General features: G+C 44.8%; 2 protein-coding genes across 9 annotated transcripts; one reads left to right on the forward strand and one right to left on the reverse strand.

Annotated features, from left to right (window-relative positions):
* Nucleotides 1–500: 500 nt before the first annotated feature.
* Nucleotides 501–41,460, reverse strand: Fbxo15 (F-box protein 15). Of its 7 annotated transcripts, none has more exons than XM_060376970.1 (11): nucleotides 41,297–41,460; nucleotides 36,660–36,767; nucleotides 35,687–35,791; nucleotides 33,890–34,132; nucleotides 33,104–33,313; nucleotides 30,199–30,325; nucleotides 27,132–27,214; nucleotides 25,638–25,780; nucleotides 5,715–5,839; nucleotides 2,744–2,821; nucleotides 501–864 (listed from the first exon to the last, which is right to left on the reverse strand). In XM_060376970.1, exons 1-11 carry the CDS (start codon nucleotides 41,458–41,460, stop codon nucleotides 595–597), a joined length of 1,656 nt encoding a protein of 551 aa, XP_060232953.1. In that variant the 3' UTR covers nucleotides 501–594. The 7 variants fall into 7 exon arrangements, with proteins under 7 accessions (XP_060232953.1, XP_060232952.1, XP_060232954.1 ...); XM_060376969.1 differs by having other exon boundaries at nucleotides 27,120–27,214; XM_060376971.1 differs by lacking the exon at nucleotides 41,297–41,460 and adding an exon at nucleotides 41,156–41,290 and having other exon boundaries at nucleotides 27,120–27,214.
* A 306-nt stretch (nucleotides 41,461–41,766) lies between these two features.
* Timm21 (translocase of inner mitochondrial membrane 21) lies at nucleotides 41,767–45,149 on the forward strand. Of its 2 annotated transcripts, XM_021627655.2 has the most exons (7): nucleotides 41,767–41,971; nucleotides 42,062–42,448; nucleotides 43,700–43,762; nucleotides 43,867–43,964; nucleotides 44,272–44,345; nucleotides 44,429–44,534; nucleotides 44,636–45,149. In XM_021627655.2, the coding sequence occupies exons 2-7, from the start codon at nucleotides 42,160–42,162 to the stop codon at nucleotides 44,732–44,734; spliced, it is 729 nt and encodes a 242-aa protein (XP_021483330.1). In that variant the 5' UTR covers nucleotides 41,767–41,971; nucleotides 42,062–42,159; the 3' UTR covers nucleotides 44,735–45,149. The 2 variants fall into 2 exon arrangements, with proteins under 2 accessions (XP_021483330.1, XP_021483331.1); XM_021627656.2 differs by having other exon boundaries at nucleotides 41,767–42,448; nucleotides 44,429–44,560.
* Nucleotides 45,150–71,668: the final 26,519 nt, after the last annotated feature.

Below are 71,668 nucleotides of genomic sequence, written 5' to 3' on the forward strand. Positions count from 1 at the left end.
AGCGGGAAATCAGGGGCAGAGCAGACAGGGACCTGAGACAGAAGACACAGGCAGACAGCACGCGGTTTTCACTTTCAGCTCCATTTTGGAATAATTTCTTGGTGTTTGTTGCAAACATACGGCAAAGGGGGCCGACCTGCCCTCGCTCACACGCTCTCTGGCTGCACGTGGAACACTTCGGGAAGAGTGCCAAAGTCTGCGGCCTGATCTCCAGCCTCACCCCACTGCGGCTCCCTCAGCAATCCCAAGCCAGCCCCCGTCACACTTCCGCTCTCTGTGCACACTCACAGAGCATACGGCCATGTGCACACATTCTCACAGAGCACATGATCACGAAGTTAGTGAGATTTCCTTGTCTTTTAACCCAGTACTTCTGTTTGTTTGTTTGTTTGCTTGCTTGTGTTTTACAGGAATCCTCACTGGGGCATGTGGCATTAAAATTTTAATCTTCCAAACACTTTAGTCACAATACAGTTTCTAACAGAAAACGAGGCACCAGAAACCACCATGGGCACCCTTTATTTTAAGTTTCAGCACGAACAGTTGTAACAGTAAACAGCTCACCATAACAAGACTCGTGGCCCACTAGCAAGCTCAGTACTTGGTCCCAAACCACTGGTTTATTTTGGCCACACTGAGGTAGAGGACCAGGCTGATGAGGAAGTACTCCTCCGTCTCTTCAATCCACACCAGCTCCGCATGCACGCCTCCTTCTGGGTCCATGTAGCTGACATAGTAAGTGTGCCCCAGGAAGGTGGGGCCGTCCAAGGGGCAGGCAGCAGGTGCCACACGCACGGGAGAGCTCACGCACCACAAGGGCTTCCTGTGCTCATCCAACAGGGTCACGTCCAGTATGGAGCAGCTCTGAAACAAGACGCACAAGGTCAGGGTGGAACGCTCTCCATGGGACTGCGACCCTCCAAACAGGCTGCCCAGCTGCCTGTGCATACAACTCCAGAATCCTGTCAGGCACACCATGGGACCTACTCTTCATCCAAACACCGTCAGTCAGAGCTGAAGGCGCTTCCTCACAGCCATTCTCATCCTGTATTTGTCTGAGAAGCTGTCAGGGCACGCAGAAGTCAGTGCTGCAGCCTGGCTGGAGGTAACAGGTCTCGCACAAATGAGAGAGGCCTGTGTCACTGCTTCAGGAAGGTGGCACCACCCCCAGACAACAGCTTCTCCATGCCCTAGCACACAGCTGCCTTCTACCCTTACAGACCCGTGCCCTGGAGTCTTGCACTCCCAGCTCTTCCACCATTGCTTGTGTTGGTTTTCTCTGATGTTCACTGGCCTCCTGTTTATACTGCTCACCATCCATGTCTGTGTCCTCTCAGTGTCTCTTTCAAGTCATTCCCAGCTCCGGAGGGACCCCACCCACCCTAGGGATCCTAGTGAACCCCATGACCCTGACTCTCAACCCTGGGCTACCTGACCCCTGTAATCTGTTCCTCAACCTCATCTCAGTTATTCCCTCCGTTTCACCTCCTGGAAATGCTGCACTCCCACAGTCAGCACTGGGCCCTGCCATCTCACTTGTGTCTTCACCTTCCTGCTTACTTAGCTACGCTGACCTCCCAGCCCACTAGACTACACTCACCAGAACTTTGTCACTGCAAGCCATCATGGCTAGTGCATCCTGAATTACATGGTACAACATGCACAGGTACAACGCACAACATGCCTTGTGTGTCTGGGTGGGAATGCCCAGCAGGCAGTGGAGTCACACATGAACTATCCCCAGACTGCCAGGCTCAGACCTGCTGTGCGCTGTGGGGCACCCTCCCCGTCCCTAAACTGCCATACCTGACCCTCCCCCACAACTCTCTGTGCCCTACTCACAGGGCTGCCCACATATCATGAACTCTTCCCAGAAAAATGCGAGGAGCATTTCCCTCTCTCCAATGGCATACAAGTATGGCCCCCCATCCCCTCACCTACGTATCTGTGTCAGTGTGCTTTTATTAGGTGGGTTTGGTATGGCCAGCCCACCAACAAGGAGGCAGCGGCTGACACAAAGGAGTGCTGCCCCTTTTCCAGCAGCTTGTAATTTTCAGACAGGTTCAAGTGACTCTCAGGGAGGGGGGGTCAGATAAAGAGGAGAGGAGCAAAAGGGAGGTGAAAGGAGAGAAGGGGAAGGAAGGAGGAGCAGAGGGAAAGGGAGGAGAGGCCAACGGACAAACAGAGAAACAGGCCCCAGAGCCTCTGTGTCCCTCGTTCTCCCTTCGCAGGCAGAACTCTCTTTTCTTTGTCTGATGCCTCACCCCTGCTCACGCTTCAGCCCACTGTCACCCAGCCTCTTCCTAAGTTCTCTAAACAGAGTAAGTGATTGTTAGGTCTCTACGGTGACAGGGTTAACGCTGCTTATCATTCCCTGCTTTCAAATATCACCTTCCCAGGGCTTCCCGAACCGCCCACAGCTCCACCAGCCCCACCAGCAGCAGGCCTCACAGCCTGACCTAAAGCACTGCTTTTATTATACCTAACCTCTCTCTCCCTAGATGGAATTTGTCTACATCCAAAACTCAAACAATAATCAAAGTGTCCATGACTTCCAAAGTGTGGACCCAGGCTGAGCCACCTTCAAGCTCAGGGATGAAGTGTGAGTTTTTGCTCAGAAGTCGATCAAGTGTGGCTCACGCCAGCAGAGCGCCTGGACCTGCACCTCAGGCATGGAGCAGCGTCACTGAACATGAGCCGTGCTGCCATCCTAGCTCCCGCTGCCCGCCTGAAGCCCACTAACCCCGCATGGTCTGGGCTGCACAAAAACAACGCCACGCTCCATGCAGCTCCCCAAGCCTGGGCTACAGACTGGGCCTGTCTGAAAAAAAAAAAAAAAAAAGTCACATATGACTATTAAAATAGAAATAAAAGACAGAGCCGGGGAACTGTGGGCACCGCCTTCTAACGTAAAACGTCCCTCTGGCTAAAGGCTGGTAAGTGTGTCACCCAAATATGATTCTGTTAACAGAACGAAGCCATGCTTTGTTGCTCTGCTTTCTTTGAAGTGACTTGCGAGCTTGACAGAGGTCTCTGATGGCCTGGGCTTCACAGTTTCCAAGAGCAAATACTGGTCCCCTTGAGCGAATGAGGGAGGGAGCTGAGAGTCACTGGCCTGGAAATGGCGCAGCAGGGAGCATCCTGAGCCAGGCCAGTGGAGTTCAGACATCTCTCGGTGCATGTTCAACTTGCAGGTCATATCACCACATTGTTTTCTTTTTACAAGAAGAGCGGTGGTAGAAATACACCGGACACGTGTGCTGTGGCTGCATGTCAGTGTGGCCCACAGGATGGCACTCTATGGTCAATCACTATGCAGTGGTAAGTGACCCACACAGGCCAGTGCTCTATGGTCGATCACTGTGCGTCCTGTGCAGTAGTGTGGGCCAGCCAGGTCCTGTGTCAAGTAGCCTTACTACAGTGTTTGGTATAATTCACAGTGACATGCTCTCTAACCTGTCTCTATCCCAATCAGAATCTCTGATTGATGGATTTCTTTAGGTAAACCTTTTCTTATGCCTTCCTTTGCTTTTTCTCCAGGCCTTGTCATTTTATACATTAAAAGGCTGAGGCTACAACTCCCAGACAAAGACACTGTCTTTTATTTCTATTTTAATAGTCACATGGGACAAAGAGAGGACCTTACTCTATAGCCCAGGTTAGCCTTGTATTGTAATCCTTTGTTTCTCCAGTGTGGAGGTAAAGACATAAACAAGTATATCAAACTAAAGCCCTATTCCACCTTATTCCTTTCTTTTACACAGAACAGAGGCTAAATCCCTGAAAGCCAGTTTCTTAAATTGCATTTTACTGTTCACTCTGCTTAGGATGGTTGCATTCTTGGAAGGAGATCCCTGAGCTACACAGCACATGCATAGAAATGGTATCCCTTACTTGGGCACTTTCTCTGGAAACTGAAGGATCACTCCGCCATAACACATGGGTCAGGCTCCATTTATCTGTGGTGTGTGCAGAGCCACTCGCCCTCCAGTTCAGAAGAGACAGCAAACTCCTACCCTCTTGAAAGGTATGACTGGAGAAACTGTCCGGGTTCAGGTCATCTACCCTACTTCAAGACTCAGAATCCTGCCTTACGCGGAACCACCTACAGACACACTGGCCCGGCCTTCCAGGCAGGTCAAGTTCTGCAGCCTCTGTGGAAGTGCTGTGGACGTCCCCAGCCACCTGCTGCTTACGGACTCTTTAGGGTTGGGTCTTCCTTGCATGCAGTTCCAGGGGAGACTTTGTTTTCAGTACCAGAGCTAGGAGAAAGCTTTGTCTCTCAGTATGATTACTTTACTTCCAGAGACAATTGAACACCTGCTTTGATCTTGATCTTAACAGAAAAAAAAGCAACTTTAAAATTACCCTTACTCTTACACTTGTTATATTTACATTCTGCCTTTCTTTCTTTCTTTCTTTCTTTCTTTCTGTCTTTCTTTCTTTCTTTCTTTCTTTCTTTCTTTCTTTCTCTCTCTCTCTCTCTGTCCTCATGGTCTATATTTAACCTTAATATTTTATTTTAATGTGTTTTATTTCATGGTCACTTCAGTCTATTATAGAAAAATAAAAGGTCATACCTGTATTCAAAGCTATGAAATAGTAATCTTTTATATACGACATAGATAATTTTTTTACCAAGGTTTAACACTTGCTTATAGATATAACAAATCCCAAAGAGCTTAGCAGATCAGGCTCCACAGCAACCCAGCCCTTGGTCTTGGTCCCTGTCATTAGAGTTCTCCCCATGTGTCCACAGCAAAGGGTGAAATGAGCAAGCACAAGAGGCTGTCTGCCGGTACAGCCATGCCTGTGGTTCCCAGACTCCACCCTATTCAGTAAAGATGACCAGAGGAAATGGGCACATGATCGCACAGGAGATGGAACCATGGAGACCTCAGCTAACTTCTCTTCCCTCCTTGACAGTTTCCAACACTAAACAACCTTCCCCTCCATGTGGCTACTTTCATTAAGCTGCTCAAAAAGATCCTAGAAATGGAAACAGGAACTTATAACCATACAGCCTTCAAATGGGTAAGAATGCGTCCAGCAAATGCCATTTGCCTGTGCCAACCTTCGGCGCCCTCTCTCTCCACTGGACAGACTGACTGAATGTGTGAGGGAATGGAGGGTACAGTAAGAGCTATTCAAGCACAGCTACAGTCTACCGACCCATTCTACTCCAAAGAGAATGGAGAGCAAAGATATTTGTTGTGGTGTAATGAGTGGCCACCATGGGCTCCTATGTTTGAATGCACAGTCCCCAGTTAATAGAACTGGTTGGGAAGGATGAGGAGGTGTGGCCTTACTCAAGTAGGTGTGAACTGGGGGTGGACTTTGGGGTTTCAAAAGCCTACACCAGACCTAGCGTCTGTTTCCTTTTATCTCCTTCTTCCTCTCTGCCTGACACCTGTAGATCAGGATGCACACTCTCAGATACTACGCCAGGGCCATGCCTATCTGCTTTCCACCATGAGGATCATGGACTAACCCTCTAGAACTGTAGAGCTGCCTTGGTCATGGTCGTCTCTTCACCTCAGGAGAACAGTAACTAAGGCAAAATATTAAATAAACACTTGATGAATATCTCATTCTGCTAAAAGACCTCAAAGATCTACACAACCAGAATACTTTTAAGGAAAAGTTATATATACATATCAACAGACATTTTATTATACATAAAGTAACTTGAAAAAAAAACTTTTTGTTTTTACCTCAATAAAGCCATCAAAAACATTAGTTCTCCATGCAAGGCCAACTTTTCCAATAAGAGGTAGGTGCTCTCTGTTATTTTTTAAACTTATCACCTTGAACTTCACATATCCATTGTCAATGCACCCTGAAATGATTTAAGGTTAGTTTAGTTACTGCCTTCCAATTCAGGAGAGAAGAGTCTCTAGGCAGTCCACTTCCTGAGGGACGCCTCATTCTGCAAAGTATACTCACTGAGGACACAGCCCACTCTATCAATGAGGACTGGGTGGTGAACATGGATGTAGGTTCTAGGGACACTGTCCCAGTGAGTGAGAAGATGGCTGAGGAAACACACACCTGTCCCACTAGAAAGACAAAGACTCAGCTGTGCTGGCTGTGCTGGCCAGCCTTCCATCACTAAAGACACTAACAGGGAAGGAAGGATTTCAATCCATGCACGTTTGCCCCACTGCTTTGGAGCCTATGATAAGTACACATTACAGAATACATGTACAGCAAGCTGAGGTCACACTAGTCCCTTTAAGGGCACTCCCCATGACCTGAAGACCTCCTCATAGTGCCCACTTCGGAGAGGGTACATTACCCCTCCCTTAACAGTGCCAAGCTGAAAACCAAGACTTTAAACATACATGGGCCTTTGGAAGAGGGGTCATTGTGGACAAAGGTTACATTGCTTGGTCATGTACTCAGTCATGGAAATGGAAAAGGACAAACAGTGATAAGCTTCAGAAAAGAGATACAACTACATAGTTAAAAGAAGTGGTGCTGGCCCAGCAAAGCAGGGACTGAAGAGCAGTGAACAAGAGGAGGGAGGGGAAGAAGCCCACTTTAGAAAACTGTCTCTGCACACACTCAGGAATGAGTAAAGGGCCTGGAAATGTTTACCAGTGTCTCAGCCCAAACTCTACTGGCCCAAAGCTGGTACTAGGAACTTTGCCATAACAAAGCAGTCCATGTGCTCAGCTTTCCAAAGCTGCTTGACAGACAGAGCCTGCAACACCACTTAGCTCCTATGAACACACACCTCACTGAGTTATTTCACACACCATGAAAGTGACCACCAAGCACAGTAACACTGCAGTACCATCACTTGTACATGATGACCTCTGAAACAGATATCTGTATGAAAGTGAGGTGTGACTCACGGGCCAAAGCAGAAGGAAAGAGCAAAGGTTCTTTGGTTTGCACTTTAGTTATTTCACAGTGAAGCAGGCATACGTAGGAGACAGTTTAGTATCATGAGACCCCTATTTGAGCTATGTGTATACACACACACACACACACACACACACACACACCTTGTAATACTATACTTGATAGCCTAGTTGTTTTCCCTGAACGTACACAGCTCCACTCTTCAACCTCAGAACCCCCTTAGCCATCCACCCCACACATGGCTGTCCATGCTCCCATCTCTGCATAACACTATATTTCTCCACCATAGTAATAAGCACATATACAAAATTTCTAGTCAAGTGCATTCCCAGTGTATCCAGGAATAAAAGATTAGAAAAACCAATCCAGCCTGAACTGCTTTTGGATTCATGCACAATAAGACAAGACTATGTCCTTCAGTAACCTTTTAGGGTGAACCTCAAATCAATGTACAGAAAAACAATATATGACCCACCAATAAAAACAGAGAACTATCCTCACTACAGCCTTGGTCTTAATTAGGGTTTCATTGCTATGAAGAGACAACAAGACAACTGCAACTCTTATAAAGGAAAACATTTAATTTGGGCTGGCTTACAGTTCAGAGGTTCAGTCAGTTACCGTAACGGCAGTAAGCATAGCAGCATGCAGGCAGACATGGTTCTGGAGAAGGAGCCAAGAGTCTATAGCCAGATCAGTAGGCAGCAGGAAGAGAGCAACACTGTTCTCAGCTTGAGCTTATAAAACCCCAAAGCCTACATCCCAGTGACATACTTCCTTCCTTCTGACAGTGCCATTTTCTGGTAACCAAGCATTCAAATCTATGAGTTTATGGTGGCCATTCCTATCCAAAGCAACACACCCATCAAGAGCCAAACTTCTCCTCCTCCCCCTCTTCCTCTTCTTCCTCCTCTCCCTCATTTCCCCCTTCTCTTCCTCCTCCTCTTCTTCCTCTGTCTCCTCTTCCTCCTCCTCCTCTTGGGCACCACTGAAGGAAGCCTCACACAGTACTTGAGGTCCTTGAGTACTCTTTCTCACAAGGCCCCACTGTCAATCTAGACAATGTCTCTTTCTATAACCTGTACTGTGGTTTTTCTCCCATTCCTCCAAATAAAGCTATCTTGCTTCTTTTGCAAACCTGTGTAAGCTCTGGTTTCCACTTCTTTGGAGAAGAGGTACAGACTCTGATCACCAGTGACAACAGAATGAAATAAAAATGATGTGAAGCTGTCTCAAGAGCCAAAACCCCATTTCCAGAAGTTCTGTTATGTTTTCTGACTTAAGTCTAGCCAAAGGTTAAAATCAAGGCTACCCCAGGAACACTGCTTCAGGGAGAGGCACCCTCAGAGGTGCAGCTGAACGCCGGAGGCCAGCCTCCACAGCCACAGCAGCGGCTTCAGAGTAGATGGACGGCAGAAGACACCAGGCCAACAGGACTCCACAAAGCCCTACAGCAGTTTTTAGAAGGCCTCACGGGAGAATAAACCAAGTACCTCATCCATCAAACAAGCAAAACCAGCAACCCACTAAGCGTAAGACTACCAGTCATACCCAAGAATGAACTACTGATGTTTAAACTGTGGACAATGCCTGAGCAGCACGCTGAGCAGAACCAGGACGCCAGAGCACAGGGGACGAGCAGACGCACAAGATAGAAGACAGGTCCCATTTACATGATGCACTAAATGTGAAACCGATTTGCTGTGGGGGTAAAAAGAGGCCCTGCCATATGAGTCTGACAGAAAAAGAAAGCACAGAGCAGAAGTCCACAATCAGCAGCCATGCCAGCCTCGCCCTGAGGGCCCTTCTGCTATTGTATAGGCACACTTGCCACAAAGCTGTGACTGATGAACTCCAATAGCTTAGGTGTTCAAAACTTCAGCATTCACCTCTATGGAGGTCAGCACTCTGCAATCCACCTTCACCTTTCCCTTCTAAACCTCCACTGCACCCTGGCATTTCATTACATGCAATAGTTTTTGCATTCTAAGATCTGTTTTGCCAAAAGGAATGTTCTTTGGAAATCAAGGGCCATGTCTTTTGTGGCATATGACAACATACTAATGAACACATTTTCAGCTATGATCAGGGTGCATTTCTGATTCAGAAACAAATGTAACACAGATAAGGTGAAATGTAAAGGATGTGAGAACAGATTGATTGGCAATTGATTTTTCTAATACACACAGAAGCAAAAAGGCAAAGGAAATTAGAGTAGACTGAAGCAGGATTCACCACAGTTGCCTAAATAGGTAAGTCCAAAAAGGGAAGACAAACTCAAAACTCTACCCAAGAAGCAAACTTGGTGACACAAAACCATACAGAAAGAGCAGCAGTAAGCGCCTCTCACACCATGAGCTGACAGCTGGTTGCCATGTAATGTTAACTAGTGTTGACTAGCAATCAATAACACAATCACATAATCATTAGGCCCTAATGATCAAGCAGAACCTGGCAGTACTGTCTCTTAGGAAAAGGAAACCTTAGGTATTTTTGTTAGGTATCTGACATAACCATCCCCTAGGCCTATGCATGATTTTCTAGTTTTTTTTTTTTTCTTCCTAGCTAATTATTTTTAGACACCTTTATTATTTTCCAAATCTCCAAAAGAGAAGAAACTCAAGTGCCTAAGTTCAGTTAGAGATGGTGGACTGTGGAGAGATAGGGCTCCAGACATTGTAGGGACAAGAATGTTCTTTCCTGTTCCTTCCTGTTCCATAGGCTGACCTGACAGGAAGGCTGTGCTGGGAGGATAGGAAAGCACAACCTTCACTCTGTCCATCTGGTTGGCATAGTGACACAACAGTCAAACTGCTGAAGTCTTTTGAGTCATCATGTGGTCTCTACGTCTGTCCTGTTAACTAGACCTACACAAAAAGACACATATGCCTGCACAAGGACTGCTCCTATTATTGGTGACATCAACTGCAGCTTAAAGAGAACAGTGTATGTACTTAAGACTCTAAACCTTTACCATGGGTTAATTCAGCAGTCTGGAGTGTGCTTTTTTAAATTGCTGCACTTAACATTTCCAGCTGGCATTTCCCTAACTCTTCAGTACTATTTTCCATAGTTTTGGACCAATTTTATATCAGTCCAGTCCACCTGAGTATAATTTATTTTTCTAGACAAGTTCTCCCTCAGAAGGTTAGGGAAAAAAATACAAAGCTACTTTTTTTAAAGACATGTTTACATAACATAACTAAGGATTTTTTAAGATTTATTTTATTCATTTCTTACATGTACAGTGTTCTGTCGGAATGCCAGCAGAGGCCACCAGATCTCATTATAGATGGTTATGAGCCACCATGTGGTTGCTGGGAATTGAACTCAGGACCTCTGAACGAGCAACCAGTGCTTTTAACTTCTGAGCCATCTCTCCAGCCCACAAAGCTACTTTTAAAGGGGGTTCTCTAAGTCCTACTCTCAACAGCAACACGTCAAGACAGTGGGCCAGCAGAGTAAGGGACGGGACACTTGACTACAAGTGTGCTCTCCATGTGGCTTCACACTGACTCGGGGTGGTCATGGCACAGCCAACCCCAAGGAGACATGATGAATGATGAGACTCTGACAAGTGGGAAGGAACCTCAGACACAGGACCTGAGCACCAGGGCGGAAAGTAACTAAGAATGGACTTCACCATGAAGAATCAGAAGAGGGTAAGAGCCACACTCTCAGACAGATCCTGTCCCATGACAGACCTCAGCGGGCCCATATCAAAGCACATATGAACCAAGATGTTCTCTTAACAGTATGAAATAGTTTTGTAAGACTGTGTTAGGTTGTGGGTTTTGTAGCCTTTAATAAAAATTTAATATTTTTAATAAAAAAAAAATTACCTGGCACAGAAGTTGGGTTTTTCTTCTGAAATAATTTTTGACATGGAAGGCAGGCAAATCTTTAAGTAGGAGAGGTGTAGATAGGTACGTGGATTTAAGACAATGAAAGAGACAGAGACAAATGGCTACATGAAGGTCTCAGAGCAAGCAAGAGCAAATCTACTTAGGAACAGAAATTGGGAAGTTCATTCTGGAAGGAAGCAGGACATGTTTTCCTCTGAAACAGTAAGGAGCAAGACTGAAAAGAGCTGTGACAACTGAAGATGTGACATCAGAGAGCACAGGAAGCAGAGCGGCGGGACATGGGAGTAAGGGTGGAGGAGGGAGATGCTGACAGCAGACCAAAGCTCTTACTCAAAACAAGGGGCAATTAGGTAACCGAGGCAGATTTCTATAACAAGTGACAACTTCTGGTGTGACATTCCTAGGTCAGAGGCTGACTCAAAGCAACCACATGTGGGCCAATGCTACTGATGGAAAGCATGGGCGGTAGGAAAGGTTTCTTTCATGCCACATGGGGTATTCTAAAATATGTCACTGGACTGAGTCCAAGAAAATTAAGGGCCAGAAAGAGTGGAGACCCAAGTAATTTACTAGGAGCACAAAAAGTGGAACTATGACAGTTAAGACATTTATAGTCCACGGAGACAGAGGCTCTAAGTTCCATATCCTGAAGATCACAGACCTTAATAGTAAGTTACCAAGGGAAAATTAGAAAACCTATCATGTATATTTTTTGCACTGATGTTCCCCAAATTATTTGTTTTTGATAAGATATTCTATGTCCATAACTTCCTTTCAAAATATCTTACTATATAAAATATCTGATTTAGACAAATTTCCTTGATAACGATTATAGTTCAAAGAATCCAAGTCACCAGAAAGAGCAAATAAAGAGCGGAGGTTGAATCTGGAACAGCAGCCAGAGCAGCTGAGACAGGCCTCCCAAGGTACAGCTCATCTTCAGCATCACCCATGCAGCAGGCAGGACTTGAGGGGACGCAGCACAGCTTCTAATGCTCTGTTGTGGTCATGTGAAGATTATTAGTAATTTTTTCAACAGGCCCCATAAACTACACAGCGGAGCTCTCGAGCCAGGCTCTGCCTCCCCTGGGTAGGCTCTGCCGTAAGCTGCAGTCACTTACAAAGCGCGTATCCCGTGAATCACTAGGCGTACAGAACAGCGAACATGTACTGCCTCCTCCTAATGAAGGTGCCAGAGTGCGGGACTGCTCTGGGCCTTCTCAATAATCGCCACCCAGAAAGGACAATACTGCTGCCAGTCCCCCACACGCCATGATAAATGCTTACAGAGTGCAACCTGACCTAGAAACATAGCAAGCAATTAATACCAGGAACAGAAGGGATGAAAAGCCACCTATTTTTAGGATCATAGTCACAAAAATAAGATAATATGATATATCTAGAAATCTAGAAAAGAAACACACTTCAAAAGAATCCACTCTCAGCTGCTGCAGAGTCTCCTCTTGGCACAAGGAGAAAAGAGAATTCATAAGGCTGATAACCTCTTTGAATTCTCTAAAGTTGTCTGTGGTGTCTTATACACTCGGCCCAGCATGCTTATTACAGTTGGTATTTTAATAGAAAGCATGCTACAATTGTCAACAGAGGTACCACAGCCCTGAAGAGGAGGCGAGAGCTACAGAGTAACAGCTCTGCCTCACCTCTCCTCTGCAGTGTTCCAACTCCCAGGGGAGGGTGTCCCAGCTGAGCTAAGGAGCTCAGGAGCCTCAGCCCAGACCCACTTCTTTTCTTCTTCCATATGAGAGAGTCAAACCAGGCAGCAAATCTAATAAAGAGATTTATTAGGAGAATGAGTCCATGGTTTGGAGGGATAAATCCAGGGGTGGCTGCTTCTGCTCCGGGGAGAAGACAGCAAGAAACTGAACAGTAGAAGGGCTTTTATAAAATGTCTTAGTGGGCAGAGATTTCCAGGATGAGGACTGATAGGATTTCAAGTCCTGCACTTGGGAGAGCTCAGGAATTGGTGGGGTTTCCTGTTCAGGGATTGGTGAGATTTTTCTTGTAGGGTGGGGTCCAGGTACTCTCCCACTTCAGTGCTGGGAATGATAGTGACAGCCACTAGAAAATGACCGTTAAGCTGGACACAGCGGCACAGATGTGATGGCGCAAGTCTGTAATCCTAGCACTTGGGGAAGCAAAGGCAGGTGGAACTCTGTGAGTTCAAGGCCAGCCTGGTCTACAAAGTCAGGGCTACACAGAGAAACCCTATCTTGAAAACCTAAACCAAAACAACAACAAAAACAAAAACAACCAAGAAAATTACCTTTATGGCCATTAGGGACCTCTGGGGCATGAGGCTTGGCTGCTGGAGCTCAAGAGGGGGCCTGGCCACTTTCTTGCCTTGAGGGTTTACAAGGTTAACAAAATATACAAAGTTTATAAAGGGAGTCCATGGCACTTCACTGAAAAGCTAACAATAATAACTATGTAGATATAAAACAAACCTAAGAAGTAGAAAAAGGAAACATTATCCCAAGGAGCTTACTCATGACAGCAACACAAAAAGCAATCCTGGAGAGAAAAGTATTGGCTCAGTATAAAAGTGTTTTCCATTAAGGTTGTGTGGGGAATTATGGTTTCCACTTGACTGCATCTAGAATGAAGTAAAATACAAGCAGCTCAGCACTCCTATGAAAAGTTTGTTGGTGGTGGTTTGTTTGGGTTTTTTTAAAGAGTTTTGATCAGACCATGAAAAGCACAATGACACACCCTTAAGAAGTGTCCTTTTGTGCTAGGAGCCCAGATCAAAGGACATGGAAAAAAAGAAACCCTACTTTTGGCCTTTGGGCCCTCACTCTTGCAGACAAGGTCATCTGTTCCAGCATTTCTCAACCTGTGGGTGGCAACTCCTTTGGAGGCTGAACCACCCTTTCATAGGAGTCACCTTAAGACCACTGAAACCATAGATATTTATATCAGGATTCTTAACAGTAGTAAAATTACAGTTATGAAGCAGCAGTGAAAACAATTTTACCATTGGAAGTCACCACACATAAGGAGTTGAATTTAAAGGTAGCATTAGGTAGGCTGAAAACCAGTGCTCTATTCTAGTCTATGGCATTCCTTTGCCTATATCAGAACCAATTTCTCCAGGGTGCCAACACAGACTGAGGACCAGCAGCTCTCCAGGAATCCTCCAGATTACAAGTGCTGAAACATTCAGCTTTACAGTCTGAACTACTGGATTCTCGGCCTCTCCAATGTGAAACTAGTATTGCTGGCTTACATACTCCATCTGTAAGCCAGTCTAATGAAGCCTCTTTAATGTGTTTGTATATCCTCTCTATCCTTTCTGTTCCTTTAGAGAACCCTAATACAGATTGTAAAGTAAACCAAAATAAATGAAGAAAAACTCCCAAACTCTAAGTGAAAACAAAGCACATTTGACCTGGGAATGTACATTCCACTCCACTGAGTAGTGGAGGGCTTGCCTGGTACTTACTACCGTGATGTGCTCAGCCTGCTTTCTTAGATAACCCAGAACCACCTGCTCAGGCATGGCACCACCCACCATAAGCCCTTCCCCACTGACCACTAACTGAGAAAAAAGCCTAACAGCTCGATCTCATGGGGTCCTTTCCTCAACTGAGGCTCCTTCTTCTCTGATGACTCTAGTTGACACACAAAAGGAGCCAGTAGTAGACAAATGAAAACAGTGGCTGTCCTCACCCAGAACTCATCAGGAGCATGGAAGGGTAGGCCTCAAGCTCCTCGCCGTCATCCACGACTGGCTGTTGACAAGCAAAGCATTGCAGAGGTCCAGGACAGGCTGCTAAGAGATGTTTGCAGGAGCTCTCATGCCCTGAAGATAGTGCTTCTTAGTACTTGTCCATATTTTCTGCTCTTACTTCCTTTTCATTCTGTTCTACAATGTCAGCCTTAGTGACTGTGTATAAAAGTCTTGTGTAATCCAAGCACTCAACTGTCACTTATTCTAAGCACCCTGAGTAGGCACAAGCCTCTGCACTCACTACAAAGAAGGTGTTTCGATTAAAGAGTAATATGTATCTGAGTATAAACATAGTTACTTAGACTGTAGTTTAGACCCATGTCAATTTATCTAAACAAGAGCCTAGGATCTCCTCAGGCATGTGTCTCTGACTAGAGGATTTAGAGTACCAAGTATGTATTCCCTTCTGCGGAACATACCTCAACTCCAGTAGAAGAGTTGTGGATACCCAACGTAAGTCATGCCACTATTTCATGAGTGGGCACCTCTTGCCCTGCATGTTGGCATTATAGCTTGTAGGATCATTGATGCCTTACCTGCCCCAGCAAACTGAATAGAACCTTCCCAGCCTGGGAGAAAGCTTCAGTCCAGCTTCATTTCTCTACTTCTTGTAACCAAGACATGTAGTTCTGGTAGGCAATGAAGAGGAATAACTTAAGTCTGTATTGGGGGGTCTTCCTAAAGTTTAGCAATTTCCTTCAAAGCAGACATACTCTTGCCACATGACCGAGCAACTGTGCTCCTTACTACTTACTCAAAGGGGGTGAGCCAGCATAGTCTACAAAGGGAGCCAGCCTGATCTACAAAGTTAGTCCCAGGACCACCAAAGCTACCCAGAAAAACCATCTCAAAAAACAAAAACAACAAAAAGGAGTTGAAAAATGTGTCTATATAAAACCCTGCATGCACATATTAATAGGAATTTTAATCAAAATTGACCAAACGTGGATTAGCGAAAAGGTTGGCTTATCTAAGCAATGCTAATGAGATGAGCTATCACACTATGAAAAACAAGAAAAAAAATCAGTCAGTCTGAAAGTGTATGCCTTACATGGTTCCATCTGTGTGACATTCTGTGTGAAATCTGCATAGAAAACACAAACTATGGAGACAGTAAAAAGGTTAGTGATCGCTAGACATTGAGGAAATGTAAGAAGCAAAATACAGACTAACAGAGACGGTTAAAGTAATTTGTATCAGCAGGTGCACACTCCATTGTAAGTGTGCCCAAACCCATGAAACACATACAAAAGTGACTCTACTGTAAGCTCTAGGCTTCTGCAATAAGGTCACGTCGATGTGTGGTCATCAGCTGTGGCGGATGCTCTTCTCTGTGAGGCACATTAAAGGGCGAGGCTGGAAATGTCAGTATGGATAGTCTGTATTACCTTCCCCTCAGTTTTGCTATGAATTCAAAATACTCTAGAAAGCAAAGCACACTTTCTTAAAGGTCAAAGGCTAGGAGAAACACACTTTGCTATTAAAATAACTTCTCTCTGCTTTGCTCTAACTACTCCTCTCAATACTGATAAAAGACTACAATACACCATGCTGTGCAAAACCTTTCTCCGTCTGCTTCTGAAAACTGGTAATAATTAGCTTGATACTAAGATCAAATAAGTATACATTTCTTTACCCTCTGCATTGCTGATCAGGCCCCTCGGCAGCTCAATTTACACTTCAAAGACACAACTGGACTATTTCCTCTGTTCACCAGGCTGTACCATAACCTAATCAAAATGTTAATGGACAGTTGTGCAAAAGAACTAATACATTGGGCTGGAGTCCTGCTGTATTAGCTCACAAGGCCTGCTGACAGGGACAACCTTGAATGTCCAGGAGAATCCCTCCACCTAGCTGGCAAGGCAGCTGTCCGCTGTGCCTAATCCTTGGGCTGTGTGGTTTATGCTGAGCACCTCTCTCCTGGTAGGAGTCTCATACAGTAGTACCAGGTCTCAGTACTACCTCGGTCACACGGACCCACACAGCAGCCCCTGTAAATACCTGAACTTCTAGTGAGACCTGCCAGCTTCCACAGTGCTGAAGGAACTAGGTACCCCTGCGTGGTGACAGTGAAAGGACTGTAAGCAATGGGTGGTTTCCACTGAACCTCAGCCACACACCTTTCCTCTTATTGACTGTATCCATTAATACATCGATACCCCAAGTCTCATGAACTGTCCTCATGAGTCAATGAGCTTAGGACTAGTCAGACCTAATGTCAGTCTATTTGCATTTTCAACAACAAAAACAGAATATAAATTGCACACAGGAAAACTCATAGACACTTCTACAAACTCACTTCCAGTATTAACTTAACAAATCATTTTGGAAGTATTTCCTGTGCTATTATCCCTCTTTCTCTCTTACTCTCTCATAAATCAAATTCAGACAGCAAAATACATCCTCACTTAATCTTCCCTTGTGCTTAATTTTAATGGGAATACACAAGGAAACAGCCATCAATTATGGGCAGGTTAGGGGATCATAAATTTTTCTTTGAAAGGGGATTATACAAATCCCTTTTTAAGAAACTCTTAACATAGCCATTACTTGTCAAAGTGGCAAAACACATAAACTCTCAGAGAAAGATTTGCTGGGGAAATGGCTCAGTGCCTTAGTCCAGATCCCCAGCACCCATCTCTAAAAAACCAAACAAAACAAACACCAACGGCAGCGATGCCTATAGGATCAGCCCGCATCTGTAATGCCACACTGAGACATGGAGAAAGGCTCCTGGGGTTTTATGGCCAGTCAGTCTAGCCAATCAGTGAGTGCCAAGTTCAATGAGAGACCATCTCAAAAAGTAAGGCAGAGAGAAAAGGAGAAAGCACTCAGCATTGATGTCACACTCCACACACATAAACACAGTGTCTCTCTCTCTCTCTCACACACACACACACCTGCAAGGAAGGACAACTGTCCAGTTCCTTAGAGGAGTGTGAGTGAATTCCATGGGAAAGCAGTCAAGCAGTCAAGAGCAAGAAGAAATTCAAGACTGTGGCGGCTGCAAGTGGAGCTGACAAGCAGAAAAGCCAGCAATGCCCTGCAAGGGCAGTACTGTCTGGAAGCCGAGGCACACGCAATCAGGCCTTAAGTACCTCCTAACCTTGCAAACAGCACGTGCACACACCTGAAGGGGCAGTGAAGAGGACAGCAAAGCAGGACTTGGTGCTGGTGGCTGGAAGCTGGACTCATAGGAGAAAGAGCTCAGACTCCAGCATCATCTACTACAGCTCACGTGGGTGACAGCAGCCAACCTAAGCATGGCAATCTGTAGGCTGGCCTATGCGAAGTGAGGCAATGCCTACCCCAGAGCAGTCACCACTGAGTCAGCTCCACAGTTACCCTTACGTCTGTGATGCAAGAACCTAACTCCAGGCATCACGAGCTACTGGCTAGAGACTTCGCACTTGTTTTTAGTAGCGAGGACTGAAAAACATAAAACTTCAGAGGACCTTTAGCAAAGTACATGAAATGACTTATAAACACAGTACTGTGGCCAGGATCAATGTTAGAATTTGTTCTGACTACATCATTAAGGCTTTTCCCTCTGAAAATGGATAATAAACCCTTTGAGGATTAGCACTCCCTACATATTCAACTCTAAAGACCCGTTTTGCCAGTTGGGCAAATTATTCTTCACAACCTGTTCTATACCAACACTCTCAAGAAATAATATACTCTACAGGATGAAGCCACACCAGATAAAAAAGATAGAGTGTCTTACACTTAGTTAAACTATGTGGTAACTGTTATTCTGTAAGTAAATGTTTATCTTATATAAATAAATAGTTTAAAATAGTCTGGCGACTTTGAACTGCAGGGCAGTGGCATTCTGTCCCATTCACCTGGGCTGTTGTGTCTTCAGTGACACCACAATTCTTTACTGACAGGAGCACAGTGGCTAACGTCTGTGAAATAGACCCCGTCTCACTGCTCATTTTCTAAATTGAGTAAGGATCTGTTTGGTGTTATCAGTTCACAATACAAAGCTTAATTTTAAAAAGAGAAAGACAGGGGAGCAATCAACTCAATACAGAATGGTGGCTCCCTCTGCAGAAGGAAGATCAGATGGCAGCAGCAAGGACCACATAAGAGCCTCAAATATCACACCAATAATCTATACTTAAATCTTGTCTTGGCTCCCTGGTTATTATCTTATTGTTGTCTAAACCTGGACCCACATCATGTATAAAAGAGACTCTAATAGCTCATCATTAAATTAATAAACCCAAGTTTTTCCGCCATCACTCAATGCATTTTCCAAAAGAACTTCCTCATTTGCCTACTTACCTACCTACCTACCATTCACCTAACTATCCATCTGTGCTGCTGAAAACAGAGCTCATGGTCTTACCCTACGCAAGGGCTCTACCAATGAGCTGCATCCTAACCACTCCAAACATATTTCAGACTTGATTCTGTAAGTTTTGCAATTTCCATTGAGATTTTTTAAATAAAAATTTGCAATTGGTTTATGAATGAAATTGATACATGTGTATCGTACAATGATCATGATACACATGATCATTACTCAAGGACAGATACTGGACGTGGCCATATGAAAGTGCTCAGAATGCTTCAGTTATATCCTCCTTCCCCTGCCACACAAATACTGACTACTAGGCTTGTTCTAGACCCCAGGATTAACTGTCCCTGTCTCTCCCGTGGCCCCTGTGCAGAGCCCTACAGGACTTCCTGATGTGGCACTCCCAGCATGCAGTCAGCAAGCTCTGGCATCCCTGCTTAGGTGCAGGAATCTCATCTATTCCTGGGCTTGCTTGATCCATCCTGGAATCTGACACTAGTTGTTAGACCAAACAAGCTGGCCTTGACGGTTTGACCGCATGCTGTTCCACTGAGGCTGTCTCATTAGTGTCAGGCCTGGTTTCTCATTTCTCACTGAGGACGAAGGGTACATAGAGCAACCTAAATTCCAGGGACATGATGATAAAACATCTCATCCTTGGTAGGGTCAAAGTGTTTTTTAAAATAGGAATAAAGTTCTGTCATCCCGATCTTCAATGACATAGCTGAAATTTACTAAATATACCACATGGTACCAAGAGAGTTTCTCAAAAACCATAAAGGACAATCCATTTGTACTTTAAAAAAAATGTTACACACTCTGATGGCAACAGCTCCCTCTGCTGACTCTTAGAATCATGCGAAGAGTGAGGAAATGCACTGAAATCTATGTAGGAAAGTCCTCTCACTGTATGAACTAAAACCTTAAGAGTGCGGGGTAAGACGGGAGGGTGGGGGTGGCGAGTGGATCCACATAGCACACACAATCCAGATAAGTATGAAATTATTTAGTTTCCCATTTCTCCTCACTAGCCTCAACTCTTGCATGTTGTAGGAAGCACATTATTACTGACAGGGTTTATTCACCCTATATGGAGCTGGAGCGAATGCTACTGTAGCACATCAGCACAGTAGACCTGACTTTGACCACACCTACAAAACCAACAACTTTGGAAAGACAGTGACAGACAAGACAGACAGACATAATAATCCCCTTCTCTCTCTCTGTGTCATACATACACACACACACACACAGAGATAACCCTAAACTACACAGTATTAAAATGAAAACACACACTGATGGTTATGTTGTGTTTGTTTGCAGTGAGGTGAGCCCAAATACAGATGGGAACTTCACCTCATGGTAGCCTTATGGAGTCAGAGAGGTAGGTAGCTACCAGCTGCAGACTCGGCATCAGTTACGCAGGAAAAGTAAGAAGTTCTATCTCATAGGCCCATGGTAATTGCTGAAGACAAGTAACTACAACAGCAGCTACAATGAGTACTCATAAGTGTACCCAATCACTAGCAACTCCAGCATGATTAGGGTATGTCTCAGGTACAACCAATGCATGAATGATAAAGCTACTATGCTGTGTTTGTTTAGAATAAGGGAAGGCTGGAGCCCTTTCTTTGCAACTCAAAGTGTTCCCGATAGCCCCAGCACCTAAATGACTGAGTCCCAATCAGCAGGACAAAGACTAACTGTTACAGACACACATACAGAAGGAGATAAGGAAGTCACAAATAAAAAGGGGAATTATAAGTTAGTAGATTCTGAATACAGGAAATACTGGAGTGCTCTGTAGTCATACAATGTGAAAGCATTTCACATTTTTAAAGCAGTACAAACTTAAAATGCAATTAGTGTTTTAGAAACAAATTTTAGAATGGGTGAATATCTATATAAACCATGTCCAATTAGAAATAGAAAACACACTTGATGCTTTCCTTGAAGTGAGGAGATGAAATAGATACACAGAAGCTATATTCAGATTGCAAAGAATTTTTACATGTAGTGAAGCAAGCACCTTTATCATAGGTACATAGACAAAAAACACTTGGGCCACTGATGAATCTATGGGCTTCCTCCTTCCACAGAGCAAGAAAAATGTGAAGTAGTTCAAGGACTCTACCCTATTTGTGTGCTGTACAAGAAAATGAGAACACCAGGGCAACCCCACAGTGGTCGCACTGGACCTGTGAGGCTGCCTGAGAAGCAGGCTTGACTGGCATCTGAGGGCCTGCCTAGACTCCGAGAGGCAGAAGGCAGGATTTTCCTTCTTAGAAAGTTCCTCAGACCCTTGCCATCCTCTTGCTCTGGCCCAGCAATGCCACTAAGCTGCAGCATCCCCTCCACAGCAGCAAGCCATTCCGCAGCCCCCTGAGCTAAGAGAAGTGTAAGAGCTTCCAGCAGAGACGCTGCATAATGCAGGCGAGAGCCTGAGACGAAGAAACACAAGGAGATCTCAGTAACAGGCCATGACTCTCAAAGAGTCCTTCAGCAGTGTGGCCTTCAGGAGCAGTCAGCAGGAGCCAGACTAATTCCACACACATATACACATATAAACACATTTGCAGAAGGAGAGAAGCACACACAAGTAAGAAGGGGGAGCACACATCGCACACCTGTTGGACACTCAGTGCTCAGACTGGCCTTCGAGGAGACAGGACCAAATGAAAAACACAGCATCAAGAAGGTCTTTTAAAATAGGTTTAACTGGTAAAGCTGAATAATACAACACAGGGCACTGTGGGGCGGGCCTGAGATTCCAGATGGGGAGTGGCAAGGAAGTCTCACTGCACAGCTGACAGTGACCTTGCAGAGACCTGTAGTGCTGACACTGCAGGCATGTGGGACAGGCCACAACAGCTGGTACTGCCAAAGCAGGACAAGGACAGCAGAGCAGGGCAGAAGAGAGAAGAAGATGCCAGACAGGGGATCAGGCAGAAAAGCTTGGGCCCCACAGACCACAGTAGTGGTCACAAGATTCAAATGGAAGGAGAACTCTGGGGAGCAACCACAACAGAGACATTCAACTCACCTCATCCGCTCACAGGCATCAGTCTCAATCACTCGTCACCAGAGCCAGGCTCTCCCCACAGCAAGACCTGGACAGGCTGAATGCCAGCCTCTCTAGCATGTGGTGGATATGTGAATGCTGGAGAGAGGACAGAGTGGGAAGGGGCAGGAAGAGCCTTGACACAAGAGGCTAAGTTCTCTGCCAAAGCTGTTGCCACCAGAATAAAGACAGTTGTACTCAGAGTCAACTAGGGAATGGTGGTATATGCCTGGGCTCGAATGATGAGATGCTTAACTGCAGAGTCTCACATGACAGAGTAACAGTAAATACTGAAGGACACAGGTAACAAGCGAGTCCAGGAAAAGGCCAGATTTCCCAACTGTGCAGCATGAGCAGCTGCCCTGAGAGTAGACACTTACAGGGGCTGTGCCTGGAACAGCCACCCAGGGCAGACACTCACAGCAGGCCCTGCCCAGGAGGTCATCAAACTGGACTCAGAAGTACACATTTGATTATGATCATGCCAATAGATGCAGAATGCCCTCAAGTAAAACCAGCCTTTCTTGGTAAGTAAAAAAGAAGCTATGAATGCATACAGCACACATCAACATAATAAAGTCTATGTACAAAGAACCTGTAACCAATATCATGCTAAGCGAAAAGACAAGTGTGTCTACTCGCTCTGCTCCAATTCCATATAGAACTCAAAGTATTAGCCACAGTAATTAGAGAAGGAAATAAAAAGGATACAAATACAAAAGAGGGGGGTTAATGTAGCTCCTTTGCAGATTATATGATTCTGTACCTCAGAGACCCTAAAGACTCTACCGAAGAAGTCTTAGAGCTGATACACTTTCAGCAAAGCAGCAGATAACACAATTAACACACAAACATCAATGACAAACATACTGGCAAATGAAAGAAAAAAATATCATTCACAATAGCCACCTGTGTTGGCTAATTTTATTATTTTGAGGGGGCAGGTTATTTGTTTTTTGTCAATTAAACATGAGAAGAGGAACTTCAGTTGAGAAAATGCCCCATCATACTGGCAAGCCTGACGGGCATATTCCCGATTGATGACTGATATACAGAAGGAGTTTGGAAGACAGGAATGATGAAAGAGATGAAGACGACACAGGCCCGGGAAGCAAAGTCAGGGCCACTGGTATGATCTTTTCACTTAAGAACCTGGGGCTCTGGACAGGGCCACTGAAGAAATCAGCTGTGATAAACAAAAGAGCAGCACCACTGAAGTAAAGCATTTGTTTGAATGGGACAAGTGATATTGCTTAGCCGAGGCTGAAAATCAGGCAGATGAAGAAGAGTTCAGCATCACTGAGGCAACTCTCCTGGACGTGCTTCCTCAGGGTCAGCACAGAGGCACTGTGTCCCATGGCAGCCAGGCCTGCATCTCCCATGAGCAGTGACACTTGGAAACGTGTCAGAATCACTCAGGTGGTGCTGGTTTAAAGGCATGAAGGGGTCCTGGAGAGCAACTGAGGCTCAGCAATAGAAGGCAAGGTTGGAGTCCCTGAAGAGAGGCTGGGATAGGACATTGATGAAAATGCAGCTTTAGTTTCAGTAAAGAGCCTAGCATGCTGGAAACGCCAGAACCACAGGATGACGGCCAGGGACAGCAGCAGCTGTGGAGAGAGCTAGCCTGAACCCACAAGACAAGTGCTGTGGGCTATGGGCTTCAGCGCCTGAGCCAGAGCTGCTCCAGACCTTTGCAGCTGAGATGATCAACCACGGGTCCAGACACAGAGCACTGAACTTTTTCACACTGTTGAAGTTGGCTTTGCTTTGATTTGATTGTGATTGTCCCCTGGTTCTTCCCTCTTGGAGTAAGAAAATACATTAAAATTTTTATTATTATTATTATTATTTTACAGGAGCCCACAGCTGAACGACTTTGAACTTTTAAAGAGAACTTAAGACTTTTAAGACTGTGGAACTTTTAAAGACAGAAAAACAATCTTGAAATTTTGAGAGCGTGAGTAGCCTAATCAAGCCTAACAACAAGAACACTTCAAGAGTTACCACCATGCCTTACTCAGGTTGTCCTACAGAGCCATGGTAATAAAAACAGTGTCGTGCTGGCACAAATGCAGCCACATGGACCACAAGCAAGTCACTGCAACTACAGCCACTTGATTTTTGACAATGATGTTAAAAATACTCATTACAGAAAGAATAGCATCAACAAATGGTGTTGATCAAAGTCGATATCAACAGGTAAAAGAATGAAACTAGATTCTTAGCTCTTATCCTGCATAAAACTCAAGTCCGTATGGATTAAGGACTCAAGTGGAGACCAGTTACTCTGAAACTCCTATAAGAAACGTAGTAAGCTTCAGCATACAGATACAAGTAAGGACTTTCTGATCGGAAAGAAGACCAACAATTCATAAATGGGATCCCAAAAAACTGAAAAGCTTCTGCACAGAAATGGAAACCATCCGCCAACTAAAGACGTGGTCCAAGAGCAGGATAAAACCTTTGCCAGCTACATACTTAACAAAGGATTAGTATATAGAAAACACAAGGAATTCAAAAAACTAACCATCAAGAAAACCAAACACCTCACTTTAAAAACAAGCTATGGAACTGAAGAGTTCTCAAAAGAAGAAATACAAATGGCTAGTAAACTCTTTTAAAAAGTGGTCAATATCTTTAATCACATTAAGATTCTGTCTTAACTGGCCATCATCCAGAATACAAATGACAACAAACAGTGTGAGGAAAGCGAAGCCCTTATAGAATGATGGTGGGAATGTAAACTAGTGAAGCCAGTTCAGAAATCAGTCTGGAGGTTTCTCAAAAGACTAAAAATAAATTTATCATATGACCCTGCTATACCACCTGGATGTGTGTGTGTGTGTGTGTGTGTGTGTGTGTGTGTGTGTTTGTGTGTGTATACATGAGGCTCAATACCCACTACAGAGATACTTAGACATTTATTTTCTTTGCTGCTCTATTCATAATAGCTAGGAGATGGAATCAGCCTACATGTACATCAACTAACTGACAAATGAATAATAAAATATACTCAATAGAATTCTACTCAGCTAAAAAGAAAATTGAAGTTTTACAAAATTGAAGTTTTTCTTGAATTTACAAGAAAATAGATGGAACTGGAAGTAATACTGAGTGAAGTAACTCAGGTCCGGGAAGACAAATGCTACGTGTTCTTTCTTGTATGTAGACTCTTACTCCATCTCTTCAGTTTTGTGTGTTTAACTTGGAGTATCTACACATTCCACAGTGTAGAAGCTAGGAAACTACAATGGGGAATGTGAGGTGGGTGAGGAGCATTAAGAGTGAAGATGTTAGAACACAGCTGAAACAGAAGTAGAGAGTGCACATACTGGTGACAAGAAAGGCTTAAGCACAAAAGGTACAAGAAGTCATAAAACAAGCAGGCATGCCTTCTGAGCTTGAGTCTCCCCCGCCCTGTTCTGAAAAGTCTGGCAAATAGCAAACACTGGAGTAGTACAGATATGAGAAAGACTGGTTTCTCTACAGTCTCCTTGTGTAAGGCTGTGACACTCACCCTGTGACCCACAGATTCCTGGGGAAAGAAGGGAGGCTTTGGATGTAAGAGTAACAGGCAGACCCGATCATCAGGAAGGCTGAGGGGAGCCTCCTGGTACAGGTTAGAGAATTGGAGAGACAGAGCCAGGCCCAACAGACACATGCAAAGAAAACAGAGCTGGACTCACCAGCTGACCACATGAGAGGATAAATGAACAAACAATAGTTTCTTCTCTGCAGCCCACCAACTTCAGAAAGAAACAAGGCAACTTAATTCACCTTTCCTGGAGAAGAGATTGCGAAATGTACTACACAGGTAGAAGATCCCACCGCCATGCATGTCAATGTGGAGCTGATAGCCTTGCAGTCCGTACTCTGGGCTGTCATCCACAAATGGACTGTGAGGAGGCAGCATATAGGGACTGAAAAGGAAAAGAAAACATAGAGGTTTCTCAACATCACAAAGAAAATACTTGGTTGGAAAATACTCCTAATATTTTTCTATTCAAACACTACCTCCCACCAATGTCATGCTATAGGAACCACAATAATCTTCATACCATGAACTCCAAGACCTGTTCCATGCTGTTCTCACCAACTTCTATAAAAACCAGCACAGAATCATAGTTCACAGGCAGCCAGAAGACCACCACAGTTGACTGTGAGCTCCACCTTGGGACAGTAGTCCCAAAGGCCACTCTGTTCTCTGTGGCCAAAGACAGAGGCACCCAGTCAAGAGGTGCAAACATACAGATCTCTAGGCCAGGGACTCAGGCAAAAAAAGACCTAAAACACCAATTGTTTCAGTAAGAAAAGCCTCACCATGGAAGGCAACAACTTAAAAGCACCCAGCAGCTTTTCAGATATTAAAAAACAGTAAGGAAGGGACCAAGTAGAAAGGGAAAGGGGGAAGGGAGAAGCTCCAGGGAGACATAAAGCATGCTAATACATTAGAAGGCACCACAGAAGCAGAGTCAACCAGAGGCCAAAGGTCTGCACATTGTCAGCGTTCAGAACTTCACATTACAGATGAGAGCTTGAAGGAGAATGGTGGCATGCTAAAAGAACAAAGCATCTCTGAATCTGTAAGAACACTCTTATCAGGTATAAAGTCCTCAAACTAGAATAACTCAAGCAAATGCATGTTTATAAGTGTTGTGGATATAAGTGTGTTTTTGTTTTGGTCCCAGGTGTGGGATGTGGGACTGATTCAGGTGGTCTATAGCAGCAGACTATTTGGTTCATGCCAGCTCTGAGAAGAGCTCTTTGCCAGCTACAGATAGTTTCAATCTGAGGACTCTGAGAGGGAACAATGCCAGAGAGTCCAGAGTGTGGAGGAACTCCAAGAAAGAACAAGGCTCCTGCTTCTCCTGCACCTCCCAGCTACTATTGACGCAGTAAGACAAGAAGCTGGAGAGCTCCTGAAACAAGGATTGGACCAGCTCCAAGGAACCTGACGACCCTGACCAGCAGGAAGCAGCTAAGAGAGCTGTGCCCCCTCTCCAACTAAGCCTTTCTTTCTCCTACCTGGTGTTGGAAGGAATTAGGGCAGAGTAAGGAGTGATATAAAAAAAAACATATTTAAAAGTGCTTTTAAAAAGTAGCCAACACATAAATAATGCAGTTATTTTAGCAATGGCTAAGTTGCCATGCCTGTGGCCTTGGGCCCACTGGCTACAGAATGCTCATAGCTATTATAAGAATATGAATATGCAGCTAACTAACACTCCATCCTGACCATACAAAATTCAATTCACCCACCCAGATACATACAGAGTGGCGGAGCCTAGTGTGCTCTTCTCCACAAGGTGATGGAAATGAAGAGTTGCCATGACAAAAGCCAGTCCGTCCTCCTTCTGAAAAGTTAATTTAAAAGAACATAGTTTTCGATAGAAGTATTTTAATTTTCCACAAGTTCATTATAAAAATCACAGCATATCATTCTGAAGGTACATGCATTATCATTGCTAACAAAGTGTGTCATAAGACTTATATATAACACAATAGCTGGACCATCATTACCCAATATACAGAACAGACAGTCCCAAAAGAATTAATGTCCTATCACTTGTGAAATAGAAAAATGCTCTCTTCTACACAATGATTGCCATGTTATTTATGTGTATACATAAATATGTAATATGCATATATCATGTATACAGACACATGTATATAGACATACATACATACAAACACACACGTGGGAGGAGTGATTTCAGGCTATTTCAACCTCTTTTCAAAGATAAGGACAATATTTGTAAGACCCTGCAAATGTCTGGTAAATTTCACAAACACTGAGCTAAATGTTTCTCCTAGTTAGCTTCAGCAATCAACTTGATACATCCCAGAATTATCCAAATGAGTGCCAAATGAGGATCTGCTAGGCTCTGATTGCCTGTGTGCCTGTGTGTGGGCATTTTCTTATCACTAATTGATGTGGAAGGGCCCAGCATCCCTGGGCTTGAGGTTCCGGACTGTCTCAGCTAGTTAGCTGGGCAGCATTCCTCCACAGCTCCTGCCACCTGGTACCTGACTTGACTTTCTGCCCTGAGTTTCCTCAATGGCAGACTGTGTCCTGGGAGGGTAACTAAGCCCTCTCCTCATCTAAGATGCTTTTGATCCTGCTCTTTAGTACAGCAACAGAGATCAAATTACAACAATGGGGTTTGATGTTTTCTTTTGTTTTGTTTGCAAATAACTGCTTGGTTTGTCAAATGCAGTGGGAAGACTCGACTTCACTTCATGTGCCCACCAGGCTAAATGGCAGAAATGTGAGTGCAGGGGACTGATGCTGACTGCTGTAGCCACCCCTGAATGGTAAGCCCGAAGGCACCACTCACTCTCCAAGCAGATCAAACAGACAGTCCTCATGGTTCTAGAGAACAACAAAGAGCACATATTTAAGTCAAAAATGCATAAACAAATTGGTGCTTCATCCTCAAGTCATGCACACACACACACACAGAGTAAAAAGAAGCAAAAACTACCATGGTCAGCTGATAAAAACAAGAGGGAGCCCTGTAGAACACAGAGAACCTGCTTCTGTCCCATCACTGACACAGAGGCACACTGCTACTCTCAACCAGTGCATGCAACTTCATAGTGTGGCTTCATAGCAGAGCCACAGCCACATAACTAAAGTGCTGTGGATGCAGAGCACATCACGCCGCCCTGCCCTGCACTAAGCGACTGCCAGAGAGAGCCCAGGAGACCTTCTTTTGAGCGGTTGGTCAGGGTGCTCTGTGTGACTCCAAAACAGAACAGACTGCTGCTGCTGCCCTTGCATGCTTCTCCCAGGCTGAAAGTAACCCCTCCTCCCAAACGCACTGCACACTTAGGACATAGGGCTCAGACAGACCCAGATGATCTGCGCTGGATCCGAGCTGAAAGCGTCTTCCTGTGGTACCAGAAAATACGAGGCAAGCTGCCAAAGGAGGCGCTCACTCAGCCGCAGCACCCATAGACCACAACAACGGCAGCCCAGCAAGGCATCTGAGGAGGCCCACATAGGTGGCACTCATGTGTCAGGGGCATTCAACAGCTGTCTATACACACTTGAGGCCCACTCAACAGGAGGGAAATCCTGCCTGGTACTAGAAACCTCACCAACTTCCCAGAGACAGTGAGGTCACGGACATTAGAAAAGGATCTACTACCGTCACATTGCTGGACCAGCATACTTCCTTACTACATTCTAAATCTTATCCTCAAAACCACAAACAACATGGCTACCACCCCTCATCAAAAAAGCTTTTCTTTATAGTACAGGCTAACAGAAATCCAAAACTGCACATAATGCAGAGCCCAACGTGTCACTTGGAGCTCAGCCCTAACAGATACATGTCACCTCTCGCATCGACAGCTCAAGGAACAGTGCAGAAGAGGAGGTATCAAGATTATAAGAGTCAGAACACCAGTAAACCTGCTATCAAACCATCTGTCTTAGAAATGGCTGCATAAACAAGACCAAATAATAGCACAACCAAGAGACATGCTATGGGAAGAGGGGAATTATTCCATGCTTAGACAAAGAACTACAGGCAACTAATGTGAGCTGAGAGACAGAATTAAAGCCTTTCCCAGGGTTGAGCCTCCTGGGTGCTTATCCAATAGTAAGCCCTAAAACTCTATATACACAAACAACAAGTGAACTCAGCAGTAACAGTGACAATAATAACACGAGGCATCAAGGAAATCAGCAGGCTGCATTTATATCTCTGTGCACACATAAGAAGTGTATGTACCTAACAATGACAATAATAAAAGCACGTGTCAATTGAGAATGGCAGGAGGCATAAAAGAGGTTGAGGGAGGAGAGCTATGAGGGGTTGGAGGAAGAGTGGGAAGGGGGCAAGTGATATAGTTCCATTTTAATTAAAAATTAAAAAAAAAAAAAAGAGAACCCCAGAAGGATCAGGGCTCAGCCTGGCAAGGCAAAGTGGAAACACGCAGACAGAAAGGGTACCTTCTTTGACACCTGACCCTGAAGGGCAGAGTACATCCCATATCACATCCACAAGTCAGAATGATTCTTGGAGCCGTCCACGTTGGACAAGTCCTATTAGACATTTGGGCAAAGTCTTGAAAGGGACAGTATACACAGGCTGACTGGGAGGGAAAGTGGGGCGGTGCCCTGGCAGTGAAGAAATAACAGTTAGAAATAGGAGAGAGAGGAGGGCTTGCCATCCACATCAGCAGAGAGCAGATCAACTCAGCAGACTAGAAGGATGAGACCAAGAGGCAGCTACTGACTTCTTCCAGAGTCTAATTCAGTCTCACAGCATGCAAACATGGGACTGTGAAGGGGAAAGACACACTCCATGCACAAGCTCCATCTTACCTGCCACAGCCCCACCAGGAGGCCAGGATTTAGACAGAATATCCGAACAAGTCTGTCCCAGCCAATCATGGTAGTCTTGCTTAAATGAGTCAGCTCATACTTTGCAATTAAAGACAGCCATCGTGGTCTTTGAGCACCATGCCAAGAGAAAACAGAGAGATGTGAACTTTCTGATGTCTTGTTGTCTAGTCTCATTAGTGTTAATCGTTTTGAAGAGCAATTTATACACACTAACATGCTCAAACCAGGTGGTATAAATACTGAACCTTGTACAACTGGGAGGCAAATACACCAACTGTCTCATCCTACTGTTTTCTTCCCCTCCCTCTTGCTCTTCCTCTGAGAGAAGATGTGCCTTTCTTTCCAAAGTTTTTGTAAAATGATGCTGAGAGACAGTGAAAACTGAAATACTACATGATAAATTAAGGCAAAATCATAAACATTTTCATGAAGGCGCCATGCAGAACGCGTAGTGCCCAAGAGTAAATACTCGACTGCATAGAAGACACCTTCACTATGCTCCACAAAAGACTTAAAGCCATCCAGAGGGAACGCTACCTACAAGAACAATGTCAGACAAGACAGAGAACATGCAGGGAACACAGAGGTGGCTTGGGAAATCAGAAAGCAGCTGAGACCTCAGTGGTCAATCAGCAGAACCAGAGCAGTCGGCCAAAATCCCTCGGGTGCTGGGACAACGCATCTGAAATTTACTTCCAGTGACTAATACTCAAAACATTGGGTGCTACGTTTGCAGACACTGAGGAAAGCAAAGGCAGCAGTCGTGAATGGCACAGCTTCAAAGCAGAGGAGGGCTGTAAGGCAACAAGAGCAAACTCTCTCATGTGACAGGACTCTCAACACTACATTGTTTCATTAGGAATCTTTATGCTGAGAATAATAGTTAGGTGGCAGAGCTGCCTGGCATAATTTCTGACATGTTAACTAGAAATAGACTCAGACATGCAGAATATACCTGGAGGAAGATGAACGCAGAACCAGTGACATAAGTATAAAGTCAAAGAGAAATGCCATGAGAGCACAGCACATCCAAAAGATGCTCACCAACTGGCGGCCATGGTCACCATCATGGTTAAGGGAGAAAGGGGTGGCTACATGCAGATAGCAGAAAACCCCTTCCCTTCACCTTCAATGTGCCAAAGCTGGAAGACACCCAAGTGCAGCTGTGCAAACTTAAACAGACTCTGGGGACAAACGGTCCTCACTGACCTTAACTTTTCCAGCCACAGTCACAGCACTGAGGCCAACATTAAACAATCATTCTCACAAACAGAGGCCGTGGCAGTACGAACTGAGAACCCAACTAATAAGAAAAGCAGCTGTGGTCCACGTAGGAAGGTTTAAGTTACAGGAAATTATGTGCCAATAGCACCGTGAGTGCTTTCATAGGAGAAACAGATGTAAGCTTAAGTGAAGGCCTCAGGTTCTAAGGACAAACATGTAGGCAAGGTTTGTCCTCACGGTGGAAGCACTGGCCCACACACTGCAGCGAGAGCGTCCTGAAACACACTTTCAGCTGTGCTGACCACTGCACACTGCACAGGGTCAGAGGCTGCTCCAGAGAGCTTAAATGGAAATAAATCACAACGGATGCATTTCCCCCCGTGAATTCCAGCATTCATTACCATGCAGTATCTAGTATTCCTGACCCTGGTGACAATTGCTGGGGACACACTACTTTTAAGTAAGCTCTACAATTCAACATAAAACATGATCTTTAACTCATAGTGTTTCAAAATCATTTTAATTACTGTTAACTAATTTGTACCTGTACCTATGAACAATACCATAAAATACCATCCTGTCAAAACAGTGCACTTCATGATTTCCAAACGTAATTTCATAATGTACACAACTTACCTACTATATTAGAAAAGTTTGGAGTTCATCATTTCACATAAAAAGTTCGTATTTACCCAAAGAAAAATAATCACTTAAAAAGTAACTGTGTTATCAAAATATACCCAGTAATCTAACTGTGGGAAATAATCCACACGTTTCTCACTGATGATGTTTTCGGAACACAGAAAGCATAGGTTCTAGCACTGAAGGGTCTGAGTATGATTAGTAAGCAGCCTCAGACCTGGCACTAAAGAGGAGAAAGGGCCAACCTGCTCCAGGGAAACCATGAAACAACAGTCACTTCATGGGGACAGAGATGAGAGGGACCCAGGAAGAGAACTAGAGTGAGCAAGGATGGTAAGAAAATCAGTGCAGAAAATGGCACTGTGAAGTCCAAGACACCAAGACAGGGAGGAGGTGGGACAAACAGCAGTGCAGCAATTACAGCGAAGGCAGACAAGGCCCACACCTGCAACACATCTGATACAGAAAGTGCTAGCCTTCTTGGGACATTGGGAAGGTGAGCCTGTTAGTGTGTGTGAACAAGGCACAGTCACAGAAGAGCAGGATGATGTTCATTCTGTAACAGCTTCCCAGCTAATGCTTCCAACCTTCGCCCTCACAGCCGTCTGCATCACACTCCACAGACATGAAGATGGAGGCAGAGCCAGTTGCACATGGACATAATCCAGTACACTCAAGGGAGAATCACACAAAGTAAGTGATAGCTCGATTTAGGTAGTATGTAAACTAAGATCAATATATAATTACTAAAGAATATGCGAATTTTATATCATTTGTTAAAACAGTTCAGAGTAAAAACACAGAAAAGCAGCCAATCATCTAGATTATCGTTTGTACTCTTATAAGATTCAAGAAATTAAAATTGTAGACCAGAGTCTGTAGCAACACAGAATGACAGGAAGGCCTCTAAGATACAATCAGTTAAAATACACAGGTGGGACCTTTGTTCTCCAGGGAGTGTCGGCAACTCCTCAGGCTCCGGGAGTCCTCGCCACTGAGCTGCTGAAGCAGTACTCACCCATTTGGGTCAGGGGCTTTATACTGGTCCATAAAAACTGGTGTCACTCCACACAGATCCAGGGTGGACAATGTGTCTAGATGCGGCCAATCTGTGCGATACCATACAACAGTGACAGACGTGTCATTTAAGGAAAGATCAGCATGCGGAACGATGTGCTCTTTCCCACTTTTTTCTCTTAATATAAGTGTCCAACCTAAGCCAGAGATTCTAGAAAAAAACATGAAAATGCTTTCCAAAGAAAGAATTCAACACAAACACACACATACACACAACAACAACTTCATATACCATTTCCATAACATCTAATTCTTAAAAGTCAAGCTCCTCAGCACACACCTGGCATACTTTCCTGCCATCCACGGCACCCTGTGAGCAAACATTCCCTGAGAATCTATGATGTTACACGGCAGCTAACACACTGATGAGGAACTTCAACACTCTGGCTCTACTCAAGACCATGAGGCTGTTTATGCTGTTTATAAAAACATCAGCCAGTATCAAAATATGGTAGATTTTTAAAACACACACACAAGAAAAACTACCAGACACAGGTCTCTCTGATCTAAACTGCTCCTCTAGTCTAGCAGTGTAGCTCGTGGTACCCATTTCCCTAGCATTTGTAAGGCCCTACTTTCAATCCTTACACCTGCACGACTAAGCAAAAGACCTGCACATGCACCGCGCATAAGAAACACCTTGAGATGACATCTGGTTAGAAACTGGAAGAATCTGTGGTTCTGTCCAGGAACCACTGAGGCGAGTGTTCCTGAGGAGCCTGCACACCTGAGGGCCTCTTTGGTCTTCACAGGAAGGCCTGTGTAGGGGTTGACAGGTTTGAGAATGTGGGCTAGTCTTGCTTTCACAAAGGAGATTTGCTTTGTAATGTACTCTCTCTTCCAGTATCCAACTTCTTTTTCCTCAACTGAGAGGGAGCTCACAGATGCAGCTGTCTCGTCCACTGAAGCAATTTTCCAATATGATCTTTTTGATGGGAATGTAGCTGAGTAGATTTTGATCCAAATTAAACTGGAAGAAAAGAATAAAGTACATCAGTTTGGAGGTACTGTAAAGTACCCAGAACAGCAAAATACAACATTAGGGATGCATACTAATGTTGAATTTTCAATTAGGCCAGTTCCATGAATAATTTACATTGTGTTTATGTATACAGTTGACCACAGTCTGAAATGAAATGTTTTGGATCCACTATCCCCAAAAACAAGTAAAAAGGGAAGAGTCTATTTCCAGAGTTAGGTCTAAGGTAGGAATCTTACGTTTCTTAGGCTCATCCAAGGCTGCTGTTCTGCAAGATGACTAAATAGGCGCTCAAGTGCAGAAAAACCACAAGCTTACATAAACAATGACCCTGGTCTTCTTGTACAAATAATGAGTAGATGCATTCATTACACATGCATTTTGCTTCCTAACTTTAAATTTGTAACAAGGAATATGCACTAATTTCCAAAAGGTAAAATAGTGAAAGTCATTTAAAAACAAGAGCAACAGTTAAGTTTTCCTAAGCACACATCTGTCAACTGTCATGGAAGCAATTCACATACTAACTCATTTAGCCCTTCCAATAAACACAGAATGTAGCAGTTTTATCCCCACTGTACAGATGGCATAACTGAGGCCCAAACCGGTGCATTCAAACCTGCATATATACATTAGTACACACACATTTTAATGGTGCAAAAATTATCACAAAAGCAGCATAGTAATCCAAAGTTTTACATTTTCCCAGCTGACTATGAAAGTCTTTTACGGATTAGCATATGAGAATGACAGTAGAGAAAGTTTCCTGCCTACCATGCTGCCAGAACATAACACACCACAGCCTATCTGTCATTCCCGACACCCTTACCTTCCAAATCAAACCAACCTGCATTCTGTATCTTAATGTGTGTCCTAGCAATCTGTGAGTTCTACATCAAATCAATATTTGTATGACCTTTTGACATTCAATAAGAGAGAACCCGAAAAAGACAAGAAATGGGCAGAAAATGCTCAGCGGACATTAGGAGGGCTCTATTTCTCTTGACATGAGATGAATTCTGGGTACAGGCCAAGGTGACCATGAAGAATAAAAACTGTGTCTTCTCTTTATCCACAGAGGCCCGGAGAACCCAGCTGGGGGCCCGCCCAAGTTCCCAGGTAAGGCCCACACACTGGGTCTCTCCTCGCCTTTCCCTTTCCCACACAGCAAGTGTATTTGGTTGGCAGGTTTGGGAGGAAGAGCTACATCACTTCAACAGGCCCAGCTGCTTCTCCTCTAAGGTCTGCAGAGAACAAAACCAAGATGTGGATGAGGATGTCAAGCCGGGACCCTGATCACAGAGCACAGCTCTGTTCTACAGCCCAACAGTAGCAGGCCTGACCTTCAGCACCTGCAAAGAACACTCCTTATCTCATGAGTACAAATGTCTGAAAACACACGGCTACATACAGCCTTAGACACATTATTGCCTGAAAACAGTATTAAAATTAATTCTCTTAATTTTTAGGAAATGGCTAAAATGCCTACTAATTTTCTCAGCTCCTGTTACCCCATATAACAAATGGACATGGCAGTCTCCTTACTTGTCACTGGCCAGCTGATAAAAGCGTCTGCTCACACATCCAGTGCACAGCAAGCTCACAACATCCAAGTAGGAAAATATATTCAGCAAAACTTCAGAGGGCATTCTGAGAGAGGGGGAGAAAAGCAAACAAGTCAGCCAATACTGAAGCTACAAATTACAGAATACTACTGCCTCTGCATCTCTAACGTCCATCCTGTTTAATAGGCAAACTGTTCTCTCCTTAATTCATTTCTTGACTGTGACTTTCTGGTCATTAGAGCCCTCACTGCATAGACCCGTTAGGGGAGCGGAAGGCACAGAGGACCAACCTTCTCAGCATATGGCCCACATCTACACAGGCTCGATCAACAGGGACTGCCTCAGAGCCTCTATCACGAACCTGTGTCACCCTCTGTTGAAACACAGGAGCTGGGGGATGGGGACATATTCCATCACAATAGTGCATCCTGGGGCAAAGTGTCTCTCCACAAAATGTCAACGTCACAGACCTCCACGGGCCGCTAACTATCCCATAAACTGTATTACAACACACACCAACAAGCATCTTAACGTGATGTCACCAGTTTTTTAAAAGGCTCATGGATTTTGGTTCCAGTGGTCACAGTATAGATCTTACAGTAACACAAGTTCCAAACTACTGATCTGAACAGTCCCACAGGTTCACACAACTTCAGAAGAAACGATGTTCTTCTGGCTTTCCAGGCTTTATCTACTAAGAATAATTAGGAAGAACAGTTTAATAAAAGGGAAATCTAATGTACTCATCGCCTCTACTTTAATTTCATAAAACTAGTCTAATAAGGATGACAGTGACAGGCTCATGACTCATGTCAAACTCTGCGCTGTACATCTGTCCTACACAATTCTATTCTTGGAAAGCTCAAAATACCAACTTGGGATATGCTGCACCAGAATTTTCTCTAAAACCCCATGCCTAAAGCCCAGCACCCCACAAGAAGCAGGCTACCTACCTGTCCAGGGATACAGAGCAGTTGGAGGACTTCCCATTGTGCAGGCCACGCCTGCTATACTGCCTGAGCACAGGTAAGCCTCCAGCAACCTTAACTCCGGAGCCCTTCCTGAAAGAAAAGGTGAGAAAGTCAAGTTATGTGATTACCAGATGAGGCAAATCTTCTGTTCCCCTCTGAAAAAAAGGGCCAATAAAATGCAAAGATCATTCAATATGAAACGTCATCCCTGAAAGTAAAGACAGAAAGGGAAAGAAAAAAAGAAAAGAGAAGGGAGGGAGTTCAGATCAAGTGTGCGGTGGGTGTACACCTAACGTCTGCACTCTAGTTTAATGCTGCTCTCAAGGACTGGCAGCCTGGCAAAGCGGTGCTCCAAAATTAATGATAGCGAACAAAAGGGAAAACGGTAACCATGCTGTTCTAATTTCATGGTGTTGCTGTAATAAAATACTCTGACCAAAACCTAGTGGTGAAAACTGTTTATTCCAGGCTAGAGTCCATCAGTGAGAGAGCAGAACCCCAAGGGGAGCTCGAGAAGCACAGGGCACGGAGCAGTGCTGGGATTTAGGAGTGGGTACTTTGCTTACAGAGGGCTCAAGTTTGGTTCCTAGCACCCACACCATGCAGCTCACAGCTACCTGTACCTTCAGTTCCAGGAGAAACTACGGCCCCTGGTAGCTACCAGCACGTGAACTTGGGTACACAAAACCACACACAAACACACACACCACACAAACAATAAAAATAAAATTATAAAAAGCTAGAAAAATAAAAATGACTTAGGACTGTCTAAGAGAACAACAACAACAAAAATAGTATACTGTATAAATTTCAACCTCGCAAAATCCATGTTACAGGGAAGCTGACCCTCTAGATGGTTCAAGGACAAAGCAGTAACTGCCTTCCACAGGCCAGGTCTGGGAGCGTGGCCTGAAATCTTTAAAAAGCACACACATTTTTGAAAGCCAGAATTAAATTTCTAGAAATAAGCCTTAACTCAAGAAAACGTGCCCTGATAGTTCTCTCGGGAATGTCCACCTCAAAGCTATCTGTACTGGAGAAGAAAACAGAAGACACTGAACAGGGATAGGGCTTAGTTCACTCGCGCTGTATTAATGGAGTTAGCAAGCCAAAGGAGACATTTTCTACCCAAGCGTTTCAAGTACCAAGAGGCCCTCGCTGGCTTCCGGGTGGCATGGTCTGCCGCTCACCTCCTGTAAGACTCATTCAAACAACATGGTCTCACCCAGGTCCTTGGAGGCCACCTTAAACGCTAATCCAGCTCCTGAGGATACCACCTGTATGTTCTTTACCTAGGTGTCACATGTCACCGTCAAACACTGAACGTAACGACTTTTCCATTATCATCACGTGGCTTTCACTCTGAACTCTTCCTTAGCACCCACACTATACATAGCATTCAGGCGATAGCGAACTTTCTAAATTAATGCACCAGATGAAAGAGCAGGCCTTAGTATATTATATGCTTTATTTCTCTAAAAGAGAAAGTAGGCACATGTATGTGCACACACAAACACAATGAATGGAAGAAAAGCCAGCATATCAAAGCTAAGACATAGTCATAGGAACAAGGTTCAGTGGTAGCATGGTACAGTAGGCAGGCCTCAGTACATTTTCTATGTTCCCTTAGAACTTCATCTCTTTAAATCATTTCCTATTTCTTCCCCAAAGTCTTTGTGTTGATCAGAAAGAGGACCTCTGTGGTTCGTGCCCACAGAGGGCTATGCCTGAGAAGCACTTCACAAACAGGTGTCTAGCTTTCAAGGAACATAGGAACACACAGCAACCCAATCCAGGCAGTTTGCACCAAGTTAACTCACTTGCTGAGAACTTGTGAGAGCGCAGTCTCTCTTGTTTAGTATGTGTGCAAAAACTGTAGATGAATGTATATTATGGCACCTTCTTCTTAAACAGCTAACTAAGGACCAGGCAGGGAGGTACTCTCTGGCACTAGTTATCTGGAAGAGAAGAAGGTACCAAAGGCTTTTCCCTAATCAACACAACAGATATGCCTATCTTTGACTAAAACATTTACTACAGCTTATTTACCAGTTTATTCTCCAAATACATCTTAATAACATATTCTGCACAGGAAAATATGTTATATGTTTTCAAGCCTATCGCATCCTACATTTATAAGAAAATCAAGGGTATTTTCTTATGGACACGTTTTCAACAGTTTTCTAAAAATGGCATGGCTACTTCTTTATGGCCTTTTTCTGCATTTAAAAGAGACCTCTCATTTCACAGAACAGACAAGTCTCCAGACAAGTTAGCAGTGGAGCATCCCCAAGGTTCTCCTGACAATCCTCATGGAGCTCTTCTTACCATTTCAAATATTTACAAATTTAATTTTGGCATGATTGAAAAGCACATCTCCATTTCTTCCTAAAAATGACTTCACTTTATAAATAGGCCACTCCACTAAACAATGAGTGAGCTGAACAAATATCTTCAAACAGTTCTACGTGGAATCCACTAATGTTTACTTTAGAAGCATTTTTCAAATACACAAAGAGAAGGTCCAGACAGAAGATCATGGGATTTGCACTTAATACATCTTGAGTGTACATTTTATTTAATAGCTTAGAATAAGCCCAACACATTTATAAAAATAATTTTAAATTTTGTTAGTATGAAATAAATCAAGTTATAGTAGGTATAAATTAACCCAATTTATTACATATTGTGTTGTATTAATTATAGCACATGTTTATGAATAACACATTTTATGCTAAATGAGAAACTAGTGATTCCTAATTGACACATAATTTTCCACAATGTGGTATTATTATTACTATCACTATTATTTTGAAACAAGGGGTTTCTCTACAGAGTGTTAGCTGTCCTGAAACTTGATCTGTAAACCAGGCTGGCCTTGAACTCACAGAAATCAGCCTGCTTCTACCTCCCAAGTACTGGGATTAAAGGCATGCACACCACCCTTAGCTAATAACTAACTTCTTTAAGCACAATCATCCTAGTCTTAGCAGCTGACTTTCCTTTACCAATAAGAATCTACACAAGACCAGTTCACAGGCTGAGAGCAGGTTCCCACACAGTCACGACAGGTACTTTACTTTTATCAGTTTGTCAGAAAGCTCACCCAACTTACAAAGAAATAAGGAGACTTCTAAGAAACTTATCCTGTCCTCTGAGAGAGAACAAGATCTAAAGAATAAATTTAGGAATAGAAAGAAATTACTAAAGTTTAAGTTTCTAGCTTAAAGGCCAGTCTTTTTCTTCTTTGTAGAAATGCTGTCACTGTTCCATCACAAGTCTTACAGTTTGTCCAGCATTATGAAAACGTGCCATATTTCTGAAACCTGGGTGTAGAATGGGACCTAGAAAGGACACAGGACAGGGCCCTGGAGTTGGGGAGAGAACGGAACAACTTAAGTAGTTGACATAACCCGTTAACAGGTTATTTTTACACCTACACGAAGATATTTGGCTCCCTAGAAAGAAAAAAAAAGTACACGACTGTACATCAAAGACTTAAAAATAAAATGAAAACCCTCAAGAATGGACATTCTGTGGTGGCACAGGCTTTTAATTAGTAAGGCAGAGGCATGCAGTTCAAGGCCTGCCTGGTTTACACAGTTCCTTCCAAGACAGCCAGGGCTACACTGAGAGACTCTGTCTCAAAAGAAAAAAAAAAAGTGAATTCTTAGAAGTATCCCTTCACTCGACAATCGAACTGGAGTGATGGGTACAGTACTATAAACAGCTCACAAGAAAGTAGTAAGGTAATTATTTGGGTGAACGAAGATTCTTCTGAGAGGCTCTTTTCTTGTGTCCTAAAATTCCTTTCTCTCATGAGAGAGGAACATCTTTTGGCTTAACGGCAAGCCTTGAGAGAAATGGGAAACTAGCCTTGAGGACGGAACAGTTACCCTGCAGCTCTTACGCTGAATGCGAAGGAACACAGCAAACTAGAAGAGAGCTGCAGACCTCGATGAGACCTCAGAAACAACCTGGCCTGGTGGGAGAGGTGAACAAAATACGAGGAGTATTTGCATCAAGGCCAACCTGACGGTTGCAACCTGTTGCTAAACAGGTTTTGATGGCTCCATTCTACTCCAAGTTACGAGGCCATAAAAAGGGCTACGGGCGATTCTCTTTCTAAACTACAAAAAGGGGTATATGACAGCCTTGTGCTCCGCAACGAGATAGGCGTGCGCACTTCTTCACACGTGCGCTGGTGCCGTCTGCCAGCGATTGGAGGTCAACTAAGAGCCTCCCACAGGGGCTGCCAGCGAAGGCTGGAAGGCTTAGAAATAGTAGACACTTCCTCAGAAAGGGGCTCTACTCGTGTCCTTCCAGGTCGGGGAGGCTTCCTTTGGTCACTCTCACGATGCTTCCCGCGTTAAGAAGCAGCAGAAGCCACATGCCGGCGCGGGACCGAGGAAAATCTTCTAGAAAGAGCGGTCGGTGGGGCACTGCGGAGAGACCCACCCGCGAGCCCCGAGCGTCACCTGAACCCGGAACACCCCGCTGCCAGCCCCGCGCTGCCCCAGGTAGCGCCGCCATCAAGGGACCCGCGCGGCGTCCGCAGGCCGAAGCATCCCGGCCTCAGCATCCAACCCCGTCCGGTCGCCATGGAGACCCAAGGCTACCTTCTAGCGGCGCGGCCGAGAAGCGCGGCGCGGCCCGTCACGCGTGCGCAGAGGCGGGCTCGCGCATGCGTGGGCTGAGAGTCCCCGGAAAGGCCTCCGCCGCGGCTGCCCGAACGCCGAGCGGGACGCGTCCGGGCCCGGCTTCTCTCCCACGCCCCGGCCATGCGGGCGCCACTTGGGGGTGCAGAGCTTAGGCCGCTCGGCCCGCTGCGGCCCGCCTCATGCCTGTTTGTTAGCTGCTTTCTTGAGAAGACACGGGAACGCCGCGACAGTCACTTTCCCGTAAATGTGGCAACCCACCACACGAAAAGCCTCCCACTTGACACGTCCTCTATGGAAGGGCCACGAGAACACGCAACCTGCAACTAGTCCGACACTGCAAGTTCGGTTTAAAACACGCAGCCATTGAAGAACCACGGAAACCACTAACATCCACGCCTCAGTCTGGACTCTCAGCGCACGCGCAGCGATCCGCGCAGAGGCATCTGGGAATACCGAGAGGGACGGGCGCGTCCTCGCTGCTTGGCATTGTGGGAGATGTGGTCTACCCTGCCTTCCTGTCTATGGTTGCACAGGAAACCGTGAAGGCCTTAAACTGCGGTTCCCAGGACGTTTGGTGTTTCCCAGGCTGCTTTGCAAAAGCATGGCGGGCAAGATGTGAATGTCAATAGGGAGGTAAACAGGGCATTTTAACTCAAGAGAAAAAAGGAAAGGTGTCCCTAACCTCTCTTAAAGATTTTTTGTCTTTATATCCGCCTAATACAGAGTGTGATGTGATGAGCTGATTTCATGTCCTGTCCGCCTGGGTGTGTGGATTACGAAGCTTTCCAAGTTGCAGTTCCGAAGCCTCAGTGTTTGTGAAGATGATTTGTGCTTTTCTCCGAGTTGTACAGCATGCGGAGAAGCTTCACCGGCCTCTGGGCCAGCCGCTGTTGTTGCCACACTTCAAGCTCACCACAGCTTGCTGGAAGACTCAGCCTTTGAGGTGGAGGCTGCTGGAGCAGAAGACAACAATACAACCTAGCACTGTTCTTGGGTTCGCTCAGAAAACCTTCTGGACACAAGGACCGGACCCCCAGAAAGCAAAGGAGGACAATAGAAAGCAGGTGTCTATTCGCAGAGAGGAAACCGGCGTCTCCACGTCGCAGAAAGGTAAAAAAGTATACGGTACTTCAGTAAAGACCGGGCCCTCCAACCAACGTGACAAAAATCTGCCTAATACCATTTTATGCGAGCTTACGTGGAAAGCTAGGGTAGGGGAGTCATGCAGATTAAAAGGTAGAACTGCCAACAGTGTGACCCACAGTTTTCACAACTTTACAGCTGTCTAGGTAGGCATGGGGCATGGAAACCGGAAAAAGTTGTCAGATCCCCTGGAGGCGGAGTTACAGGCAATTATGAGCCACCAAAGGTGGTTGCTGGGAACTGACCTCTGGATGTCTGCAAGAGCAACTCTTAACCGCCGTGCCATCGCTCCAGCACCCTGAACACGTTTCAAGTTAGCAGCCTGTGCCGAAACCCAAAAGTATATTGTGGTAAAGACTGCTTTTAAATGAGTGGTTTTATTATAATATTTTATTGTACCAATGAAAAAAGCGGAGAAAAAAATCATCTGTTAAGCTTTTGGTTTCCTGGAAAAATCAATTTTTAAGGACTGAAGTTAGAGAAATCTGGGTTCCTACTGTGACTAAACTAGCCTATAAAAGTACGAGAAGTGTTCTCAGGATCGGTGAAAGATTACCCTTGTCATGATGTAGCTGTTCACACATAACAAGCATTTATGTAAATAACGTACACACTCCCCCAAAATAATATCTTGTTTGATTGATTACCTTAGCTCCCCAAACTGTTCTTTAATCTGTATGTTCATATACTTACTTAGTGCAGAAAAGAGTAAGAACAGTGTCTGTAGGTTTATGAGATTCATCGAGTTTTTACTGGCCAACTGCATTCCAGTTCCAAGCTCAGTTCTTGGGTTTTATGCACTTGATCAGTGGGCCCTGGGGGGTGGGTTAAGAGTTGTTGCCGTTTGGCTCTCTTTGTTCCCTGTCCTTGGGTTGGGTTGACTCAGTCAGCATTCTTGATCTGGACAGGGTAGACCTGTGTCCATGTTGCCTCATCTGTGACCATTCTCATGCTGAGAGACTGATAAGAAAGAAAGCAGTATCAACATTATACCATCCAGTGGCAGAAATACGGGGATTGCTAGGCCCTGTGCACAGCTGTGCCACATTGAATGCGTGCATTCTCTTCTGGTCTTGGAAGCTAAGAGGACCTAGGCCTGATTAGCGCTGGGGTGAACCTGGGAGCATTTGAGGTCAGCAGCTGAGAATGTTCCATTGGGCATGGACCCCACTGCCGCCTGCGGGCCCACTTGTAACCTTTGACATTTTCTCTTTGCAGTGAAAGAAGCCGGGCGAGACTTCACCAACTTGATAGTGGTGCTCTTGGGAGTCGGCATTACAGGTGGCAGAGCCCAGCAAGTGCTTGAATACCTTTCCACAGCCTCTTGCCCCTTGCTTTGCTTCATCTCTTTCTCTCTCTCTCTCTCTCTCTCTCTGCTTTTTCAGGTGGCTTGTTATATACCATTTTCAAGGAACTGTTTTCTTCATCCAGCCCTAACATAATATATGGAAAAGCCTTAGGAAAATGCAGAACACACCCTGAGGTAGGTTCTCTGATGAGAACATTGTGGTGGGGAACAGGGATTCGTCACTTCCAAAGCCAGTGACATAACACAACAATAAGCCTCTTGGGTTCTTTTTATGTTATTAGGCCTTTGTTTCCTGACTCATGTTGACCCTGGCGCTCAAAGGTCACTGTGTACACTCTGCTCACAGATGTGCAGGTGGTCATTTCACCAGTTGCTCATGCATCTCCACTGGGGTCTCGGGCATCTCTCCTTTTGTGTCCTCAGCCACAGAGGAGGAGGCTGAAAACAGTCACACTAAGTAAGCGTGGTCTCCATTCTGCAGGTGATCAGTGTGTTTGGTGAGCCTGTTAAAGGCTATGGGGAAATGTCAAGACGAGGGCGGAGACAGCACGTCAGGTAATACACTGTCCTTGGGAGAACTCCAGGATAATATCAAAACAAAAGGAGCTTGGATGTGTATCTTTACATTCTCTTTACAGTTTTGTTGAATATGTGAAAAATGGGCTAAAGCGCATCCGTGTGAAATTCTACATTGAAGGCTCTGAGCCAGGGAAGCAAGGAACGGTCCACGTAGAAGTGGAAGAGGTTTGTCAGCATCAGTTCCTGGCCGGGTGAGTGGGCTCCAGTGTTCTGAGCCCCGTGTTGCTTAAGCTCTGGAGAGGGTGACAGCATCTACTGTTTTTCAGAACCCAGGGAGTGGCCAGTTTGAATTTCGATACATATTTGTGGAAGTGACTCCTACAAGATCTATTGTCGTTGAAGATAATCGTTCGCAGCAGAGTTAAAAGAGTCAAACCCACATGCTGTTTGCTGTGGGAAATGGAGGCCTCATCCACACTGTGATCATCACAGTGCGCTTCCAGAGTCTACTCTGAAAGACAGGGATAAAGTGTGTCACACAGAAAGGGAATGCAACGTGAGAGTTCATACGTTGGACACACCAAACTGAGATCTTTCTTGTGAAAAATCATGAGATGTAGCAAATTTTACATTATCATTTTGAATTGCCAATCATGACAGTATTTCAGCTCTATGTTCATGATAAATTTGTTACTAAATTTATCATGTTACAAATTTGTTACTAATTTAATTTGTTATTAAAATTTATACAACACATAAATAAAAGCTTCAGTATTTTATGCTGTTTAATATTGTGTGGATTTTATACAGCCTACAGAATAAAGATAAAACTAAGAAAAAGATGTCAAAGGTATTTTTATTTACTTTGGACTCTAATTTGAGACAGGCACGTGAAAATAAGAACAGCAGTAAAGCAGATGCTGAGTACACTGTTTGGGGAGGGGTATGCATACCCTCATGATCTTGGGAATCAATCTGCGTCCCCATGAGCTAAGAGCATTCTGCCGAGAGGGAGAGAGCAGACTGCATAAGCCAGAGCATGGCTGACTCCACCTCTGCAGTGGATGCACAGCCCTCACAGGCCCTAGCCTCTCCGGCCTCCCCATCCTGTGCTTGGTTAGGGTGACTAAGCCAGACCTACAGGAAATGGCCCAGAACTGCTGATGCGCTGTGCATGTTCCAGCCCTTCACACTGAAACATTGCGCTTCCAGAACAAGAGTGGAGCTCTTAAGGGAAGTGAGTAAATGTAGAGGAGGCTCGTTTAAGAGTTTTGACGTGTTTGGACAAAGCTTCAATTTTACAAATTTGTGTGTTTTGCAAGAACATTTCATAAGAAAAATCTTTAATTTAGTTTGTCCCAACATATCAAAACACAAAAATAAATATTCTGTTCTATTTGAAGTATTGTGTGGTGTCTCTTAAACATGTTCTCATCTTGGATGTCTTGACATATATGAAAACAGGTGTTCTATGCACTGGACAGGCCTAGAAACCTCTTTATCCTCGGGTGCTTCAGCTGGGGTTTCTTGATCTTTGGAATGGGCATAGAGGTTTCAGGTAGGTTCTGGGATGGTAGTCTCCTCAGGAGAGGAAGTACGTCTCCACCCCTCAGTACCCACGCCCTCCCCATCCGTCTGCCCAGCTGAGTTTATTTCCTTACTTAAGTTGCTGGGGTTTTTGTTTTGTTTTACTTTTAACTACTTTGTCTACTTTTAAACTTTTTTCCTTTAAGATGAGGTCTTGACAAACAGTCGTGGCTAGCTCTGAACTCTATCACCTGCCTCAGTCTCTCAAGTGCTATAATTACAAACATGAACCACCCCTCCAAATTTAAATTACTTTTATTCAAAATAATAAAAGCAGAGCTTTTGTCTTTCTGGTGTCACATTTTAAATGACAAGGTAAACTTAATTTAGGCTTTGTCTCTTAACTGATTTTTCCCAACAAAATACTCAGTTTTAGTGTTGGTACCAACCTTTACCAAGATATAAGATAACAAGTAACAATCTGAGGACTACTGTTGATCATCTTAAACAAAGCAAAAAGCAGCCGTGCGCTTCACTTCCTGGGACCTCTTCAACTTACCTGGATAGTGAGGGCTGGCATCTGAGCTCAGGTGGGGCCTGCACATGGTAGCCGGGTTCAAGATCACTTTCTTCTTCTGTGTTCATCTGCACCTACCTCCTCCAGTGTGTCTGCATCCTTTAATTTCTGAGCTGATCGTTTGCTTTTATAAACAAATGGAAAAAAATCTACTTAGGATTCTTATGTATAGCCACAGCAAAGTGTAACATGTAATTCTTCACATATCTTTATCCCAAATATTAAATTTTATTTTTTTCTGTATGTTGCCTTTGTTTGTTTTGTTTTTGTGAGACTGGTTCTTGCTGTGTAGCTTAGGCTGGCCTCACAGTGAATCCTGCCTACGTCTTCCAAATCTCATGATCACAAGCTTGTACTTCCATGTTGAATATTTTGTTCGTGAAGACAGCTTTTAAAATCTATGTTGATTCTAGCATATCTGATTAAAGACTTACTCCCATCTTTTTCTCTATTAGTTTAGTTAAAATATCCGGAGGACAGCCAGATGCGGTGGCACACACCTAAGCCCAGTACTCGGGGAGGCAGAGGCAGGCAATCTCTGTGAATTCCAAGCCAGCCTGGTCTACAAAGTGAGTCCAGGACAGCCAAAGCTACACAGAGGAACCCTGTCTCAAAAAAATAAAAAATCTAGAGAACATATTGCCTGATTGCCCGGTGTCCCCATCTGCCATTTTTATGAATTTACAAATAATATGATCATTTTCATTAAGACTTTTGCCACTTGCTAAGTCCAACCAGTGAATTTTTGTCAGAATTAAATGTACAACATTATCAGTGGAATAGAATTGGCAACTCTGACATAAAAATCTGTGCAACTACAAACACCTGATTCTGACAGTGAGGCCAAAAATGCCCATTGGAGAAAAGTCAGCATCTTCATCAAAAGATGCTGGGAACCCTGAATATCCACGTGCAGATGAATAAAGCTGGATCCTCGTCTCTCACCCAGCACAGAGCTTGGTTCCAAAGATTGAGGACCTCGAGTTCAGGCGTAAAGTCCTGGATCTGATGGGGGAGAAGGCAGGATGCTTCTCCTGAAGGGCACAGAGGGCTTCCTGAACAGGACCCTAGGAGCACAGGACCTGAGCCCAACAGTTGGTAGAAGGGATGTCAGAAAACTGCAAGGCCACTGTACAGCAAAGGAAACAATGGAAAGAACCAGATGGAAGGAAATGTCAGCTTGCTATGCATGTGTCAGATTAGTACCTGGAATATACAAAGAACTCAAAAAGGGCCAAACAGCCCAATTTAAAAATGGGTTGTGGAACTGAACAGAGAGTTCTCAAAAGAAGTAAAATATTCTTCGTATTTCAACATCCTTAGGCATCTGGGAAATGCAATTTAAAAGTACTCTGAGATTATACCTCATCTCAGTCAGAATGGCTAAGACCAAGAAAACAAATAACCATTGCCACCAAGGGTGTGAAGAAGAAGAACCATCATCCATCCCTAGTGGGGTTGCCACCTGGTCTGCCCACTGTGGGAATCAGTGTGAAGCTTCCCAAAAAACTGGGTGTAAATCTACCAGATAGCCCAGCTCTACCACTCCCAGGCATGGATTTTGAGGGACGTATAGAGCAGAACACAGGTGGGGTGGAGGGAGAAGGGAGAGTGGAGAGAAAAGTTAGTGAAGGTTAAGAGGACAAAGAGTGTGAAATGACTAACACTGAAATGTTTGCTAGAGAAGGAGGAAAAACTAATTGGCAATGTTTGGTGCTAATCAGACCATCAAGAGTTAGTCTGCCAATCTTAATCTTTCATTCAAATTAACATCACTGTATACCCAGATAGTCCTGCCTGGTTCAATCCCTCTTCTTTGGAGACTTCTTTGATTTTGTATATCGGAGCACAACTACACTCCATGTTGGAGGAGAGATTTCCAAATGATTAGCCATTGTTTGCTGCTCTATTTACTGCAGACACCTACCCTTGTCAATGCCCACACCGCATATGTACACATGTCCTTTTCATTCAGTTGTCTAATTTATGCTAATTCCAACAGCATGCTGTTCAGTCACATCATAGTAAATAATTCTGTGTTGACAGAAAGGCCATCCAGACCTGTGCCTTTTTCAGAAAGATTTCAGCTAATATTAGCTGTTTACACATAAACTACTTCCATCATTGTTAATGGAAAAACACCTACGGGATTTTGGCTTTTCACTCCACTGAAGTAAGTGTGTGTGTGTGTGTGTGTGTGTGTGTGTGTGTGTGTGTGTGTGTGTGGTGTGTATAAAAATCTCAAGGAATAACAATTTTCTGAAATTAATATATCGCATATCCAATGGAAGAAGTAAAATTTTCCCAGTCCTGTCTAGCTGGAAATGTGTTTAGAAGGCCATACAACAACATAATTTAAGTCTGGATTCCAAGGCATTCTAGCTCAAGGTACTCACTGTCCACACATGGCCGGAGCCAGAAGGGTTGGGTCCTCAGTAGCAGCCCACTCAAGGTCCAGCCTTTAGATTCTGTCTGTCCCTTCTGAGATTTACATGTTCTCTGGCTTCCATGTCCCACACTGCTGGGCTCCTAACATGCATCCCTGTCTGCCTTGCCCACATGCTCCTGAGGCAACACCTGCCAAGCCACTTGCTTTTTAATCCAGCAATCCTGCCTTGTAGGCTGCAGGGTCAAGTCACTCTTCTCAACTAGTGAAAGCTTTGCTGGAAGCCAGCCAGGCCACCCCTCACAACCCTGAGTGGAAAGACACTCCCAAGGCCTCCAACTCTCTATGAAAGCAAATCAGGTTTCTATGACTGTTCCCCACCAGTCAGATTCCACCCACAAGGACATGTCATATCCCTTTCCCTGAGGCGTGAAACCTGAAGAGCCTTTGATGTCTGGGCCAGCAGGGAGCAGGGATGTATGGTAACGTACATGTCCTGGGGTGGCCATAGCAAGGTACTGAAAACCTGAAGAAACAAATAGAAATTTTTGTTTCACAGCTCCTTCCACCAGGAGTCCAGCGTCCGGGTAGGGAAAGGGCCATGCTTTCTCTGGAAGTTCTGGGCCGGGGGGGGGGGGGGGTCTTGCCTGCCTCTTTCATACTGATAAGCCCGGGTGTTCTTGGGCCTGTAGCTGCATGACTCCAACCTCAGTCTCCCTCTTCATGCCTCTCTAAACACCTCTGTTCATGTTTTTCCCTGTGTGTCCAGTTTACAAGGATTCTTACAATTGGACGTACGGTCTACGGTACAACCCAGAATCGACGCACTCTCTGAAGATCCTCTGCCTGGTCACATTTTTCCACGTAAGATAACAATCTCAAGACCCAGGGATTGCAGTGTAGCCATACTCCTTGGGCAGCAACCCCTAAAGCACTAAGTAGCTCTAGGTTATGCACAGTAAAAGGCCTTAGAATTAGGCATTTGAATCCAGGCCTGGCCAGTTCCTGATCCTTTAATGTTTCTTTTGTTCTCCATATTTCACTTTCCTCCAATCTTGTTCTCTACATTAAAATCTACTTCACAGGGTCATTATGCAAGCAAATGAGGACACACAGACTTGCTTCAGCAATAGCTAGCACCCAGTCATGTACAACACTCATTGTAGCTCTTCTCCCTGTGCACTGTGTATAGAGAAGGTTCCTTTTTAATGATTTTATCTAAAGTTATTCAGTATTTGGAAGATAACAGAGTCTGAAAGTTGTTTGAATACATCCAAACTCTACAAGTGCCTGTAATTCCAGTATTCAAACAACATATTACTCAAAAGTTGGTGCTTCTGAACTCTGAGTACTCTAAGTTTAAAAAACAACCAAAAAAAAAAAAAAAAACAGAAGGCTGCAAAAGTGATGAATGTATGCTGTGGATGTTTTGGTTTATGTTATGTAAACCTGGTTTTGTTTTAATCCACAGTGTGGGATGTGGGGCTGATTCAGATTGTCCACAGCAGCAGACTATTTGCCTCATGCTGGTTCTGGGAGGGGCTCTTTGCCAGCTGCAGGTATTTTAAATCTGAGGACTCTGGAGAGAGAATCATGCCAGGGCCCACAGAGTGTTGGGAGGGAGGGGGACTCCACTCAAGAAGAATGCTGCTGATGCTTCCCTCTGCTTCGCCTAGTTGCTCTTGATGCAGCGCGACAAGAAGAAGTTAGAAATAGCCTGAAATGATGATTAGACTTGCCCTAAGGAGCCCAACGACCCTAACCAGCAGGAAGTAGCAAGGAAAGCTATGACCCCTCTCGCCACTAACATCCTTTCTCTCCTACCTAGTATTGGGGTTTTGGAAGGGATTGGAGTGGAGAAGGGAGAAAAAGACATAAGAAACACAAAATAGATTTTTTAAAAAGTAATGCCAACAGATGTACTCTTGTCCTTCCCAAAGTTAAATCTACCTTAATAAAAGAAATGAATAACCAGAACAATCTATCTCCAGTGTCTCTAGAACATTGAAAGAATGCCCGGAGGAGGAACGGCAGGAGGAAACAAACTTAATCCTTGCTATAGCAATCAAGACGGGGGGGGGGGGGGGGGAGGAGGGGAGACAGAGGTCCAACCAAATGGTTATTCACCTTTGATTCGATGCAGTGGACTTCAATTCCTGTGTATTGACTAGATCTCCTTTCTTTTGTTCCCATTTAGAAGCAGTGTCTTGTTTGCTTTTAAATAAAATGATTGTATTTTCCTGCACTGGTAGTGATGTAGCAATGCAGCTGAGAAGCTACAATCTACGTACAGATACAAAAGCCAAAACACGGGAGGCGGAGGCAGGCAAACCTCTATGAGTTCAAAGCCAGCCTGGTCTAAAGTGAGTTCCAGGGTGGACCGTCAGGGCTTGGCAGTGGCCATGCAGCGTCTGCAGGGGCAACGGTGTTTGAGTGCTTCGATGATGAGATTCCCCGCGGTAAGGCCCAGGGAAACCCTGCCCACTTGGCAAGGTTTTGGTGGCCTCTGTGCTTGTTACCTAGATCACATGTGCTGCGAGCTCTCCTTGCTTTCTCTATGCTGCTTATACTCATAGCAATATTTAATTTCATTTTGTCAGTCACAAACAGGGCCAGGATCATGAGGTCGAAGATCCCATTCATGTTTTTCTCAAAACTCTTTGGTGGAGTAAAGCCCTCCTCTCCTCTCTCTGTCTGTTTTGACCCTGCAGATGTAACCATTAACCCTGGGTATTTTGTGGTATGTAATCACGTCCCTAGAGAAACAACTCAGTCACACTGAGTTGTAAGAGAGCAGAGGGTCCCATTTGCACAACTGCTCTGGGGAAGCTGTGTCCCATCATCAGAGACTTAAAAAAAGGGGGGTTTGAAAGATGGTATCAGGAATTGATGGGTGCATTTCAGAAAAGGTTACTTGGTACAATGAGCACATTTCTGTCTACAATTTACAAAGAATTATGACAAAGGGGTGCTTTGATGACTGGACTTATAACCACAAATGGTTTATCTGTCTCTTAGCTTAGACATCTGTGTAACTGCATTTGCTGCCAGCTGGGTATGTGCTCATGTCCACAGGACATGCCTCACTAGACATTTATATTTGGCTTGTTGAAATTGTGCTTTGTAGTGAAAAATATGGTTGGAGAGGGGGGGAAAGAAAGGGATATTACTGGGGGAGCATAGCAATGATAGGACTTTTGTAATGCTGATGTTATGATTTTTTGAATAAATGAAAACAGTAATAACACTGCTCAGGTGAGCAGGACTATGACTGTATAAAGGTGGCTCAGTGGCTTGAGCTATTCAGTGCCACTTGCTTGACCATCAGCTGATAGTCAGTGTCATCATTCATTGTTTTCCATCACCTTCTGATTGGTTAAATAAAGAGCTGAAAAGCCAATAGCTGGGCAGGAGAAGATAAGGCAGGACTTGGGAACCAAGGGAGAAGGTCTCTGGTAAAAAGAATGACCATTAGGACATGATGAAGAAGCAGCAGCCAGGGCAAGACTAAGATGGCAGGTAACAGGCCACGTGGCTGGGAAGTAGGCCAGGTCAGTAATGTCAGGTTAGAACAGCTGAGTATCTGCTCAGCTATAGTGCCTGAAGCTTTTAATAAATATAAAGCTCTCCATGTCATTATTCACAGATAGGGCGAGCATACAAAAATCTTAAATTTACATCCTTATTTTGCAACCCTAATTCTAGGAAGCCTGAGAAAATATAAAATGTCTCTCCTTTCCTCCCCCTCTCTCCTTCACTCTCTGCCTTCTCCCCTTTTTGTGGTATTTGCAATAAACTTTTGTTTAAAATAGGAGAAAATCAAATAGATCCTAAGATTTTTAACATGTATTGATGCATTACTTTGGCATCTGAAAGGCTTACCTGTTTAAGTAAAAGAAAGCATATTAAAATCAAGCCCATTTGAAAAGATCAGATTCATCAAATCTGAAACTCTATCTCTATTTCCTGCAGTTAGTGTCAACAGCTGAGTCTATCACGCATGGGAGAGATGACAAATGAGGAGGGTGACCACAGGGATTGGGTCAGTCATACTCCAGTACAAATGGGACTCACACCTGTCACTACTGTTCCCACTCACTGTTAGGAGAATATTCACTTCTTCAAGCACAGTTGTCAACATTGTTTTCATACAAATGATATCACTAAAGGAGTGCTTAGAGAAGCGCAGGGCTTTCTCTAGCACAGACGCCAAAGACCATGTACTGATTTCCACATGAACCCTTGTCTTTGGCACAGAATGATGGAAATCAACTGTTTTTCCCAGAAACCACTGGCTACTGAGTGTGATGGACTGCCAGTAAGTGTTGTTGATTTAATTTAGGAAAAGATGGGAAACATAAAATCAAATAAAATACCACAGTCATTGATATCAGTTTACATTTAGCCTACAGATAACTGAAATGTACTACTACATAAAGTTATGCAGTTTCCTTTCAAGTAGTTTCAAATCACATAAATAGATCATAAAATCACTTCTCCTTTTCATATCAATGACAAAGGTTCATTCTCTCCTTACCAAATATGATGGTGTCATTTGTTATTATTGGGTTGTTGTTTTTTTTTTGTTTTGTTTTGTTTTTTTCATTTCTAATTTAGTCAATCCTCGAATACCAGGATTTGAGGAATTGTATACAAGAAGTTCCTGGTTAGTGAAAGATTAGGCAGGTAGAGCTCTTGAGCAATCCTCTTGTGATAGGACACGAAGGCTGTGCGCTGGAGAACAAGCAGACCTCTTGATTACATGCAACTTTTGAAGCACTCTTGATTTGACTCCCTGAGGACGTGTCTCCAAGAGGACATGGGACATCTTACCTTCCTCTTATGCAAAGGGGAATGTGAAGACTTTTAGGGTCTCTGCTAGAGAATTGGAGTTTGCATGTGTTCAGAGCTCAGAACCATTCTTAACCAGGACCAAACATTTCCAAGTCCAGCTAACCTCACCCTAAAGCTCACATCCCAAGGAAAGAGTAGAATGCCATTTCTGACTGAGTCTTCTTTGAAGTTCATCAGACTTCAGTTTTATAAGTTGTCTTCTGTGTCCCCTTCTCTCTCTCATCACTCTTTCTGACTCCATAGCATTCCTCTCCCTCTTCACCACCTCCCTTACATACTCTTCCCTAAAACATCATGATGAAGACTGATGCATTCATGTCCCTTCTTCACATGAATTAAGTTTTTAGGATCTCCCCAGGTTAGGAGAGATGATAATACATCTCACCCATTGGAGGAAACACAGAATTAGAGATGTGCTATTTTATTAAGACAGCTAAGGGCATTAGAGAAGCCTGCTGCTGGTCTTTCTAGCTTAACATAGGTGAAATGGAAATTTCTGATTTTCTTGAACACCAGTTTTGTCATGTGATGTTTTGCTGTAAGCTGGGCATGTGATGTTTTGCTATAGGTTGGCTTGTGAGAGGGCCTGTGATGCTTTGCTGTGAGTTCTCACTTGCAAGGAGCGTGGCTTTAGCCAGCTGAGAACATCTGTGGGTGGACTCTGAGGAGAGGAGACATATAGAGGCCTATGCAGAGTGAGGCTTGGCTTTTTGGATCGACATCAGTGTGCTGATCTTCATGCTTCCACAGTTGACTTCGCAGAGAGAAACATTCCAGAGAGCTTCTCAGGGGAAATCCAACTGCTCTTGCAGGGCCTTCACTGACTCTGTGTTGCCGCTTGGTGTTGCCTTAGGACTGGACTGTTGGTGTCCTGATGACTGAGTTTGGTGATTTCCTAAAGCCCATCAACCCTAATCAGCAGCAAGTACATAAAAGAAGTCTACAGCCCTTTTCCCTACTATCTCCTACCTAAAGTTGTGAAGGGTTGGAAGGGAGGTAAAGGTACTTAAAAACCATAAATAAAGTAGATTTGGTGAAAAAAATCTCAGCCTACACATAGTTAATTTTCAAATAGTGCTTCACATCTCTTTCTCTTATTTGCAATGAATAAGTCAGAGTCCCACTCAACTTTTCTTAAGATACAGCTTCCCAGTGGCACCTTTGGGCTCACCCTCAGATGCCAGAGTGAGTGGCAATTTAGCCTACTGCATTCCTTATCTATGAGCATGATAATAATAGCACCTATAGCTATAGTCCTTTTCAGAACTAATAACTTGTAAAATATTTTGAAGATAAAACACACAGAAGAAAACTGAGGAACAGATATAAGGAGTGATCTTATCGTTGTTCTACGAAGGGAGATGAAGGGAGTCTTAAAGGAAAAGGACTGCTCTCTCATAGAAAAAGTATTAACTCCCCAATGTAAAAAGTCTTCCAGTGCTGTATATCCCACACACTTCATAAGCGTGAGAAAAGAAACAGTTCCTACTGCCCCATGCTGAGAAGAAAGAAAAGCAGGAAGTACTAGGGAGCAAAGCAGAAGAAAATCCCAAGAATGGACAAGTGAAGATCTGCAAAACCAAAGAAAAAAGAGTTAATACTGCTGGGGTGTAGGCATAAGGTTATTGTGCAATTCAATGCTGATTTCTGTACCCCCTCCCAATATCTGGTTGCAATCCTCGTTCTAAGAGTCTCCTGTTTCAATATTGTGTAAACACTGCTCCCCAATTGTCCCTGATATGCCAATAAAGCAGCTTACAGCAAATTGCTGATCAGGGGAGAGAATAGGGCTGGACTTCTGCCTGGCAGGGTAGGGAGAGTTAGAGGAGGAAGCAGGGAATTCAGCCAAAAGCAGATGACCAGGAGGGACCAGGAGAGAGGGAGGGAGAGAGAGAGCTCAGCAGGCAAAGTTAAAAATGCAAGTATCTCTGGAATGTGCGCTGGGAGGAAACCAGATTAGCTCAGAGAGTTAAAGAATAGACTTAATACTGCTCAGGATTGTGCTTGAATCTTGTTAAAATAATACATAATAGAGTCTCAATTATTTGTGTGATAGCCAGGGTAAGAGAGAAATTGAGAAGCATACACGGTTTTATAAAAATAACTGTAACACTGGGGTAGGACTGGGGAGGCGCTTCCCAGGAGAGGGACTCTGCTCCATCCCTGGACTAGACAGAAGAACATGGAGAGAACAGGCTTCAGGTGAGCTGGAAGGTCTGGGCCTGTCCGCAAGTCCACCACCCCAATAAAAGCACAGAGGTGTGTACAGTACTGCTCCACTGCCCTCACTGCCATTGTCTGCATTATCTCCCATTCAGGTGCTCTTCCCTCATTCATCCTTGATCTAGGCCCTCCAGTGACCTTTATTACCGATGCCTCCACTTAATGATAGGATGACATCTTGGCAAAGCCATTGTTCATTGACAATACTATGGGTCAGAATGCATTTATTATACATAACCCAATAGGCAGCCCACCTCAAAATGTAGTGTGTTGCAGAACTGTTCATCCTTGTGATCTGTGATTGCCCAGGATATACATGTGGTATACATGTGTTTATCCCTGGAAAATCCAAATTCAAAATTTGAAGTGTGGTTTGCATTAGATACATATCACTTTAAACCATGGTATAGTGGCTGGTTTTATGTCAGTTTGACAGAAGCTAGAGTTATCTAAAGGAGAGACTCCCAGTTGAGAAAATGCCTCCATAAGATCCAATTAACTATAAGACATTTTCTTAATTAGTGATGATTGATGGGGAAGAATCCAGCTCATTATGGGTGGTGCCATCCCTGGGCTGATGGTTCCATGTTCTGCCAGAGAGCAGGCTGAGAAGCCATGATGAGCAAACCAGTGAGCAGCACCCTCCATGGCCTCTGCATCAGCTCTTGCCTCCAGGTCCCTGCCCTGTTTGAGCTCCTGTCCTGACTTCCTTCGATGATGAACAGTGATATGGAAGTGTAGGCCAAATAAACCCTTTCTTCCCCAGGGTGCTTTGGTCATGGTGTTTCGTCACAGCAATAGTGACTCTAGCTAAGACACATGGTAAAGTTGAAGAGCTTTTAATGGAGCCACTGTGAATCTATCTTATTCCATCTATGATTCTCATCTGTGCTGAGACTAGAATTTCACATAACCCAGCTTTGTGTTTCCAGTGATGGCCTTCAATACAACCAGCCTCTTCTTACTCTCGTCACTTTTGTGAGGGTCATCTTAGGAGGCTCCAACTAAGATGTGGACAGCCTTTGAACAAAAGGAATGGAGGCTTCTGAATTTGAGAAACAGCCCATCTTGTACCAAGGAGACTGGATTTCCTTTCCGTATGTGGTATGTAGCCAGCAGCAGTTCTTATGAAAAAAGTGCCTTGTGTTGGAGAAGATTATTCTGTCAATCAAGTGAAGTGTAAAGAGAAGACAGAGTAAGAGTTCTTCTCAGGGATAATGCAGCAGTCCTGGAAAATGATGAAGAGACTGGGAAGACTGAGACTGGATGAGGTCTGAGAACTATTAAGAAATAGAGGAATAAAAAATAGGCTTGGAAACTGACTTTTAGCCAATTCTGTGGTGACAGTTTCCAAATTTTGTTTTATGTATTTTATTAGATTCTGATTTTTAAAAAATAACTTCAGGGTTAAGTAATCTTTTAAGATGTTGGATAATATTTTATCTCTTAAGTTATAATGACTTCTCAATGACAGTGTTCCTAAGTATCCCTTTACAGCAATTTAAATCTATCAGGATCTGGGGGACTTGAAAGGAAAATTGTCTCAGATTTATTTGACTATATGCCTCTCTTCCCCACAACTCATTCCCAGAGTGACAGTATATTTATGTCTTCCTGCTCAGGAAGTAATCGCTAGTAAGACAGTTTGGAACAGACTTCCTTAGTGTGTCCATCTTGATACCTGAAAAAGGGTCAGATGACTGGAAGCTGGTAACAGAAAATAACAGAAAAGAAGTTTAGGACATCCAATTATAAGGTACTTTTTGAACTTTGAGGTACTACCAATAACCAAACTCCCCAAATCCATACTCCGAAGGGTCACCAATGGAGACATTGACTTGGACTTTCACCAAAGGCCTGAAATTTTAACACTAAACACTGGAAGCCTGGAGAACAGACAAAGATTGATATTTTAACACTGAACAGACAAACAGACCCGGAGAACAGACAAAGGTGCTGGGGAAACTACTTGAACACACTGTGGCCAAGAAGAGCTTCAAAGTTGGTGAAGAGCAGTAAGCCACAAATCCAGGGAACAGAGAAAGGGAAAGAGAGAGAGAGAGAGAGAGAGAGAGAGAGAGAGAAAATATATATATATATATATGACATCACAATTGAGCTGATGAAAATGAGAAGTGAAGAAATGATAAAACATCCAGATAAAAAGGACCTTGCAACAGAAGCGATGAAACATATGTGTAGTGACAGAAAAACTTCAAAGGAAGGAGATGTGGTGATCTGGGGATGGGGGATCACGTGCCCTGGAATAGTCAAAATGCAAGGCATGCTCCTCAGACCTCTGTGTTTTGTGGCTAGTGCCTCAGCTTCAGCCAGAGCAGGGTGGCAGAGGAAGGGAAGGGCAGGATTAAGAGGTGGGTGGTGTGAGTGGAACCCGGAGACCAGACACCCGGGACAGACAGAGAGCAGTCAGAAGCCAGGTGTGCAGATACAGAAGGCAGATCTTTGTCCTTCCTGTCATGAGGACTGCTTGCTGAGGTCACCTCAGCAGGATTCTGGAGGGGTGCCCTGGACATCCACATTTCTGTCCACCTCAGGTTCTTCACACAAGCCCATTTACTAGATCAGACCTCAGATACTACCTCCCAGTCTGCCTGTCCAGCACACTGCTTTCCACTTTCTTAAACCTGGGCTTTGGGAGTTCCGGGGCTGCAATAGCGTTTATCCTCAGCACCTGCCACAATGCCCACCAACTGGGCTCCCACACTGTAGAGACCAGGGGTGAGGCCAAGGTGCCTGCAGACCAATGCTCTCTCAGAGGGTTGACTGGGAGGAATCCTTTCTGCCGATGCTACCTCTGGGTAGCTCCAAGTCACCCTTGGCTCTAGCTGCCTCACTGACCCCTTGGTCTCCATATTTGGGTTCTTCTGCCTTTGGTCATCCTGTCTCTTCCCTTGTACCTGTCATTGGATTTGGCTCCACACTGGTCCACGATGACCCTCAATCTCAAAACCTTCAGTTACATCACAAAGATGTCTCCAGATTATGGTCACGTTCACACAGTACAGAGATGAGGTGCAGGCATGTGCTTTGGAAAGGACAAGTGTCCCATCCTTGATAGTACAGGAGAATCTATGTTCTCCAATGCAGTTCTCAGGTCATGGACGGTAGGGAGCCACTGAGCAAAACAGACAGTTCACACTCTTGTTCCCTCATTCTTTCTTGAAGTTTGTCTCTGCCCTGAAAACGAGTTGTGGGCTGACTGGGGACCAGTCAGACAGCCTGTGGGAGCTGTTGTCTGAACTCTGCAGCTGAAGGGTGCACCAACAGCTCTCTGCAAAACTGGGCAAGTGTGCACAACTCTGTCCTCAGCTCCATAGCTCAGGGATCCACCTGTGCACACGCAGAGGCAGTGATTTAATAAAAACTGACACATTTAACCTGCTGAAGAGACAGATTATTTGACTTTCTTTGGCGAGGGCAAAGATGTGCTTAATACAGCTTTTAGCAGGCTCCTTGGATACCCAAAGGGAAATGGAGAGAAAGATGAAACAAAACCTCCAGACTCGCCTTCCTCCAGCTAAGCAGCTCAGCGCTCCAGGCCAAAGCACAGATAGAGTTCATTGTGCTGATAGAGAGAATGTATAGTAGCTGCTTTCCTGGCAGCTGTGGGGGACACCTGTCAAGCACCTCGCTGTCCTTGCTGACGGTGTAAGGGGACATGCATGCCTCATAGCCAGGAATTCATGGAAGCAGGTGGCTCCAAGGCAGCAGGAGCATGCCGAGGAGAGAAAAGAAAGAGGAGGAAGGAAGGGAATGAGGAGGAGGGGGAGGGCAGGGCAGGACAAGGGAGAAGGCAGAGGAAAACTTTGGTCCAGCTAACAACAGAGTATCTGCCTGAAGTGGCCCCCTCCCTCCAGTCAGGCCCCACTGCCAAAAAGTTCCCCAACCTCTCCAGCAACAGCTGGGAAAGTGCTCAGGCAAACTCACGAACCCGTGGGAGCATTTTACATCTGAGCCAAAACAGAATGTGGCCCCCAAAATCTTCACAAAAGGGTAAGCCCTTATTAAAAAAAAAAAAAAAAATTAGATGACCATCCCTCAGATCTTGACACTCAGAACTGCTCATTTCCTGCCATCACAAAGCCACGATGACAATATCCCTGGAATGCTGTGCGTTGTAGAATGCCATGGCTGACCAGATACAGCCTCGCTTAGAAGCTGGCAAACCAGCACAGAACCACCCAGCTGCCCCTTGTGCCCCCTGCTCAAGTTAAAGCTCACCAGTCTCCTATTTGGGATTCTAATCCGAGTCGAATGCTTTTGACAGGTGTCGCTATGAAGTGTTCTTGACACCAGTGCCAGAGGAAAATCCCAGATGTGAATTTTCTGCGTACCTGAAATGGATTTTGGAAATACCCCTTGATTCTTTATGGAAATCACAGCATTATGAAGAAGCATTCATAGAAACTAACTCTTCATTACAACTCACAGGGGAGCGGATTTCAAATCTAGGCAAACTTTCAGACAAGAAGGAAGACTGAATTATTTAATGTGTTTAAAAGGATTTAGCTTAATTAGATTCTGTCTTTCGGTTGAAATACAGCAGGAAGAAAATAGACTTCTGGCTCCGACACATTTTAATATGCCACCCAAATGCCTCGCTGGGATCCTACTGCGCACAGCTGCTTGCTGGATGCTAAGTGTGCTCTGCATTCCTTTTACACTGGCGGTAGAGTTTAATTGTGTCAAAGTCGCACTCTGAATTTGCCCCTGGAGAGGAGAAACGCTTTCTCCGGAACCTTTTCTCATGCCCTGTGCTCTGTCGCTGCTCTTCTGTTAGGATTCTTTCCCTGTTCCCGCTGCCCTTGCTTATCTCCAGGATTCTTCTCACAGGACTTCCTTTCTGGGTCTGTGATTATCTAGCCGCGTGAGAAAACACCAGCGCTCAACCTCTGGTGAGCAGTGGTGTTGCAGAACCCAGGGCTGCTGGGCCAAGGGACTGGGGGAGGTGCCACCTTGCTCTTAGCCGAGTGAGCATTAAAGGGTCGGTTATGGGGTGAAGAGACGGCTCAGCGGTGAAGAGTGTGCGCTGTTCCTGTGGAGAGCCCAGTTTGGTTGCCAGCACCCACATGGCGTGACTCCGAACAATCTGTAACCCCCACTCCGGGGATTCAGCATCCTTTTCTGGCTTCCACGAGCACTCACACACACTTGGCATTTACACCCTCACATGCATGTGCACACACATACACTAAATAAAACTAAATCTTGAACATAAGAGTCTGTTATTAAGTAACCTATATTTTCTTTCTGGGGAAGAGAAGTCTTCTGATAAATGTTTTTTTTTTCCTTTTAAATTGCTAATTTACATTTTATTCATTGACAATTTCATACATGTATATTATGTATTTAGGTTATTTCTCCCTCAGTACTGTCACATTCCCTTTCATGCCCACTGGACCCTTCTTTCTTCTAAAAAACCTTGATTGCCTTGAACAGCAAGAGTCTTGGATTATTGTGTGGATTACTGTGAGAAACAATTAAGAGAAGGGAAGATGGGAAATGTAGTTTAGTTGATGGTTTCAAAAGTTTCAGTTCATGGTGCCAGAGGGAATGACAAAGCAGAGCGGTTCCATCATGGACAGAAAGAAGAGAGGAAGGGAGGATAGAGGGAGGGAGGGACAGACAGGCTACACTGTTAGTTACCACCCAGTCAGTAGTGAGCAGTGATGTCATGAAGCAAGACACAAGCCTCCACAGGTGCTGTGGCCAGTTAAACAGTCCCCTCAACATTCATATTCCTTGGGATGGTGAATGTGAAAATAGGGTCTGTGATGGTGCAACTAAAGTAAGACTGGTGATGAGATCATACTGAAGTTCATGCCGTACACCAATGACGATATCTTTAAGAGAGAGAACAGAGCACAGGTAAAGGAAGGCCATGTGAGGACAGGAGAGATTGCTTTGTAGTTATAGAGCACTGGCTGATTTTCTAGAAGACCTAGGCTCTGTTCCCATCACCTACATGACAGTGCAAACCATCTGTAACTCCAGCTCCTGGGGACCCAATGCCTTCTTCTAAACTGCATGGGCCCCAGGCATGCAACTGGTGCACAGTCAGACATGCAGGCAAAACATCCATACACATACAGGAAGATAACAATTACATTTAAAACCAAGGCCACACAAAGATGTAGGGAGAGACTGGAGTGACGCAGCTGCAAACTGAGAGAAATCTTCCTAGGGAACAATGGCCTGCTAATACTAGACCTTTGGACCTCTGATCTCCAGAGCTACAAGAGTATAAGTTCCCTTAGCTTTAAAACACCCATGGTGGCCCCAAGAAACTAAGAAGGAAGCTGAAGCACAGGTGAACCTCAAGCAGGAGAGAATGGTAGCAGAGGTTCATGCTTCACAATAAAAGAATGAGGGGGACATGGCCACAGACCATCAGGAAACCACATTCGAGGAGGTGAGGGCATCACAGTGATGGATGGTGGGCAGGCTGTGAAGCACCCGACATACAAAGACATTCTTGACAAAAGGGGCATCTCCAAGAATAAGCCACCATGGTCAGAGCACAGTATGAAAGTCAAGAACAGGTATTATTTTTCAATCTGTTCACTGAGAATTTCAGATATGCATATAATGTATATTGATCATACCTACCCCACACGCAGCCACTCGACCTCTTCAGAGCCTTCCATGTCTCCCTTCCAGCGTCATATCCTCCTCTCTCTTTTTTCTTTATATCCCACTGAGTCCACTTAGAGCCACGCATAAGTGCACAGTGTCGTACTGAAGCATGGCAACCAGAAGCCACCTCTCTGAAGAAAACTGTCTCTCCTCTCCCCAACTGCTAGGAGACCTCACCTAGGGGTAAGACCTTGTGGTGTGCTGCTGCCTCTTGAGAATATGGAGTTGCCAGGCAGTGTTGCTGGTTCTTTCTTGGAGCTGTGTTTGGAACATCAGAGAACTGAAGAGCTAACAATTCCCATCACCACAGGAAGGAGTCTCAGAATGCATGTTGGTCTAGGATGTTCTGTAAATGTATTCCAGCAATTTCATATACTCAAGACACCCTGGCAAGGCCCGGGCCCAGCAGCCGGAGGGCGGGCAGAATGAGAAGCAGCCATGTGGAAGGTTGGCATGCAGCACATAGCACTCCCAGCATGTTTACTTGAAATGAGGGATTTATATGCCTTGGGCAGTGGGATGAATTGTTGAGGGTAAATGTGTTTGATTCAGTGGGGTCAGGGGGTCAGGGATACTTGATTTACATGTAGTCTGTAGTACCTCATTTTACATGCAGGGTCCTGTCACAAGGAGAACACAGTACCTAATTATCCTACGGGCAAGGAAACCTCCAAGTACAACTGAAGGTCACTGCTGAAGACTGCCATCTCCTTAGCAGGGTGGGGCATTTCCAGGGATTCCCAGATGGCCACAGAGCAGGTTTCCTTATCAGAAAAGGGTCCAGCCTGTCATCTTCCCTGAGGGCTATGTGATGCTCCTTACAGGACCTGGGGTCACTCTGGTCAGAAGTTGGGGGGGGGCATCCATTGTAATAGACTGAGCTTAATTTAGCTATCTGGATACATCAGACTTCAACCTCATCCAGCAGAGTTCCACCTGGAATGTGGGCATGTCGGTCTATTTTGTAGTTTTCCAAAGATGCTATAACAGAATAGGACAGAGTGTGTGGCTGACATACTGAGGCTGGGACACTGGATGCTGACAGGGTTAGTTTCCTGTAAGGCCTCTCACTCCCTGGCTTATACACGGCCAAGTGCTCAGCGTGTCTTCAAAGGACTGTGCTTCTGTACCAGAGCACCTTCTCCTTGTACAGGCACCAATCGTACTGAATCAGTCTACTGAAATGTCTCATTTTACATCAACTATCTTTGAAGGCATAGTCTCTACGTATGTTCACTTTCTGAGAGGTTGGAAGTTCAGACCCCACACTTGAATGTGGTGGAGCGAAGGAGCCATGACTTAGCTGCTGAAAACAGGCGCATCCTAGTTTGTAGGAGATGCATGTTTGGCAGATGAGACAGTGTCATGGATTAAAACAGTGCATTTCCCGATGTCACTGGAGAAAGAACTTTCTCATCACTCTTGCAACTGTATCTATACAGAGCTTGTTCTAACAACCTGTTGCAGAAAGGCAGCCATTCAGGGACATCTTCAGTTTTGTCACCAGGTAGATGAGTTTGTTATATTTAGTTAAATACTGCTGTTTGAAGTCTCTGCTCTAAATTGACTCAGAGTGTGTCATCTTCTCCAGGGTAAACGGTTCACTATGCAAAGCAGTATTATAAAATCTTGGCATGGATTCTTACTATTCTGAAAGAAAATGATTCTGGAAAGCATAAAATATTTACAGCCTGCTGTCTGCCTTGCCAGAAAAGATCCCTGTTTGCACCTGATCAATCTTTGGTTTTGGGGGATGGATGGTGAAGAGTGATAAGAAGGCTGGAGGGGAGGCCTGGTCATGATGACCACATAGCCTCCTTCCTCTGCAGAGCAAGTGTCCTTCAAAGAAACAAAGCCAGACTGTAGTCTCTGTCTACAGCTTCCAACAGTCACTGTTCTTCAATTCATGTAGGCCTCCTCCCCGCTCCACCCATTTTCAAGAGAAAACCTCATGGCGCATTCATCTTGCCCTGGGGACACAGGACGGGGCGGCTGCGTCACTATGATACGGTGAACTATGATATCCCCTCTCTGTCGGGGGGTTCCACCTCCATGTCACCTTCCTGCCCTACTCTAGAAATGACCACAGCCCACCTGAGGCTTTCCCCCTCCCTCTGCTTTTGTCAACCCCAACTGACCTAACAGTGACGGTTTTCCATCTTAGAATTGATGTCAGGAGATCCCGTGATTGCTCAAACCCCCGAGATCGAGACTTCACAGAGCCACACGAGGCCTCGGAGCAGGGTGAGGCCATTTGCTTAGCAGCTGAGACACTCACCCTCGTGCTACCCACTTCTTCCCAGACAGACTAGCCGGGCAGTCTACCCTAGTAGCCACCTAGCAAGCCCCTGATAGTTCCTTGTTGCGGTCAAGAACATCTGGCAACCAGGTGCCATTTAGCCTGGGCTGGTGTGACTCGGGGTCAGCAAGTCAAACTGTGTCCTTTGAGGGAAATTTTAGGGGAAATTCCTACTTGCTAACTTCTGCAGGATCAGGCATGCATATGGTTAAAGTCAGATGCAACACAGGAAAGCAGTGAGCAAGGGCTTACAGACCCAAGCCTTCAATCACAGCAGAAACCCACCCATGCCTTGCCACTAACGACCAACTTGCCTCCTCCTGAACCCCCCAGAGCCTTGATAAGGAACCTGGGACTCTTGAGCAAGTCTTGCTCAGCCTGGTCTCTCCCTTGCAATGTCTTCACTCTGTACTTGTGTGTGTGTAGTAATAAGTGTACACACATGTATGTGTCTGTACACTTATGCATTAAGGTCAGAGGTCAATGTGGATGCCTTCCTCTCTTACTCTCCGTCTTGTTCTGGGGGACAGACTCTCACTGACCATGGCTCTCACTAGTTTGTCAAGACTAGCTGCCCAGGGAGCTCCCGAGAACCGCCCGTCTCCTCCTTGTAGGCACTGGTATCGCAGGCACGCATTTCCAGGCGCAGATTTTTACCCGAAGGCTGGAGATCCACATGACCCACCCAGAGTCCTCAGGACTGCACAGCAGACCCCTTGACAATCAAGCTGTCTGCACCTGCTCTCTTCTTTGCCGTCACTTTCAGAACCTCTGCTGCTTTGATTTTGTGTGCACTTGTTCAACTCTTTTCAACAAGGTTCCAAGAGCCTGGATACCCCAGGTTCACACAGCAACAAAGTAAGGCTGGGGCATTGTCCACACCAGAGTCAGCCAGCAGAGGCACACCTTGCTCTTCCTGTGACACAGGAAGCAAGCCCAGGTGTATTTAGGGATGACCCAGGGACCACCAACTGGGAGCACTGGGATGGAAAAGCAGGAAGGTCCAACCTGTCTGCCTCTTAAATGGCCCCAAGAAGGAACCGCAGACCACGCCCAGTGCTCGTGGTCCTAAGAGGCAGATATGGGCATGTGTCCTCCTCTGTCCCTGTCATTGCGCCCAGCAGAGGCTGGTAGCTCTAAGAGGCAGGGGTACTCTATGTTTTGCAACTTTAATGCCCCTATTGGCCCAAAGAGGCCACTTTTTCTGATTAAACTGGGCAAAATACTTCTTAAGGCTATAGTGTTAAATTAATTAAAAGTTAATTGTGATAAAATTTAATTAAATAAGTTATTATTGCAATTACAACAATTTAAAGTAGCTTAAATTAATTTTTAAATATTCTATGCTACTCCCTCCAAAGCTTTTTCATTTTGAAACATCTTCAAAGCTAAAATTATTCTTCTCATTCTTTTAATAGCTTCCATGTTCCTTATTACCCACCACTGTGCAGGAAACCCACAGTGTTTGCTTGAGAAATTATTATCTTCAGATTTAGAATTAAAGTTTAGGGTCTGGATAGCAGACACAAGACCCTGGCTGGCAGAGGACGTTAGGGCAGGAGAGGCAGGCTCCCTGCAGTTCCCCAACAGCCCTGACATCTCTTCCTGCTCTTCCTTCCTCCCCGGAGGCCCCAGCGTTGCCATGGTGAGAACATACCAAGGTATCTCTGGGTGCTGGAGGATCTACGTGCCCTTAGGAGAGGAATAGCCTTAAGGGTTTCTGCATCCTCAGAGATGTAAGCACTAGAGGTCTCTGGGAGTATTTGCCAAGACTTCTCTTTAATGGAAAATAGCTTTTTTTACATAATATAATCTGATCACAGTTTCCCTCTCCCTAACTCCTCTGAGATCCTCTCCACACACCCAAATCCACACCTTTTCTTTACTCTCATTAGGAAAAAAACCAAAACAAAACAAAACAAAAAACAGGCAACAACAAAACAAAATAGACTAAAGCAAACAGAAATCCCATAAAAACACAAGATCAGAAACCATACTCTAAGCAGAAGACCTGTAAGGCTAAAAGCAGAGCCTTCCAACAGTACGTGTGACGTCACCCTGCGCTGCCATCTACTGCTGTGTGTGGGCCGGCGCGCAGGTGCGGTTTGCAGCCCCAGATGGGAAAAAATAAACAAAACAAACAAACAAACAAAAACTTTTCTTTGCAAGCAGTTGTCAACTGGAGACAGCTCCTGGGCTAGCGATGGGAGTGTGCAAGTTTCTTCAACATGCTGCACCACTCTTCAGCACCTACCTTGAAGCGAAGGAGCTGTGATTGTTAGAAGAGGCCGAGGAAATCCCAGTGTGGGCCCGGGAACAGCTGGCAGGCTGGAAGAGAACAATTTGTTTTTTCTTCTTTTCCATTCCACTCACTGTTCTTTTCTGAGGAAATACAGTGTGTTGATAGTAATTTACAACTCGGAAGGATTCCACACTCACAAAGATGTCATCTTGGGTTCCTCTAAAAAGTGAGAAACTAGGCTAGAAGGATGGCTCAGAGGTTAAGAGCACTGGCTGCTTTTCCAGAGGTTCTGAGTTCAATTCCCAGCAATGGCATGGTGGCTCACAACCATCTGGCATGAGATCTGGTGCCCTCTTCTGGCATACAGGGGTACTGTATACAAACCTTAAAAAAGAAAAAGTGAGATCCTTTCTAAGCTTCATTATCTTTGTGTAATGAAATAATATAAACAAGTACACACAGGTGGGAAGCTTGGACTTGCCTCTCCCTGATAAAAAGCCCGAGAGGACCTGGGGGCCATGGCTCACACTCTACTTCAGGTTCACGAGACCCTGGGTGTGGGAGGCAACGGTGCGTGTGTGTGTGTGTGTGTGTGTGTGCGTGTATGTGTGTATGTGTGTGCGCGCGCCCGTGCTTTCCTTTCATGAGATAATTAAATGGCTGTAATGTTCTCTTTCTGAAGTTTGTGGGGCTCGCTTAAAACCAGCTTGAAGGAATGCGTGGGGCAGCATGTGGACAGGAAGAGGGATTTCAGACAGAAGCCGCAGCCTGCGTGAGGCCCACGCAGCTTAGCGCGGCCGTGATGGGCAGGGTGACTTCTGCCCATGTGTGTTAGGGGACACCTGCACCCCGGCACCGTTCCCACTGCAGGCAGCCCTGTTGCTGGGACTCTTAATATTTTAACATAATTCTGCTAATTCCGGGGATGCACATTTTTATATTCAAAACAGTTTTCTGGTGGATGGAGGTGGAATGTCTTTTCTAATAAAATGTAATAAAATGTGACAGGTGTATGATGGTGGGAATTAATGAAGAATGCTGTCCAGACGCTGAGATAGATACTGGACGTGGGAGGGCAATGGGTCACTTGGCTGTAATTTACAGAAGATCAACCAAAGAGTTGGTCAAACTGACAGAGCTTCTGACCTTGTAGAAAAAAAAAAAATCAGGCTTCAGTAAAGTGCTACCATGTTTGTTTGAACTTGTTGGGACAGGCTTGAAGCTCAGTGTAAGCTTGATATAAGGAGATCTGCACATTCAGGCTTCTTGTGAGCATCTCAGCTAGCCAGCACCTCAGAGCTTAGAAAGCACCCGCCGTGCCAGCACATTGCCCAGGAAATGTGATGGTCCTCCAGGCACCTGCTGACAATTTACCCTCCTAGACTGACTACGGGGTGTAAACTTTTGCCTGGAAGCACTTTCACTGTGATTGCTATTACCTGGCAATGTCATTCATTTGTGTCTCATGATAAACCGCAAGATAAACATCACACGTGAATGAGATGGGTATATTACGTAGTGATGCACTCCCCATAGCAACCATTTGTGTTAGCGTGTTTATTAGGATCATGTTTGAGCGCTGTAAACCTTAGAAGCTTCTTGCCTACTTTTATAATAGGCAAACTATTTCCTGAATATCAAGAACTAAAACTCGGGAAACGAATCTGACGGAAAAGAAAAGTTCTTGGAGATAAATGGGTGTCAGCGTAAAAGGCCCAGCGCATGTCTGCAGTACTGCTGACACAGGACAGCTCCGGCCCTAAGTGAGTAAGACTATTCTAGAGCCACGTAAGAGGGCCATGCGTGGCCCAGGAACAGACACGGCTCGCATCAAAGACCGGGTTCCAATGAGGTAACAGGTTCTTGACATTTTTACAGTTGTAGAAAAAGCCATAAATCAAGTCGTTTTTCAACTACATTGGTGAGGCATCAGTTAGGTGGGTTGCAGCAACGCAGGTACATTTCAGATGTTATCTTAGCTTTTGGGTTGGTCAGAGCTAGTGGTCTGTTAGGTTAACACATCCTGAAAGGTTTCACACTGTGGACACAAGGATGTTAGTTGACAAAGATGAATAAGCTATTGGGGTAGAGAGTAAACAGTTTAAGATAATTTGAATCCGGATCTGCAACACTCTTAACTTTCCGCAACTGTACATGTTCTAATCAGCTGAGCAGCCTTGTAGATTTTTGTTTTTGTTTTTAATGAATAGCTCTCCCTACCTCTCCGCTCACCAGAATGCAGCAGCCACGACACCATGGGAGTGGAGCTCACACTCACTACAACCTAGTTCCTTGCCCTCTGTAACTGACAAATTCCATGACATATCATAAAGGGGCCAAGAACAACAATTAGGTAAGCAAGCTGTTGTCCCCTGATGACTTCAGGGTCCTCACTGGTGTGGGCCTCTTTACTCGAAAGGCTATGTGAGACCTAAGATGTAGGGTCTGCAGGGCCGGAGGGCGGTGGGGGACAGGGATCCAGAGGAGCTGGAAACCAAGATGTGCACAGCCCTCAGGCAAAAGTGACAAGCCATCGCAAGGGGGCAGACGAGAGCCCTTCACGTAGGGACATTTACACAAAATGACAGAGTCGTCTTGCTAGAACCGGCCAAACAATGAGTTACGTAATAATGGGGTTTCTCACTAACTCAGGGTTCCCTGGACATCTGCTCACAGCCATCATAGCCCACCCAGTCTAAATGCCCACACCGGCCTCACGTGTCTAAGTCTTTATCCTGACCTTAGAGATTCAGGTCTTTGACTTGCCTAGAGTACGTAAGATGTTTTATATTTTGTTATTATTGAGAAAAATAGTCTCATAACTATTTTCCCTTGAGGAAAGATGCCTTGCTCTGTCTTATACAGATGTCTTGTTTTAATGCCTCAGAATGTGCTCTGGGGGCTGGGAGCCGTGGGTTTGGAACAGAACTCAGGGACTATGGAACTGAGCATCTAAGGCAGCTTAATTTGTGTTATCAGAGAAGTGGAAGCTTATATACTACCGGAAATCTGAGTTCTAATAGACCCGTAAAATAATTTTTAGCTTCTCACAAGGAACAAAAGAAACATATATTGACACACAGAAACCAAATGGCAAAGTGACAGCTGTTTACTACACACAAACCACGTGTTCACACCACACCAGTGTTTTATGCCAAATTCATGTGCAATAAAAATCCCAGAAGCGGGGCTGCTTCAAACCTCCTCCTGCCCTGTGAGATATGGAAATGGTACCTGGAAATCTAGAACAAGAACTCTCAAATCAGGACTTCAAGACAGGCTGGGGGCAGAGCCAGGCAGCAGCAGTAACGTGCAAAGCTGTACGGTGGAAGAGAGGCCATGCTCGGTGGGCTCCTTCCACAGGCACGCACCACAGAGCCCGGTGGTCCTTGCCTCTCCAACAACAGCGTATGCACCTCCTCCTCGTGCCTCTTTGCCCTTGTTTTCCCCTCTTTTCACTGGCAGCCATCTGTGTCTTCCTGGGGGTGCGTCATGCCTGTCACAGCTGTCCAGCAGTCCTTTGAGTTGTTCCTCATGTAGATCCTGGTCCCTGTTCCAGGTCTTTGCTAGCCTTGGCTGTCCAGACAAAGCTCTGTTGATGGTTTTAGTTTTATCCCCAGGCCCTCTTCTCTTCTCCACCCACCAGTAGCTATGTCTTCTACGTCCCGCTCTTACAAAACTGCTTGACACATCAGCCCTTAATGGAAAGGAGGGGTCCTCAGGAGGAAAGGGTACATTTACTTTCTGCTCTGCCACTGAGGCAGAAAGCCAGGGGTGTTTGAAGGCTCTGCCCCTCTGCCTTCTGGTTAGAGGTGAAAAGTCTCCCCAAACCTCATAAATGTCTAAAGGAAAGGGAAAGTGTGACGAGAGAAAACAGTAATGTCCCTCAGAATGGTGAAAACGGATTCCTTATCTTTGCTCTTTGTTTCTCCTTTCAGAAGTATCAGACAATGCAGTCACATCTGTGTAAACTCTGACTTTTGAACACCAGCCAGATTCTTGGGTAGTATGTGGTCTGAACACTTTTTCACTTCTTCACTTGAGTGAAGATTGTCATTCCTCTAATAACATCATTCCTCTAATAACATAAAACCCCCCTTGCAATGGCGTGCTGACACTATGAAATTATTCAGCATTCACATCATGGCCTGGCAAAATTCCCTAAAGCGCACTGTTGGGGGCCACAGTGGAACTCTGTAAAGGTGATGGGTCAGAGAAGTAGGGGAAGGGGAAGGACTTGGGGGAATCATCAGTAGAGGAAGCACTCAGACTCAAAACCTCAGAGAGGGGTCTGTGTTCTGCCATGGATCACAGGGTTCCCTTCAGGGGAGAAAAAGAGGGGGAGAGAGAGAGAGAGAGAGAGGAAGAGAGAGAGCAGAGGACGTTTGTGCAGGTGTGAGTTGAGCCCCGAGGATAACCTCGGATCTTTGTCAACCTGGGGCGTGCCTGTCAGGCTAGTCTGGCTGGCCTGCCTTTCCAGGGCTAGCGTTATAAGCATAAATCGCCACGCTCCACGCTTATACATGTGCTCTGGTTTCTAACTCACTTTACCTACTAAGGCATCTTCCTAATCTCCATTCTGAGATCTTTATGT

The sequence above is a fragment of the Meriones unguiculatus genome, chromosome 2 (assembly GCF_030254825.1).
Source record: "Meriones unguiculatus strain TT.TT164.6M chromosome 2, Bangor_MerUng_6.1, whole genome shotgun sequence".
NCBI classification, from domain to species: Eukaryota; Metazoa; Chordata; class Mammalia; order Rodentia; family Muridae; genus Meriones; species Meriones unguiculatus.

Bases quoted from the DNA above. Each gene is read 5' to 3' on its own strand.
- Fbxo15 (XM_060376969.1), bottom strand. From the start codon at position 41,460: ATGGCCGGGGCGTGGGAGAGAAGCCGGGCCCGGACGCGTCCCGCTCGG. The intron at 5,840-25,637 runs GTGAATTAAGTT...AAATCATTTCAG, and splicing joins CAATCTCTTCTCCAGGAAAG to GGTGCATTGACAATGGATAT. The intron at 2,822-5,714 runs GTAAAAACAAAA...TTTTTTTTTCAG, and splicing joins TTTTTGATGGCTTTATTGAG to ACAGGCCCAGTCTGTAGCCC.
- Timm21 (XM_021627655.2), top strand. From the start codon at position 42,160: ATGATTTGTGCTTTTCTCCGAGTTGTACAGCATGCGGAGAAGCTTCAC. The intron at 43,965-44,271 runs GTAGGTTCTCTG...TCCATTCTGCAG, and splicing joins AATGCAGAACACACCCTGAG to GTGATCAGTGTGTTTGGTGA. The intron at 44,535-44,635 runs GTTTGTCAGCAT...ACTGTTTTTCAG, and splicing joins TCCACGTAGAAGTGGAAGAG to AACCCAGGGAGTGGCCAGTT.